The sequence below is a fragment of the Leptinotarsa decemlineata genome, unplaced genomic scaffold, assembly GCF_025532065.1.
Source record: "Leptinotarsa decemlineata unplaced genomic scaffold, Ldec_3_MD MMD2_tig00026314_RagTag_RagTag, whole genome shotgun sequence".
NCBI classification, from domain to species: domain Eukaryota; kingdom Metazoa; phylum Arthropoda; class Insecta; order Coleoptera; family Chrysomelidae; genus Leptinotarsa; species Leptinotarsa decemlineata.
The window spans coordinates 14,006,373-14,078,461 of NW_027412684.1; the positions used below are offsets into that span (position 1 = coordinate 14,006,373).

Sequence of the window (72,089 nt, forward strand, 5' to 3'; positions counted from 1 at the left end):
ATGAAGGATCAAGGATCTTGTTTCATGAAGTTCTTCCACTGAAACAGAACCATAACCACAAGGACTGCAACTCATATTCGGGGAACAAAAATGACCTGAGTTCATTGACCGCAATAGCAATACTTATTATTCCTATCAAAAAAGAGGTAGAACGGCGATCTTTCGTTGCTTGGCCTATTCTCCTTTCGAGTTCATGAACGAATAACAAAGACTTCGGGCCATAAACACCAGAAGTTTCAACTGCTACTGGATAGAACAGATAGTTGTTACCATGATTTTGGTATGTTTTTCATTTCAATTTTTCGCTGCGGTTCCAGCAGACTTCGAACTTTCTGCCAGATGGAAAGCCGTGACCGTGTCAACGCAAGTGAAGTCCCATACTACAAGTTTACCGTATTTTCACGGTCAACGCAGCTCTCAATTCTGGAAATACTGGCATAACAAACAAATTGGCAGACAAATATGCCAGAGAAGCCGTTGAAAGTTCCACATTACTACCCTTAATGCATTGCTGCACTCGACTCTTTCTGTGTAATGAACTTGAGAAAGTACGAGTGACGTAATCTTTCCCTACGAAGACAAAACGTCAGAAAACGCAATCCTTGAATATCAAAGATGAACAAAACTTCCTCATTTTTCGAACGTAACTATTTGTGTCACTGAAATTGAAAATGTAAAATTATTCCACTAATTGATGGTAATATTGAAAATAATTCAGAATCGAGATAATTCCTTATCATTTGTGAAATTAGTTATGAAAAATCATTGAAACGAGTGGGAAAATCGGTATATAAAGTTTGAACGTGCAACGGTTCCCTACTGATAAGTACTTTCTCACTATGAGTAACTACAAGTTTATGTTTGTGTGTGCTTTAGTAATCGTTTTGGTAAGTTTTGATGATTTTGTTCTCAACGGGATTCACGATGGTTCAAATGAAGCCCATTCTCCATATGTTTTATTGTCGCTGTAAGCGTCAAATATCAAAGTTTATTAAGAAAATTGTTAACTTTCGTTATCGCAATACTGAAGCATTTTTCACGGTTACAATTTTCTGTGATTGGTGGAAAAGACAATTTTGAATTTGGAGTACCTCTCTAAGGCAAAGGTTCAGTGTAGAGTCTATGACGGCATAAGTTTTTGGAATACTCTGCCTTGCATTGAATGATACAACGAGAATATATGAACTGAAACTTTTCTACTTGGTGATAATTCATCAATAGTCTATATACTTTGGATACTTTCTACAGTCCCATGATTGATCTCAGACTCTCTGCTAGAAGAGAATAGGATCAATATCAGTTATGGAGGAAGATCATATGCATGCTATCAGTATTGAATTTGAAACAAACAAGTGTGAGTTTCTATCAAAACAGGATTTGATTCTAGAGGGAACTGTCCTACACCATGTGGATGCTGGAAGGACTTACCTCGAGATGAATTTACGCCTGTCACAAGAGGTAATTGCAGTAAGAACTCTCTGCCCCACAAGTATGAGCATACATTTCGGCAGATCTGATTGATAAATCGATAATGGAATTACTGCTACAAATTTGCACTCTCAGAACCGTAATCATGAGGTAGTTGGATTGTATATTCCCTGGCATTTGAAACTTATCAGTTTGGGGAACAGAATTGTTTCGATTGGGGTCCGTTAATTCTTCAAGATTTTGGATTATCATGCACATGTACACGGTGTGATCTCTGTGAAAGTATTGGTACATGGGATGTTTTTTCCTCGCTTGAAGCTTTGTTCACGAGATGAAGCTTTTACTAGTTGCAGTTGAGTGGCGGTGAAATTGATAGAGTCCCAGGGATTTTGCTGTTTGGATCGGATCTTTCCTGCAATGACGAGAGGTAATACCTCTAAACCGGTCTGTAGGTAATCTAATCGAATAATTTCACCATTGTCTCTAGTTTTAGCGAGGTTTTAAGCAGGGAAGTAGTTGTTTTTTGGCAGGCATCTACCAGATTCTTTGTTGGAGAGATGAATATTCCGAGTTATCAATTCGAGAAATTTATTTTCTATTGAAAGGCAGCCTAATATAGCCTTTCTTGATCATCACCATCAGATGAAGTTCGAGATGGAGAATTCAATAACGTAGGAAGGTTAATTGAAGTTGAAGAGATAATATTGAGACTCATCGATGACTGTTGAAATAGCATATTTTTCATTCTCGACACTCAATATCATACCGGTTCACCATGCAAAGATCTTGGGCAGGTCAATGAAGGAAGATATATTTCATGGTTGCGTCTTTTCGGGGCTCACAGTTATTCGACTCAATGGTCATTATTCGACAAAATGCAGAACGATCATAGACGAAAGATGCTTATGAGCCTTTTTTTACGTCTCAAAAAAATAGTAATTATTTTTCTCATCAAACATTCACGAACGGAGTTTTCGAAAACAGCCATTTGTATATATTAGGCAAATGAGGTTATGAAAGATAAGGCCAAGGCTTTTAACTAGGTGATAATACATCAATGTTATTGAAAATATGTGATTATTATGGAAAAATTGCAAATTTATTATCATGAATCAAATATATGAATAATAGACCCAGTATTCCACTATTCCATCATGAAGATGCAATTCTAACAAGTTTTCCAAAAGAGCTTCAAGTTTCCAGAAGATCATGCAGAAGATAGAATACCTATGTCTGAATTCCAAATTGTATATTTCATAGGTTCTGTTCATATGGACTGCATGAATGGAATCTATTTGAATAAAATACAGAAATACTATAGAAAGAGACCACATAAAGAAAAGAAAAATGCCAATGGAAAAATTGAAGGGTTATCTTTTAACGCGTGATTCCTAACACGGGTTGGACGATAGCAAGTGAAAATGGAGCGTTCAGCCTGGGGCTTGAACCACCGACCAACACGGCGGTCGATTCGAGTGAGTTAACTGAGCACCCACGTTGAAGCGACCTGCTACTGACCGATTATATCAGGCATGAATTGCCCCTGAAGCCAACCTACGCCTAGCAGGGCGTTGATCTTTTCGAAACAGCCATTTAATTTTGTAAGGTCTACTTCAATAATTTCTAATCCTGAAAAAAAAGGAAAAACCGATTACTTTCAATGTAAATTTAGTCGAATCTTGATATTTTTTCCGTTGGAAAGTTGATAGGGAGAAGAGACTTTCTACGTCTGCACTATGCTAGTTCAACAGTCCCACTTCGTCATCGAGTCGCTGAGTTTTTGTTGGACGATGTTTGAAAATAACGTTTCACACCCTTCAGTCTCATCATCGAATGGACGTACTTTCGGTGTTTGATCAATTAGGCGTAATTAAATGACAATTGGGGCTTGGCCATTTTTTGAGAAAAATTGGAATTTTCAAACCATTAGGGGCAGGCAGATATATCTCTTCAACTTCATTGAAGGTTTTCTCGACATTCTCAATCTCTTAAATAGATTTATCTATTGTTTCCATTCACATAATAACATCAAAATGTCATATTGTCATCCAATCAAAGTTTCTTTCAAATTATTTGAATTTCAACGCTTTCTCCTTTTTTTGAAGGGTATCATGGTGGCCCAGACTCAGCAGGAAGGCATCAGGTTTGGAGTGGACACAGGTTTCCAGGTATTTTCATATGATTGATGCGTATTTGTGACTTGCAGATTAGTTTATATATCCAACCCATTTAACACCAAAGGATTGTAAGTCCTTAGAGGAAAACATACTGTCACACTATGTGAAGAACAAATTAATTTGGGAAAATATTTATTGGAAGAGGTGATTCCTTTGGTTATCCAGATTTAAACCACTCAAGTCTTGGACCAAAATTTGTCAAATACTATCGAATTCAATTCAATTCTTGAGTGTGTTGAGGCATTCAGTAATGTTTTTGAATAGATGAAGTCAACTGACGCATAAAATTCATTTGCATTTCGACTTTCTATATAATGACTTGACATTCTTGAAATGAATAACCCTGTGGAGGAATTTGCTAACTTAGTAACCATCTTCATCACTTGAGATCCACACCCTACATCCTTCCATTCTTCCATAATCCATATCTAAGCACATTCAGAATTACCAAAATGTATCTGATAGTTTTGAAGCCTCAATATTTCTTCAACAAACCCAACGACAAACCCAACAACTCCAGTGTAACAAGGTGTAAATCTAAGGAATTTTTTTTTTGCTCAGTCATCTACAGACATGGTCGGATAATTAAGACAGAGTGAAGCAAGTATTTCAAAGACCAGTTTCATCCACGAATACTGAAAAAATTGAAATGACAATCACTAATGGAAACTGATTGGATTCGTGATCAGTATATCTTTTGTTGTGGAAAAAATGTGAAAAATAAAAATCAATTTGCAACCTGTCATGAAATTACTTGTTGTTGAATGATTTTCATCATTCATCACTTGCCTTCACGTTGGATTTAACGCGCTGAGGTGTACTTTAGTTGTTCCTGTAAATCGTCCATACAAAACGGTTACTGTGGTGTCCAATTCAATCAGTTGTCCTTTTACAGAAGTTTCACAGCAATAAATTGGGTAAATACAACGTGAAAACCAATATTCAGGCCAACAAAACTATCAGAAAGAATCTAAGGTATGTAAAGGATACTAGATTGTACAATACCAGGGTTACAGCTGAGGTTACATTGCTACCAATAAAATATGGAATAATTTGAATTAATCAAATAAAGCCTGAATAGATACATACGATGACATCTTTCCTTACGAAAACCCCATCTATGGAATCGAAAGAAGACTCAATTAACGAATATCATGAAATTGGTTGTTTGTTTTTCTGGCAATTGTCACTTCAAGTTGAAATTAGATCCCATATCTAGCCAAATGTGACACACATGCTGAATCCCTCAAGAGATGAGATGAAATCAAAAGATGCAATCTTGCCAGGATCACCCTGGGCGACCTTGGGAAGCTGGCGCCGAAGAAATATATGGTGATGACCAGGAAAAAACTACGCTCAACAGTTGCATTTCTGACTGACCACTGTCAACTGAGGAAACACCTCCATAATATGGGTTTAGTGGACACAGCTCTATGCAGGATGTGTGAACAGGAAGATGAGACTGTCAGACATATCCTATGCGAGTGCCCGGAGTTATCGTCAATAAGAGAGTGTGTGTTCGGCGAGTCTTGGCCTGGTCCTGTTTTGGAGAGGATGGACGATGACCTAGGAGGACAACTCCTCGGGAGGATGTACAATGTGTCACATGTAGCCTAAGTGTTGTGGGCTTACACTCCCTACCCTACAGATACAGATACAGATATGAATCATTGCTCTTCTTCAGTCTGCCATAGGTATCAAAGGTGTTACACTGAATCATGAATGTATTTACGAAATCATCTCTAAGGAACAAGGTTTTGCTTTTTCCGAATTCGAAGTGCGGTTCATCAATAATCTCTCCTTTCTGGGAAAGAAAGTTTTTGGCCATCTACTACTCCATCTTTCTCTCTCTCTATTCAAAAATAATCACATCGCAGCATAGTTTTTTCTATTCCAGGTTCATTTCTTGGACTGATTTCTTCATTTCTTCAGAGGTTGATACTTTCTGAAAAGTTTGTGTACTGAATGCAGTGAATACTGCGAAACTATTTTGATGATGTATCACAAATGTAACGTTCCTTCGTTGGAGTTGTTTAACGAAGTGTTTCACAATCTTTTTCATTCATGATGCTGAATATCTCAAATTCTTTGTTTCCTTGAAAAATCAACTTCACTACGAGCTTCACACTGAAGCTGCATCAGCAGTGAGTTCTGGTGAGGTTTCTGTTTCAATGACATAAAATTGGAACGGAGTTTCGTATTTTTTCCTCCTTGTTCTGAAGAAAGTAAAACCGAGGTATATTTTTGTGTCACTCTTGACCATTCTATGTATATCTGACTCACTCATGAAGAGCCACTTTCTCAAGAAAAAAAAATATTTAGCTGGAATGAGAACAAAATAAAAGAGACGAACTAAATCATTGGTTATCTTAAAACGCATTCACTAAATTTTGTCCAATCAAAAGATTTAGCCACCCAAACGCCACTCAAATGAGTTTTAGAGGTGTTACTTCTAAAACACTGTACTGCGATGATCAAAATATCAAGGAAAATTACAGGATGCTCTGTTGCTCTGTTGCGCTTCAAATGGAAAACAAAATAAGCTTTCAACAGGGAAGTATAACTCTTTATCTGTGCAACATTTGAATCATCGTGAGCTTTCAATGAACAAAATTTCATTTATATAACCCTGTTTTCTCTTCTGAAGGGTTCAGTTGTCTGCAGTGCCAAAAAACGTCCTACCACGGACGAAATTATTGGAACTCCTGGATTGATGGATAGGCTGGCACTTAGAATTGATAGACTCTTGGAAAAAAAAATCCTGAGCTCATCTATCCCGACGATCAATTTGGGTATATCAATGTTCACTCCTTATACAAACCTGAAAACCATGATTCGATTAATGTTCAACAATATGAGGGTTTACTTAAAATCTCTAGGCAAAAAGAAGAAGTGAAGAAAATGATTTTCTCGTAATTGTGTATTCAGTAAAATAAAGTACATTGAGAATCGTTAACTTTTTTTGTTAAACTATAGCTTGCCCTTCAGTGTAATCTTTTCTCATCCGCTGTTTGTTAGAGTTGGACCTTTGACACGAAATTTCAATTGAGGCTTCTCTTATTATGAAATCAATAGGGTCTGTCAACGTTTAACTTCAGTTTGGTTGGAGATGGTCTGTTTTGGTTCCAAAACATTTTGTGAGGTGCCGAATATTCCAGATATTGAAATAAAGTTGGAGAGAAAAATGCTAAAGGAGAGACTACGGAAGAAAATAGTGTTTTGGCAGAATAGTACAAAGGAATAAAGTTTGGCACAAGCAAAAACGAAGAGAATTTAGGAATAAGCGAAAAATTATTATATGGAATTTTGAGTGGAAGTGAATCTCAGCTTTGACTCAATAATATAGAGATAGAGACTCATTTTAGAGCTTACAATGCCTAAATTAGAGTTTTTCCGAAAGGACATGTTTGGGCTGAAAATTACATATCACTGTCATATAATGATATATAGGATTTCCCAAATTTTACACTCTGAATACCTGAGAATTTCTCCAATGCCATGTTATCCTTTTCTTATTCATATGTTGGTTTTCCTTTCACCTATATATTGCTCAACTATGTAGGCTATGTAGGCATATGACCGGAAACAAATAATAGAATTGTTTCGGATGACGCGATGTTTACTACTAACGATTTATTCATATTGATTTTCCATGCTATGTAACAGCTCTGGTGTAAGTTATTATGATGGTGAAAGTAAACTGCTTTCAGATAATTATCTAGACTCATAAATGTGAAATTCACTTACTTAACACTCACTCAACTCCGTTTCTTTCTACTGGTAAGTCCTAGGAAGCTAAAATTATATATATATAGGTGCTTTTTGGATCTTAGATGCGCACTAAAATTAATATCAGAGATTGTCACAAATGCGCGTTTCATTGAGTAAAGACAAACAACAAATTATTTTCAAGTTTTTGTTATAGTTAGTGAACTGTATCAGAAATTATATCTGTTCAAGAATTCGGAAAAGTCTGGAATTTACGAAATTGAATGTAAGGACTGCGATGCAAAATATTATGGACAGACAAAAAGATCTATCAAAATAAGATATAAGGATCACTTGGCACACCTGAAATATGGAAGACCAGAAAAATCAGCAGTCGCTCATCATATTTTGCAACAAAACCATTCCATAGACTTCAGTTCATTAAGATTATTTAGACAAGTTAACGACAACAGGCAATTAGATGCCTAAGAGAGTGTACAAATCCACGATGGTGGACCAATACCTAATAGTATACTATATAGCTTGTTAAAATAATTATCAGATTTTCCTATTACATAAGGACACATTGTAAAATCAATTTTAGACACTTAAGATGCAGGTACCTAGAAGAGGTATCTATGTTATGAATAAGGTTAACACTGTACGTATTTTTAGTTCAATCATCAATCTCTTGGTGATCGAAACACGTGTCTAGGTATTAAAACAACGGTTTGGTGTTGGAATAAAACTCCGGTAATATTTATAACAGCAGTTATATATTTATACACAATTACGTACGTAAACTCCAAAAATAGTAAATACTTAGTGATGAGACTTCTTTTTCCATTCGAGAGTATACTGCAGTATGAAATTGAAAATGTTCAACAGCAAGTTGATGCCGATGACATACAAAAAATAATCTGCTATGAATAATCTGCTTAAGGTTGAGCACCATTGGAAACCGAAGGCATGAAGTCACACATACGTTTCATGTAGATGATCTTGAACGTTATATCTTTGGAAATGAAGATCTGCATCAATTCCTGAGAGTGGTGAAAGGGTATACGCATGATCTAGGTATGAAATTGCGGAAAGACACATGTACAACGGTCCATCACAAAAGAAGATAATGCTGGGATTTCGTAGAGGGTGTGTAGCTCGTAAACAAAAATTTCCTGTACCATCTGGATGCTGGAGAGACGTAAACTCTATTTGGGCACGGCACGGCCACAGCAAGTATCAGCAGGTATCGACAAAGTTGCTGCTATACGGATATTCTTGCGTTCCGATTTCACTCTATTCGTTTGAATTGGTGAAATGTGCCCGGGAGAAGCTGTACTAACACGACGAAAATACTCGAAAATGGTGCATCTCCATAAGAGATTACTTTTCACGGTTTTATTTCCCCCGACGGTAGAAAAGTCGTGGACTTTTTAGGTTAGAGTGTCTACATGACAGAATTATATTGAATGGGACTTGTAAAGTCACCAGGAATTCAAATATCCTTCTCTGCATGGTCCATGAAAGAGTAGAAATTGAAGCATTCTTTTTCAGGATAGCTGCCCAAATGGCTGATGAACTTGGTTTAGTTCTCCACACTGAATGGATGAAAAGGAATCTTGTATGTTAATGAAGCATTTTCTATTGGCGGAAAAATTACTGTTGTAGTCAATGTTTGGGTTAATAAACATAACTGACCTTGCATCAGGGAAATCCACTATTGAGAAGTGGTTTGCTTATGTTGAACGAGTTGACATGGATGCACGAAGTGACCACCCCAAAAAATATGTTACTGACGAAAACATAATTTTTAATGATCGCAAAGTGAAGTTGATCAAGATAGTTGAGGTTCCAAATATATCAAAGGAACGTGTTAGGCAAATGGATCTATGACATATCGACACTGAACGATCTAACGCCATTTTCCCTCAATGGTGTGGTCATTCCATTTGGAACGGAGGTGAAATATCTTGGCATTGTCCTTGATAAAAGACTTACCTGGAACGCTCACTTGGGAAAAGTTTTACACAAAGCCAGAATGTCTCTATGGACATGTCAAAGGATTTGTGGTAAAACTAGGGGTTTAGGTCCCAAACAAATCCATTGGATTCATGTGATGCTTGTCAGACCAATTATCACTTGCTTGGTGGCCGAAGGTTTTACAGAAAACACCCCAAGCGAAGCTCTCTAGCTTACAGAGATAGGTTTTTCTGGCAATCAGTGGTGCCATCAGTACCACACCGTCAGAGGCCATGGAGATCCTTCTAGATCTACCTCCTCTTCACATTTTTCCGAAGAGAGAGGCTAGATGGACTGCATACAGACTTGTGCACATTGCCAATTGCACAAATCAATTCAATGCAGAGTGCAACAGACTGTTGGTTGACATTGGAAGTCACAGCATATTGAGAACAGATAGTTGTTGGTTCACAGATGGACCAAAAACACCTTCCGGTTTCTGGGGTAGGTGTTTTTAGTCGCAGACCCAGGACAGAGTTATCTACCTGCCTAGGAACTTATGCAACTGTATTTCAAGCGGAAATTCACACTATTGAATTGTGTGCGGAGAGATTGGATAAATCCAACTTCACTCACAAGTCAATAAAAATATTCTCGGAAAGTCAAGCGACGTTGGAAGCTCTTGGCTCCTACCGAGCAACGTCTTAATTGGTAGCAAACTGCCAAAAACGACTCTCCTCGATAGGAAGACTCAACAAATTGTGTCTGGTCTGGATTCCTGGCCATACTGGCCTGGAAGGCAATGAAGCTGCGAAGGAGGGTGCTGCAAGCGGCTTTATCAAACCAGAACCTGTAATTGGCATCGCTTTGGGCTTTGCCAAACAAACACTGAACACCTGGATGGCAAGAAGGAATTCTGCCAGAATCTTTCAGGATTGGCTCACTTCAAGGCGTTTATTCCCCTTCTAAGCTTGATACCAAATAGTTGTTGGACTACAGTAGGGATGAAATACGATGTCTAACAGGTCTTCTCACAGGTCACTATCATTTGAATCATCATATGCAGAGACTTGGACTGTCGGAAGACAGTGTGTCGCCTCTGTCTGAAAAATGATGCCTGTCCCGCTGGGGACCAATTCAGGTTCTTAAAGTTCGGTAGATCCATACTCTCACCATCTGACCTGAAAGACCACCTACCATTCAAACTAATCGGCTTCGTTAAGAATCTGGTTTTATTTGTCTCATTGTGAGTAGGTGTGAGCCACAATAAACCCTTGTGGGTTGCGGCGGAGGGTTGAATAGATCCACTCACTTCAGATCTACCTACCTAGACATACCGTGCATAAATATTTGGATATGCAAATTTGAAATTCTTTCATCACAAAAAAAACAATGGATGAAACAGGGCTCCATCATTTCACACCAGAGTCGAAACTATCGTCATCTGAGTGGACTGCATGTGGTGAACCTACTACAAGCTACTACATACTACAAAAAAAATCCGCCAACGACTATCACATACCATCATTGAAGAGTTTGACAGAATCTCTTCTATTTGTCACAAATCAATAGGAACGATATCAAAATTGCATGACTTGGCTTTCAAGTTTCTTTCGCATCCACCGTAATCTCTAGATCTGGTCCTCAGTGACTTTTTACTTATTCTCAAACCTCAAGAGACTGATCGCTGAAAAAAAATTTAACGCCGATGAAGACGTAATTGTCGAAACTGATTTTTTCAGCCCAGCTATTATGCGGCACCAGCCTATGTTCATCGACAAAACGCGGCTCTTCGAGTTATTCATTACCATCTAAGGCACTTTTCCGGTATCGACAATGGAAACATCGCTTCTGGAAGGATGAGATGAAATCGAGAAGGGTAACCTTTTCCTTAGTAGTAACGTTCATTGAGAAAGGCGTGTAATCTAGGGCACATCCAGATGGATGTTGGACCAAGTCCCCATGCTTTATGAAAAAACGATTCATCAACTGGAGAGGAAACGCAAGACGCATCTATTCTACTGAAATAGATGGACTGCAATCGTTTGAGACAAGATTCGAGAGATAAAACACAGTTTGCTGACCTCGGAAGAAAATGGAAATTGAAAAAATTGTGAAAACCCTGTAACTACGAAAAAAACATGAAAACCTACGGGACCGAATCTACGGACCATAGACGAGATTGATTTTACTGGCTTCTCTGTCGTTTTCTCAAAAATTTCAAAATTTTCCTGCAACTGGAATATTTAATTTTACTGATTGATAAGTTTGTTAAACCAACAGATAATAACAGTAAATTTAAACTTCCTATGTTTTTTACTACATTTAATTGTTTCGTCCTGTAAGGAAATTTTCAAACTTATGTGGGACAATGTGGTCGAAATTTCCAAAAACGGTATACTGAACCTGAAAAGTCCTTCAGACTAGGAAAAACCATTCAAACCATTCCTTGGTATGCAACCACAAATTCCCGAATCTATTTACGAGCATAAACCGTGTGGGTGCAACCTGTTAAATGATCAAATCGATTTATAATTTACTCACCGATTTTCAAATTGGCATATCCACATTGTAAATTGTAAATTCAGGTACTCAATCAAGCCAAATACCTGTATCAATTACCTATAGGGGTATATAAGGGCTAATGTAATGAATCATTTTCAGTTTATTGTATTAGTTTGAAAATGTCTTTATAGGACGAAACTGCAGTAACATTAGTTATAAATAAAAGTGGTAGAAACATAGAAAGTTTCAATTGTTTTCTTCATTATGATTTCCTACCACGTATTAACGGTTACATACATCAATTTATTGATTGATAACAGCATTTCCTGTATGATGATTATACAGTGTCACACATAAAGTCCGCATCAAATGGAATTTTTTTTTGTTCATCTCTTCAAGCAACTTTTCATATCTCCATTAGGTTGTGCTTTGGAAATGATGCCAAATGACATGCATATGACCTATCAAGTGATTTTTCTTTCCTGTCAAATTTGACATTTTTTCCAAAAATTATTCAGAAAAGCAGTTATTGCTCGAAATTTCGAAAATCGGTAAAGAGAAAAGATGATTGTTTTTTCATTTTGTATCCGTATACCAATTTTTAGCTTTCTAGTACAAATTTAGTTTTCTTACAGTTTTTCGAAAATTTGACATTTGCCGATTTCTCAAATTTAGCCAAACCTCAACAAAGTTAGTGCTTTTTCACTAGTTCGGACTTCCAAGTCACGTTAGTTCACGACGTTTCGATTGTTAGTATCTACAATCGTCTTCGGGTGAGGACTGGACTGATTCCTCCGAGAGATGACTATTTATAGGTCGTTCGAGTACTTTCATTTATCCCCGCTTTCCATTTTCCGCTTCACTGATTCCGTGGGAGATGACCGTTTTGGCGGGAGTTGGCCATTTTTGCTTGATGATGGGTTTCCATATGTTGCGTATTTCTACGCTGGCTTGGCTGAATACGTTGTTGGACAACATGTATGCGGCTTCCTTGGATTTTCTCCTAAACCAATGTTCCTTTCTGTGCAAGATCTCAGCTTGGGACCACTCGATGTTGTGTTGATGGGTCCAAACATGGTCTGCTATTCCTGATTTGCTAGTTTCCCCTCGCTGTGTGTGTTTCTTGTGCTCGGCAATGCGAACATTCAATGGCCTCTTAGTTTCACTGATATAGGATTTTCCGCACTCACAGGGTATCCGGTAAATGCAATTCTTGGAATCGCTTCATGCCTAACTCATTTCTCCAACGCATTTTTATGACCAATTGCAATTGTAAATACAACTTATTTCGCAAAAATTCAAAACACCAGAAAAAATCATGCCAAAAATGATGCAAAGTTGATACAGTTTTTAAAAACAGATAAATATTCCACTTAATTTCTACTTTTTGCGAAAAAGCTTGATACATAAGCATAATTAAAAAACAATATCAATGAAAAGTCAATAATTCATTCTCTACTACACTTTTCAAACAGTTGAACTTTGATTTACTAATTACGACAAATTACAACGCAATTAAACTAAGGGAAGGAATTATACGGAAGTAATTTCACATTTACTAAATATCTTTTATGAGGTATGAATGAACAAAATTAATTCAGAAATCAATTTAGATTTTGTTGCCTAGAAAACTAAACCGTGAAAAATTCTAACAAACATCTGTTGAAATAAAGTTATAATTTAAATTAAGAACACTAAATCAAATCGAAACATATGCCTAAACCATGTAAATACCAATATAAATACAAAATGAAAAGTCACATTTCGGTGTGCCTTCCACCACGTTCAATGCAATCAATTGTCCTTTTTAAAACATCTTTAACTGCATTCTTTATACTACGGGGTTTCGTACTTACAACACATTCTCGAAAAACTGCCTCTAAATGGTTTATATCTCGAAAAGGTCTTTGCTTATACACCTTTTGTTTATAGTTACCCCACAAGAAAAAATCTTGTGGGGTTATATCAGGAGATCTAGGCGGCCAAAAGTGTTCCATATTGCGACTGATTACTTTGCCCCTAAATATTTCCAAAAGACGCTCTTTAACCACCCTTGTAGTATGAATAGGTGCACCATCACACTGATACCACACAACATTTCTTACTTGAAGGGGCATATTATCCAAAACTTCAGATAGTTCGGTATTCACAAAGTGTAGGTAGTCCGCAGAATTTAAACTATGTCTAAAAAAGTATGGTCCTATAATTTGATCGATTAATATCCACACCATACATTCGTCTTGAACGAATATTGATCTCGACATTCGATTACAAAATGTGGGTTTTCTTTTGCCCACCACCTGCAGTTTTGCGAGCTCACAACGCCATTTGAAGAGAAGGTCGCTTCATCTGTCCATAAAATTTGATAAGGAAAATGATAATTTTCTTCTTTTCCCCCTTGAAACCAAAAAGAAAAATACAAGCGCATATCGAAATCCCTTCCTTTTAATGTATTGATAAATTTCGGTTTATAAGGCGTTAATTTATTTTTGTGTAAAATACGTCGTACACTCTCTCGATTAACATCTGTTCTATCTGCAATATCTTGAATACTTGTTTTTTTATGTTCTACGATATCCAAACATATTTCAAATTCCAATTCTTCAGTATGTCTTGAAGGCTGACGTGCTTTTCTAAATTTACTCTCAACCGAGCCAGTAGAGTTGAACTTAGCTATTATCCTACTAACTGTTGACTGATGAATATTTCTTGCAGGATGTCTGGCATTCAAAATATCAGCTACTTGTCGGTGACCGGTATTCTCGCCGCATATTAAAACGATTTCAATTTTCTCTTGAAGATTCAGCATTTTTAACAACACACTAGACAACGAATAAACTATTTTAAATCTAAAACTGATAAAGATTATTTTGAGTTATTCAACAAATATCATATGACAATAAAATATTTTGCTTATTCAGTTCAGCACAATCGTTTCCACAGTACCCTTAGTTTAATTTCGTTGTAATTTTTCGTAATTAGTAAATCAAAGTTTACCTGTTTGAAAAGTCCAGTAAAGAATAAATTATTGACTTTTCATTGATATTGTTTTTTAATTATGCTTATGTATCAAGCTATTTCACGAAAAGTAGAAATGAAGTGAAATATTTATCTGTTTTTAAAAACTGTATCAACTTTGCATCATTTTTGGCACAATTTTTTCTGGTGTTTTGAATTTTTGCCAAATAAGTTGTATTTAGAATTGCAATTGGTAATAAAAATGCGTTGGAAAGATAAGTTAGGCATAAAGCACTAACTTTGTTGAGGTTTGGCTGAATTTGAGAAATTGGCAAATGTCAAATTTTCGAAAAACTGTAAAAAAACTAAATTCGTACTAGACAGCTGAAAATTGGTATATAGGTAGAAAATGGAAAAACAATTATCTTTTCTCTTTACCAATCTTCGAAATTTCGAGCAATAACTGCTTTTCTGAACATTTTTTGGAAAAAATGTCAAATTTGACAGGGAAGAAAAATCACTTGATCGGTCATATGCATGTCATTTGGCATCATTTTTAAAGCACAACCTAATGGAGATATCAAAAGTTGCTTGAAGAGATGAACAAAAAAAAAATCCATTTAAATCCAATTATTATGAAATGAAAATATTTTTGGAGGAAAATTAATTTTTGGTTTTTGGCAAACAGTGGCATATGCATATTAGGAAAACAATGGAAGTTTTTCCAAAATTTGTGTGAAATTCTTCTGTTAACATTTCAGTCTTTCGTTACGTTCATTATAGACAAAAATTCTCTCACTACAGAAATTCATTCTACAATTGAATGAACAAATGAAGTTGAATTTCAACTCATCTTTTATTTATTATTTGCCCTACGAAGGAGTTTTTTCAAATAATGACTGTTTTCTTTTTCAAGAGAAACTCCAAACCGAAGGGGAAAATTGGCGAAAAAGTACTTGATAAACTAGATGATGCTAAGGATTACGTGGGATCCATTGGAAAAACGATAGGAGGAGTGTTTTCTAAGATCAAGAAAGCAATAAATGTATGAAAATAATCCAGAAAAAACTTGGGGAAATCCTCGCTGACAACGAATATATATTTGCATTATAAAATTTCCAGTATTTCACTGAGTTCAACTGTGTTTCATTTTTTCCTGACCTTGCATGATTTTTATACAGCTTCACTTTTTTTATGTTTCACAAGAAGTATGTCTCCAGCTCAAACAGCATTCACAATTTTTTAATATATCAATAACTCACACACACAGGCTCAAAAATATCCAGCAAGACCAGTCAAACTTCCAAAAAGAATTGAACTGAACGGATATAATACCTTCATCCTAGACAAAAACAAAACCACAAAACTTTGAATTTGATCCACCCTCGAATCAAAAAAAATAATGACCATCCTTTTGAGAGTCTAACAAATCTCAGTTATCCTACAAACAAAATATTCAGTTTCCTTCAGAAACAAGGCATAAATGTGTCTACAAGCTCAAGTTTGAAGACAGCAATGCTTCATATATAGACCAGACTGGCCGAAGTTTCAACCATAGATTCGAGGAGCATTATAGAAGATACAGATTGAATAAACTAGATCTCAACTACGCCAATCATCTCATAGAAAACACTCACAATTTCACACAAAATCCTGAAATTCTACACATTGAACCAGAAAGTTTGATATCAAAAATATTGAAATCTATAGAAATAAAAAAACATTTTGCTTATGGAAACAACATTGTTCTTAATGAGTAGATGGATATTTATAATGTCCCTTGATGCACCTCTCTACCTACCAATGCAACTTTTGGTATTAAAGGAGATGACGTCATATACCTAGTTTAGTTTATGACTCGCTCAGGAGATGACAGTGTTTCGAAACAACTGTTTGTATCAAATGTTATTTTTGTGTAAATTGTTAAGTATTATCTTGATCCTGCCCATCCAATCAACATGAAGAAATCCAGTATTCTTCAAATACTGAAAAAGTGCGTATGCTTGACAAAATAGGGTCTGACACACACACACTTTGAAATAAATTTTTACTTTTTTGTTGTCCCTACTTTTCATATTTCATCACAGACATGGGTTATGCAACATTAGAGCATCGAATTATGATCGTTGAACAAATAACGGTTAACGATAATGATGGTCAGATTTGTTAAAGCTGCTTACATGTGACTGATAAATTATTCTAAAAAAAGTCAGTTCAAAAAATTTCCATAGTTTGTATTTTCTCGAAGATTCACAAATAGACACAAATAGAAGAATTGCGTAACAATCCCCTTTGTTTGAATACGCAAGAACAGTTGAATAGATCATACTAATCTTACCAATTCAAAATCAACTTTTCTCAACATCCCAATTGAATAGTTCTTTGATCACTTTGGAATACTTTTAGGTACTGTGGTCACTACATCCGTAACTTGTCAAACTAAATATGTATTATAACTAATGGTGACCTTATATGAATGTCAAACTGGTTCTCTTCCTTTTACTCCTCGTACTCGCCACTCAGCACGCTGAAAATAATTTCATGAAAAGGTTTCAAACAATATGTTGATATGTTAAACCCAAAGGGGTACTTATGTTCATGTCTACCCGCAGTAGTGTTTTACTAAGGTTTTGTTCTTCGATTTTGCAGGATCATCTTGACAGTATCATTAAAGACTCGAAAAACTTCAAATCTGATATTATAACTACATCTATAGGTATACCGCAAGGAAGTGAAGCAGGCTCACTGTTCTTCGTTATGTTTATGTTTGTGAGAAATACTCGCTTACCGGACGTATTCTTCTTGCAATATTGTATTAAAAAATAGACCAAATAGTTCTCACGAATACCGATCCTTCGACACTACTTCGGATCTTAGCTCGGCAGGACTTTGAAGAGTTTTCCTGTTTCACCCACATGATCTATGGTCGAGCAATAAATCGAAACTGATCTGTCGTGCGTTCAAGAAAATGGAAAATCCAAAACTGGAACACTAAAACTTATACCGTCGCGTATATATATATATATATATACGCGTATATATATATATATATATATATATATATATATATATATATATATATATATATATATATATATATATATATCGATTTAATTCGTGAGGTTGCAGTCAATAGCTGGGCTGTTACAAAGAAAACTCTTTGTTATATGTCAAGCTTTCGGTATATTTCACACCTTCGTCAGGACAACTACAATAATAAGATTATATGTATAATCGAAGACTAGTTCATACAACCTGTTTCTTCTATAAAATCTTAAAATACGAAAAACCTCCTTATTTACACAAAAAAATCATCTTTAGAAGCCATGTTCATAATGTAAATATTCGTAGAAGAGGAATTATAACTATACCCTCCCATAAGAAAGAGATATTCAAACGTTCCTTCACATACTGCACGGCAAATCTTCTGAACAAATTTCGGATCACTGACTTCACAAAATCGATGGCGTCATTCAAAAGAATGGTAAAAGAGAAGCTATCTCAACATTAAGATATTTAGTACTCACCTGACAGTTTTCATAATATTCGAAATATAATAATCTCAATCTTAGTCTCAGTATATACATTCTCCCTCTGGGCCTCAACAGCACCTGAACTCGTATCAGAAAGCTGACAATAGGCCAATTAATCTGTATATCACAAAATATATGTATTATTATACTGGTCATGTAATTGTGAATTCGGATTAATAAACGTCTTATTATTATTATTATTATTATTATTATATATCTTGTAAAAAATATATAAATATGGAGAACTTACTAACGTGAGAATAAAATATAAAATGGTTCAAAAACAAATAGAAAAACATTAATAAATGACAGTTAATGAAAATTTTGGCTGACAATGTCAAGTGGGAAAATTCTGAATGATACTCGAATTACTAGATTTTATATTTTCTTTATCATATTTCAGTAGGTACGTGTAAATTTTGCTGAGACTATCAATATCAGTTCGTTTATTCATTGAATGTTCTTCGTTATCAATATGTATCATTTCCAAAAATATTCTTTTCGTTGTATTGGTTTCTCTATCTAAAATATTTGGATTTTCAAAATTCATTTTATGATCCTCCGAATTAACATGTTCTGTTAATGCACAAGAATTAACATTTCGTCTACAGTCGCTCTTATGGGAAGTGATGCGACTACTTAGAGGTCTAGATGTTTGTCCTATATATGTTTTAGAACAATCCATACAAGAAATTTTGTATATTAAATTGGATTTTTGTTTATTTGAAATTGGAGCTTTTACTTTACTGTATAATTTAGATATAGAAGTGACATTTGTTTTAGATATTTTGAGGTTATTATTTCGAAATACATTTATTAATTTTGGTGTCAATTCTTGAATATATGGGAGTGATTTATATATGAATGAAGGTATAACGTTGTTATGTTCAACTTCTTCATTATTCAAAAAAATTATCTTTCCCTATTCCATTCATCAAACGTTTTGTAGATGATTTGATTCTGACCATACCTACAGATGGAAAAGAAGAAATTTTGAATGTATTCAATTCATATGATCTCAATATCCAATTCACTATTGAAGAGGAAATAAACAACTCAATTCCTTTCCTCGATATGAAGTTATTGAGATCAGAACAAAATATTATCATCACTGAATGGTACAGAAAACCAACATCAAGTAATAGATTTATTAATTACCATTCCTATCATCCAAATAAAATGAAAATCAATTTAATAAAATCATTAAAAAACAGAATCATCAAAATTACCCATCCCGATTTACGAAACCAAAGTTTGTCTAATTTCAGTAAAATTCTGATCCAAAATTCTTATCCTAAATCTTTAGTAAACAGAATTTTATTTTGTGAAAGAACAAACTTTCAAAATAATAATGAAGAAGTTGAACATAACAACGTTATACCTTCATTCATATATAAATTACTCCCATATATTCAAGAATTGACACCAAAATTAATTAATGTATTCCGAAATAATAACCTCAAAATATCTAAAACAAATGTCACTTCTATATCTAAATTATACAGTAAAGTAAAAGCTTCAATTTCAAATAAACAAAAATCCAATTTAATATACAAAATTTCTTGTATGGATTGTTCTAAAACATATATAGGACAAACATCTAGACCTCTAAGTAGTCGCATCACTTCCCATAAGAGCGACTGTAGACGAAATGTTAATTCTTGTGCATTAACAGAACATGTTAATTCGGAGGATCATAAAATGAATTTTGAAAATCCAAATATTTTGGATAGAGAAACCAATATAACTAAAAGAATATTTTTGGAAATGATACATATTAATAACGAAGAACATTCAATGAATAAACGAACTGATATTGATAGTCTTACAAAATTCACACGTACCTGTTGAAATACGATAAATAAAATAAAAGATCTAGTAATTCGAGTATCATTCAGAATTTTCCCACTTGACATTGTCAACCAAAATTTTTATCAACTGTCATTTATTAATGTTTTTCTATCTGTTTTTGAACCATTTTATATTTTATTCTCACGTTAGTAAGTTCTCCATATTCATATATTTTTTACAAGATATATAATCTAATTAATGTAGTTGTCCTGACGAAGGTGTGAAATATACCGAAAGCTTGACATATAACAAAGAGTTTTCTTTGTAACAGCCCAGCTATTGACTGCAACCTCACGAATTAAATCGATTTATAGTTAATCCAGTCACTAATTATTCTGTTATATATATATATATATATATATATATATATATATATATATATATATATATATATATATATATATATACCACCCTTGGTGGAATCAAATGTGTCAAATCACTTAAATACTTACCGTGGAATTATCTATGGCATTGATGACTTTTTCGGTTTTTGACCTGAGCCCACTCGATCTGAGGCAAATAATAGTCAGGTCCTCCCATGAATTATGGTGTTCCATAAACTTTTTCATTTCCGATCGTCACACATATAATTAGGATTCAGTCTTTTGTATCAATAACTGCTAAAGATGATGCTTCATTTTATTAATTGGCATTTTTTTAGATAATCATACAAATGATTGAAAATATTTATGACTGTAAATTCCACATTTCTTTAAATATAAGTATATTTTTCAAAATCTGTAGTTGAATATTGTTTGAATCTAGTATTGTAGTCATGTTCTAGTGTTTTGAAAAGTTCATTATTTTCCCTAACAAATATTACTGCTTCATATATATACAGTCCAACAAGGGTAAGCACATTCAACTTCTGAAAGACAATATGGATCCCTGGGGAACACCAGCGTTTATGGTGAAAGTATTCGAGAGATATTCATCGACGTTCACTTGCGGGGAACGTTCTTTACGAGCCATATACAAAAATTATCCGCAATGACAAGCAATAGCATCGAAGTTTGGCCAGCAAACCCTCATGCCACACACGGTCAAAGGCCTTAGAAATATCAGGCGAAACAGTTCTAGATTCTCCATGTTTCCCGGATGCGTTATTCAAAATATGGGTTACATATGATACAAGGTCGCCTGCTGATTTTTTTCCAAAAGCCATATCGATGATCGCTCAAGATGTTGAAGCCTTCCAAGTATTTGGGGATATGTTGGTTAAAAACTTTCTCCGTGCTATCACTGATAGCAAAGCAACTGCCCTTTTTGGGAAAAGGCTGAACTCGAGCAATCTTCCAACAAGAAGGAAAAACCCCTTTCTTATAAGACAGGTTGAAAAGTCTGCCAAAATACTGGTGCGAGTTCATTTGCGTACTTTTTAAGTACGATGACGTGCACTTCATCAGGGCCTTGTTGATATTGAGCTGTTTCCGGCATTGTGGATTCTAGTTTGGGAATGGTGAGTGACACCTTTCCCAGAAAATCGACTGTGGAGTGGACGCAAATTGTTCAGCTAGTAGATTTGCTTTTTCAATGGCTGTTGTTGCAATTGAACCATACGCTTGTATTAGTGGTGGAATTGTGGATTTTGTAAAGTTCTGATCAGCAGCTTCAGCTATCGAGCAGAAGGATCTAGACCCGTTGGGATTGGCAAGCAGTTTATCCCCAATTCTCTGATTGTGAAGTTCTTTGCTTACATTTATCCTAAGTTTGCAGCTGTTGCTAGCATTAACCAACCTAGTTTGGTTTTAGGCACTGGGATTTTTGCACCACTACCGGTAGGCGAGATTTTTCGAGGCGACAGCTTGCTCGTAATATTTGTTGAAACAAGTTTTGCTGTTAGAAGATCGTTTCATTGAAATGGAATATATGTATCCATGTATGATAGAATAACTTCCGTGACTTCACAAGCACAAGTTGATGGATTTTTAGAGCAGAAACAAACATCTAGCCAGGGAAAGTGTTCATGATATACTGTTTGGAACCTTTGGTGTATTAATATTCATCTGGTGAAATATGATATCGTCTTACTTATATGGCCGAGAAGAACCACGTCAACTTCGTTATTTGGTATCAGCTTCTCGGTGGATAATGTATAATTTCAAAAAACGAGACACTCATCAGTCCCCTACAATATTGTCTAGTCAAGTTCTCATAACGCCGCTTCATTGTCTTGTAGCAGACTTTGCATCGGTTCTATCTATATTTAAACTAATCAATAGAGTTTATTGCATGATTTTCACTATAAGGGTTTTACAAAAACCGCGACACGCGTTTCGCGTGTTTTTTTTAATATGGATTTTCATCAAGTATCAGCCAGTTCTATTCAACTATCTATATTTATTCCATCATGCGATATCATCCTGAAAAGTTATGATAAATCCTTCGTTTTTGTCCTGAGTCCACTCGAGAAAAAATATTAGTCAGGTGCTTTCATGAATCGTGGTTTTATTTCTGAGCATCACACATACAATTAAGATGTTAGTGTATTGCAGACAATACCAAATTTATTATAAATTAGATGTGAAAAATCGAATGCATAGACCAAAATACGAAAAGGACTGTAGAATCGACAGAAGCTGAAGTACATTAACAAAAGTAAATTTCAAGGTGGTTGACAATGTTTCGTTGTGTATTTCATCAGTTCGGACTTCCATTGTCTAATGTAATATAAATTGATTTGAAATTCCTGAAAAAATATTAAAAAGATTAACCAAAAATAACAATTTTATTTCAACAAAAAAACAGGAATCACGAAGAAATAACATGAAACCAAACAACAACCAAAAAATAAAAATTGACTTGTTAATAAAAGCTGAAAATTAAAAATTCTTATTAACAAAAAATGAAAAATAAAAAATGAAAATAAAAATTAGAAGATTTCAAACCAAGTTATGTCATGACGTTTCGATTGTTAGTATCCACAATCGTCTTCGGGTTTTTAATATTTTTTCAGGAATTTCAAATCAATTTATATTATATTAGACAATGGAAGTCCGAACTGATGAAATAACAAAAGTAAATATTTGAGACTCAGGCTCGATCAGTCCTTGAAGTGGAAATCACACATTCAACATGTGTTAGAAGAGTGTCAAACAGGCAATAAGGCACTGGCAGGAAAACTATTCTAAAATTTGAAAAATCAAATCACTTTATTCCTTTAAGACGTGGTAGTACGGTCGGGATTTAAATGAAGAAATCTACAAAAGGAAAATAACAGTACATCAAGGATTATATAACACTACTACATGTTTACATAATAACTATGCATGTACGAGTACATCGAATATTGACGTACATAAAAATACAGATTCACATTAAATAAAAGTATTCATTCAAAGAGTATAGACATTTCTCAACCTGATATCCTTTGAGATTTTTTTGAAAGTACGTTCATATTTTGAGCTTTTGATGGACGAAGGTAAGTTGTTGAAAATGTTCGCGCCGATTCGAGCTGAAGCTTTATAGGAAATATTACGTTTAGAGAGTGGCAATCGTAAATTGTCCTTACTACGTACGTTGTATCTGTGGAAATCGTTATTTATGAAAAACAAATCCCTATTTTTGAAAGAGTTTTCAACTTTCTACGACTTTCTGAGTGAAAGAAAATAAATACTTCAGAAACAGCTACTTTTATATAAGCATTCAGTTTTTCAAAAACACTTTTTCCTATTCAGTAAGTACTCTTACCAGTCGTTATGGAATTAAATTAGATATCATTCAAAGGATGTCTAGAAAGAGTTGAAATTTCACTTACATGGAACACTGTTATTCCATACGACGTTTCGGAATAAGACGCTTGCATTGTTCCTTCTTCAGCACCAATCAGGGTAATTTTACAGAATGAAGTATTCAATATACTCATGAAATTATTACTTTACTAGCTTTTACTCGCTGCTTTGCTCGCATTTATGCCACTAAATAAGTGTCAGTACAATAGAAATGAATCAATATGAGAAATAAATTTCAATGCTTGGCTGGGATTATCAATTTTTAGAAATTATAACATACGATGAAGTTTCGAAAATGCAAAATATGCTGTATTGAATTGCAACAACAAAGGTTAAAATATATTCCACTGTAACAAAAATAACCTAACCTAAACTAACCTAACCTAACAAAAAAATAAAAAGAATGAAATAACAATAAATATAGAAAAATTCCAAACAGGTGAAACCATAGTCTTACTTCTAATACGTCCAAGAACTTATGTACAAAATTTAATGATGATCGGTTGAGTAGTGAAACTGTAACAAACAAACTTACATTCTCATTTATAATATTAGTAGGGATAGTAGGGATGTCACAACTGAGTTAATACACTTTGATGTGAGATTTCTAATTTCAAGTGGGAATCTCATACTGAGGTGTGTTTTTTGAATACAATTCAATCCCATTCAAAGGAACATTGTTTCAATTGAAGGGGGTATATTTTTAGGAGAGAGTAATTTTTGGGAAAAAAAGTTTTAGTTTCCTTTGTCCCCATTTTTACACGAAAAATGTAGACATTTTCTGATGGAGTAAAAAACCTTTCGTCTTTCCTCTTCTGAATGTTTCTCTCCTGAATCTCTCCTTAAAATATAATCCTTCCAAATTAATAAAATCATATTGAACAATAACCAAATAATAAATCGATTATGATTGCCTTGCCTAGTCATCAACTTCAGCCGGTACTCTCAAAATCCTCAATTAATTTCAAAACATTGCACTCTAAATTATATCTGGGGCTCTGGAACAATCCCAATGAACATTTTCTTTGAATTTGGTAAACTCCCGTTGAAAATGAGGAGATAGGAACTGAGTCTATCATACGTGGTTATACGGCAAGCTCTAAGGCCGGTGACATACTTAGCGATTTCCGAGCGGTTTTTTCCAGTACGGTTTCCGTGCGGAAATTGCAGTGAGTACCTGACAGTGACCGCGATTTCCTAGCAGGCCGGGTTTCTGACTGGATGGGAAATATTTCCTTGTCGCCCTCTAGTATCGTTTGCGCCTTCAAAGCAACCACTATGAAGTCAGCTGGTGCTGCTGTTGCTGCTGCGATATCCCAATATCAAATGGTGGTATCCCTTTTCGCCTTGGAAGCAGAAGCCGTTCTTGCTGGAAGACGCCACCCAATGTGGTACGACCGAAAGAGGAACCAAGAAGAAAGTTTTTCTGTTTTATACAAAAGTCAGAGAATATGCAGACAAATTTTTCACTTATTACCTAATGTCCATAAAGTCGTTCGATAAACTTGTGGCAATTGTTCGACCTTCGCTACAGAAAGATTGCACCAGAAGAGTACCTATCAGCGTTGAAGAGAGGCTTACTGTTTCATTGAGGTTACTTCAAGTTTATAAAATATTGTATTGATCACTTATTTCTTCTAGCGGGAGACATGACCAGCATATGAAAATACATAAAAACAAAATATATATTTGTACTACATACTCGCTTTTGTCCCACGCTACGAATTGAAATTTTCTTTTGCTTGCTCGAATCGCAACTGAAAAACCACTCGACAATAGCCAACAGTGTCAAGTCCCATTCTTTTATCTGGGGTCGCCCTCTACTTGGTCGCACCTGCCTTCCGATTTTCGCTCGGTATCCGACGACTGGTCGGCTGTAAAAAATCGCCGCTGTTAGAAATCGCACACACTGTAATATTTCATTCAAATGCAGGGTTTGACATGAAAATAAAAAACCGCTCAGAAAACGCGCTGGACAAAACCGCTCGCAAATCGTTAAGTATATCACCGGCCTAAAGTCCCATAAGCATTTCTATCCAAGCATAACTCAGAATATGGAAATGCAGCTACCTTTCCTGATAGAAACAAATGATTCCTCGATTTACTCCATCTGCAAAAGTTTTTCCCAGTGCAGGACTCAATGATCCATGGGGGAATGATTATTCCCCCATGGATCATCCTTCTAACTCACAATATAGCACATCTTGTATTTCATCAGTTCGGACTTTCATTGTCTAATTCAATATGAATTGATTTGAAATCCCTAAAAAAAATAAAGATTGAACGAAAATAACAATTTTATCGAAACAAAAAACTGAAATTACCTGGAAATAACATACAAGCTACAACCAGAAAAATAAAAAATTGAAATATTAATGAAAGCTGAAAATTAAAAAATATTAGTAACAGAAATGAAAAATAAAAATGAAAATAAAAATTAAAAGATTCCAAACCAAGTTACGTCAAGACGTTTCGATTGTTAGTATCCACAATCGCCTTCGAGTGATAACTGGCTTCATTGGTTTTAGCGGGAGATGACCGTTTGGCGGCAGTTGGTCGTTTTCCGCTTGTTACGTATCTCTACGCTAGCGTGACTAAATGCCTTGTTGGACATCATATACGCGACTTCCTTGAATTTTCTCCTAAACCAGTGTTCCTCTTTGTGGATGATTTCAGCTTGAGCCTATTTGATATTACGTTGATGAGTCCAAACATGCTCTGCTATTCCGGATTTGCTGGTTTCTCCTCGCTGTGTGTGTTTCTTGTGCTCAGCAATGCGAACTTTCAATGGCCTCTTAGTTTCACCGATGTATGATTCTCCGCACTCGAAATCCGAATCCGAAATCATCCACAAAGAGGAACACTGGTTTAGGAGAAAATTCAAGGAAGCCGCGTATATGTTGTCCAACAACGCATTCAGTCAAGCTAGCGTAGAGATACGTAACAAGCGAAAAACGACCAACTCCCGCCAAACGGTCATCTCCCGATAAAACCAAAGAAGCGGAAAGAGGGGATAGGTGAAAGGTAAAACCACTCGAATGACCTATAAATAGTCAGATCTCGAAGAAATAAGTCCAGTTATCACCCAAAGACGATTGTGGATACTAACAATCGAAACGTCGTGACGTAACTTGGTTGGGAACCTATTAATTGAAATTTTTATTTTTCATTTTTGTTAATAATATGTGCTAATTTTCAGCTTTCATTATTATTTCAATTTTTTATTTTTCTGGTTGTAGCTTGTATGTTATTTCCGTGTAATTTCAGTTTTTTGTTTAAATAAAATTGTTATTTTCGGTTGATCTTTTAATATTTTTCAGGGATTTCAAATCAATTTATATTATATTAGACAATGGAAGTCCGAACTGATGAAATACACCACGAAACATTGTCAACCACCTTCAAACAAAATTGCACATCTTCTCATCCTAAATGAAAAAGGTTCACACCCACAACGAAGAGATAGTTATTATCAATAGGTACTATCACACTACCCCACCCACAACAAATTTTTTGGAGATGTCTCCAAAATGCACTGGAGAAATATAGATTTCCTGATAGTACGTTCATCCACACCAGGGAAGCATTTGCAATATACTTCACCCTGAAGCACTTAATGATTAGCAGCGATTGCACGCGCTTGTGTGTATATTTATTATTAGCATTGCACCCATCTGGTGCCGGGGCAGCTCGCTAGTTGTTGCAAAAAAAAGACAACTGCTTGTATTCACGAAGAAAAAAATTCCGAAAATATTTACTGCAACAGGATCTAGTTAGGTTGGAGGACTGGGCAAAGGATAGTTGGATTAATTTTTAGTAATAACAGACTCCAAAAGCTATGTGCATGTCAAAATATATAATAATTATTTGATTATATCAAGTGAAGGCAGCTCACAATTCCGGCTTGATAAGCATAATTGAGTAACGGATTAGCAGAAGAATATACAGGAGAAGCCTTTGAAAACTTCACTTTGATACCCTTTATGTATTGCTCGACTTTTTTGGAGGCTTGAGAAAGTACAACGGAGACACCAATCCTCAAATATCAAAGATAAACGAAACTTCCTGAATTCTTCAACGTCACAATTAGTATCACTGAAATGGAAAATGTAAATTTATGTCACTAATTAATGGTAATATTCCAAAATATAATTCATAATAGAGATAATCTCTTATCATTCGTGAGATAAGTTATGAAAAATAACCAAATCAATGAACCGTGTGGGAAAATCGGTATATAAATATGGAACGTGCAACGGTTTAAGTACTTTCTCACCATGAGTAATTACAAGTTTATATTTGTGTGTGCTCTGGTCGTTGTTTTGGTAAGTTTCGATCATTTTGTTCTCAACGGAATTCACGATGGTTCAAATGAAGCACATTCTTCATATGTTTTCATTGTCACTGTAAGCGTCGAATATCAAAGTTGATATAGAACACTGAAGCATGAAACTCATTATTGTTTTGGAGATAATTAATGACAGTTCAAATTTTTCGCGGTTACACTTTTTTTTTATTGTTGAGCAACTTCCTTTGAAATTTGGAGTACCTCTCTAAGGCGAAGATTCTGTATGTAGCTTACGAAGGCATAAAGTTTCTGAATACTCCGCCTTGCAGAGAAGATAGGTTGGTGATGGTGCTTCAATAGTCTTCAAACATTGGACAGTTTCCTCAGTCCCATGATTGTTGCATGAATGATCTCGTACTGTATGCCAGAAGGAAACAGTTATGGGGGAAAAGTGTGACTTTGTCTCCAAAGAAGGTGTATCTGAATCTCTAGCGTAGGGAGGGTGAGTGTAAGCCCACGCACTTGGACCACATGTGACCCATTGTACATCTTTCCGAGGAGTTGTCCTCCTAGGTCATCGTCCATCCTGTCCTTTCCCGGAAGGTGGACAGGTCGCTGGGAGACATCTCTTTTATATCGGCAGGTATAGGCCAAGACTCGCCGAACACACACTCTTTCATTGACGATAACTCCGGGCACTAGCACAGGACATGCCTGATAGTCTCATCTTCCTGTTCACTCATCCTGCATAGAGGTGTGTCCAGTAGCCCCATATTATGGAGGTGTTTCCTTAGTTGACAGTGGCCAGTCAGAAATCCTAGTGTGAGGCGTAGATTTTTCCTGGTCATCGCCAGATATTTCTTCGGCGCCAGCTTCCCAGGGTCGCCCAAGGTGACCCTGACAAGATTACATCCTTTGATTCCATCCCATATCTTTGAAGATTGAGCATGGGTGTAACATTTGACTAGTTCCGCAATTGTCGAAGTCAGCAGGCCGTGGGTGCCACTGGATCCTAAAATTCTTAGTCCAGCCGCATCCTTGGCTAAAGAGTTGGCAATGCGATTACCTTCACTCCTGTCGTGCCCTTTAACCCACCTCAGGATAATGCTATTATCTACCGAGGCTTTGGTTAAATCTTCGTGTCACTCTAGTACTAGGTAACACCTGAGGTAACACGCTGTCTGTTCAAGGCTAATAGTGCTTGTCTGCTATCAGTGCAGATTGTTACATTTTTGCCAGAAATTCCTTTCTTGGTTATTTCTTTTGTGGCGATTGAGATACCAGCCAGTTCTGTTTGGACCACGCTGGTATTCCTTTCCATTCCCCACTTAATCCTTAGGCTTAGTGATCTGGAGTACACTCCACATCCTGAGCCTTCTCTGGTTTTTGAGCCGTTTGTGTGAATCCGTATAGCATTTGTAGCATCTGACTCTGTGTCCTGCTTAATTTGTATTCTGTAGGGTTTATTAAACACACCTGGGTTCAATTGCATCACTTGTTGCCTGAAGAAGAAGTTGCGCAGTAAGCGCTACCCGCCATAGGCCCAGCCTCAATTGTCCCATTCCTACTTCGAGGTATACACCAGCCGTACGCAATCGTACCATGGCCATTAACGCAACCTCCTTAACGTACAGATCCAGAGGGGTCAGACCCGTGATTAATCTCATTGCCGCGGTTGGTGTTGTTCTCATGGCTCCTGTGATGTTTAAACAAGCCAGTCGCTGCATTTGATATGATTTTTGGATGGCCGTTGCTTGTAGAACTTTCGGTCCCCATGCAATGGCTCCATACGTTAACATAGGTCTTATTATTGCAGTGTAGATCCAGGTGACCACACGAGGTGAAAGTCCCCATGCGCGTCCCACTGTCCTCCGATATTGCTCATAAGCCACGTATGCTCTTTTTGCTCTACTCTGTAGATGAGAGTTCCATGTTAGCTTCTTGTCGAAGATAGTACCAAGGTATTCCACCTCTTCAGAGAAGTTTAATTTGCTTTTGAAAATTTTGGGAGGTTTTAAGCCCGTTAAACTTCTTTTCCTGGTGAAAAGGACCACCTCAGTCTTCTTGTGATCGATCGACAGTGACTGTAGTCCTTACACCATGTTTCTATCAATTTGAGCCCATCCTGCGCTCTATCGCACAGTGTGTTTACAAATTTGCCGGTCTGCAAGATAAGTATGTCATCTGCGTATGCAATTATGTAGAATCCATTTTTGTTAAGGTGATTAATTAGGGTATCCAGAACTATGTTCCAGAGAAGGGGTGATAAAACCCCTCCCTGTGGAAAGAAGGTGTGTTCCTAGATGGAACTATTCTACACTATCTGGATGCTAGAGGGTGTTTAATTATCTCAGGATGAATTAACGCAATTCACAAGAGGTAATCGCAGTAAGTACTCTCTTCGCTACAAGTATGATGAGCATACATTTTGGCAGATCCGATTGATGAGTATAGGATGAAGTTGCTGCTACAAATTTGCACTCTCACATTTGGAGGTGACGAAGTATAATCGGAAAGAGCTGTATCCATTGAACGTGAACAGCTCACAACCTTGATCGTTAGCTAGTATATTCTCCGGCAACTGAAAGTTTAGGAAACGAGAGTTTGGATTATTATGCATACGGGATAAAAGCTTAGATTATATCCTCCTACATTGTTGATGAGACACAAGTTCTACCTTGTAAAATATTGAATCTATTGAATATTGAATCTCGATATATTCAGATGAATATTTCGATATTTCATTTCAAAATATTTTTTCTAGTACGTATGTTTCTCTGCTCGATACAGTCTTCAGACCTCTATCAAATTGGTACTGTCAAATTGGTACAAAGGATGATTCTTTCCCACTCTGATACTGATACTAGTTAAAAATCTTTCTCTTAGATGAAAAATCTGTTTAGCAAAAATCTGTTTTGAAATCTGTTTTTCCGTTAATTAGTTGTCGCCCCCATACGATCGACAACTCTTAGAAGTTGAGAAATTTGTGCAAGCTAAGGACTAACGAGGTCTTACCTTTTAACGTGTGATTCCTAACACGGTTGCAGAATCATCCCAGCTTGAACCAGATAAATTCTCTAGAGAAAACTGAACTGATGAAAGATAATATTTCGAAACCGGTCCGAAGATGATCTAATAATTTCAGCATGGTCCCGGAGAAGTAGTTGTTCTCCGGCAGACATTCACCAGAACGTTGTATGTAATTGGAAGAGATAAATATTCAGAGATTTCATTTCGAAATATTATTGGTAGGAGGCAATAAACCTAATATAGCCTTTTTCGATCATCACAGTCAGATGAAATTCGGCCGTTCACCATGCAGAGATCTTCACCAATTCCATGAAGAAATTTATGATTCATTGCTGCGTCTTTTCAAGACTCACGATTATTCGACTCAGTGGTTACTATCTGAAGAAAGACAGAATGATCATTGGAGAAAGATGCTAGTGACTACCAAAATAGATATTACTTTTCTCATCAAAAATTCACAAATGGTGTTTTCGAAAACAAGTCTTGTGATAGTTTAGAGATAACATTATTCGCAACCATTTGAATATATTAGGCAAACAAGGTTATGAAAGACAAGGCTAAGATTTTTAACTAGGTGATAATACATCCGCGTTATCGAAAATGTGTGGTAATTATGAAAAAATAATAAATCTAAAATCATGAATCAAATATATGAATGATAATAAAGAAGCAATTCATAAAACCTGGTGGAAAATGCTTCCATTGAAAATGGAATTTCCGAAACGATTGAGATTTCAAGAGAGCTGTGTATATTGAAAAAGGTTTCAATCATCAATGTAAGTGGACTGTATTTCAGTGAAAATGAATTTGAATGATGTCCTTGTTGTTTCATTAAACATTTCGAGTTGAAACGAACACATTCCTTTTCTCACACTCCCAATCGTTTTTGAAGGAATATCGTGTACGGGGGATGCGCGATATATTCACAAATAGAGGCAAACACAGTAGTAATACCGTGGTGTGAACATAAAAGTTGGAAGCAAGAAAAACACTGTCAGAAACACCGGGGTAGGAAAAATAGTGACGATAATAAAACAAAATTTGGAAAATGAATAAATACGTATTCACTTCATTTTCAGAAAAACTTCGTAATGCGACACATTACTGATTAATTACACCCAACAACCCAATAGAATTTTTGCAGCTTTATGACGCTCCATTCATAAAGAAAAATCCGACACAACCTCGTTGAAACACACGTCAAAGTAAGTTTCACATGAAATTGAATTAGAGATGCCAATATTTCCTGTCATTCGAATATTCACTTAATTCTCAGTCATGGATTACCTATGAGATCAACCTAGGTCATGGCCTAGAGTGCTGACCAGCAGGGGGTGTAGATTAGGGGAAACGTTTTCTGAGTAGTGAAATGAAAACGCAACGTGCAAAATATCAAAGATTTCAGTCAATTCACTCAATGCCAAATTGTAACACGTGTCACAAACTGCTAGGTACTCTGAAATAATATTGAATACACGATTCAATTCTTCACTTATTATACTTGAGATTATTCACATATCTGCGCATCAACATTGAGCATTGAAAATTGTGAAACGGCTTCGGAAACCTTTACTTCATTTATGATATTTCAAATCATTCATTTCATTCTGGTGAGTCTACTTCAATAATTTCTAATCATCAAAAAAGATAAAAAAAACTATCAAAAATAATTACTTTCAACGTTAATTTTGTCGAATCTTGGTATTTTGTCACGTTGAAAAGTTGAGAGAGAGAAGAGACTTTGTACGTCTGCACTATGCTAGTTCAACAGTTCTACATTATCATCGAGTCGCTGCTCATTGTTAAAAACAATTTTTGAGTTTTTGTTGGACAATGTATGAAGATAAAGTTTCACATCCTTCAGTGCCGTCATCGAATGGGCGGGCTTTTGGTGTTTGTTCAATTGAGTATAAATAGTAAATGAGCGTTAATTGTGGCCTGGCCATTCTCTGGAGAAGTTTGGAATTTTCAAACCATTCAGGGTGCAGATATATCTCGTCAACTGCATTGAAAATTTTCTTGATACTCCTCGATACTCTTAATTTCTGAATTATATTTATCTACCGTGTTAGAAATCACACGTTGAAAGGTAAGACCTCGTTAATCCCTAGCTCGCACAAATTCCGACTTCTGAGGGTTGTCGTTCGTAGCGGTGCGATATTTTCAAATTATATGAATTTTAACGCTTTCTCGTTTTGTTGAAGGGTATCATGGTGGCCCAGGCTCAGCAGCATGGCTTCAACTTTGGAGTGGACTCAAATTTGCAGGTATTTTCATATGATTGATACGTATTTGTAACTTGCAGAACAGTTCATATTTCCAACTCATTAAACACCAATGTATTGTAAGTCCTTAGAAGGAAACATATTGCCCACACTATGTGGGCAGAAGTGATTCCTCTCGATATTCAAATTCGAACCACTCATGTCTTGGCCCAAAATTTGTTAAAGAGTATCAAATTAAATTCATGAGTGTGTTATAAATTTGAAGCATTCAGTAATGTTTCTGAATTGATGAATCAACTATCGCAAAAAAATTTTTTGGATTTGGAATTTCTATAAAATTCATTACTTTCTTGGGAGGAATAAACCTGCGGAAAGATTTGCCAACTTGCTAATCACCTTAATCACTTGAGCTCCACACCTTACATCCTTCCACTCTTCCCTAAGTCATATCTGAGAATATTCACAATTACCAAAATGTATCTAATAGTATTGAAGTCTCAATATTTCTTCAACAAACTCAACAACAAATCCAACAACTCCAGTGGAACAGAAAGTAAACCCAAGGAAAATTTTATTTTGACTCCCAAATCTGCAGACATGATCGGAACATTATAGCACATACAGCTTAAAAATTAAAAAGCTCACCCTTATATGATGATTTCCAAATAAAAGCTTCCACCACAAGCAGCATTATTGAGAACGAGCTCAGAATAGAGCAAGTATTTCAAGGACCAGTTATCCACGAATACTTTCTGTTGGTAGTCTTGGAATTATCGTGTATCATTACTGAGAAAATGAAAATTAGAATCAGTAATGTAAACTGATTGAATTCCTGATCAGTATATTTTTGTTGAGAGGAAAATGAGAAAAACAAAAATCAATTTGCAATAACAGCGACGATAATGATAGCGTTCTCTGAATGATGATTATATGTCAATTATTATGAAATGAAAATATTTTTAAAAGTAAATGAATTTTTGTTTTTTTTCTCAAATATTCGCATATGTTTATTATGAATGCAAACGGACTGATAAAATCATTACGAATAATATTGGATGTCCAACTCAGTTTTTCTGAAATTTTTGTGAAATTCTTCTGTTAATTTTTCAGTCCTTTGTTATGTTTGTTAAAGACACAAAGTCTCTCAATTAGTTATCGGAAAAAACTGACTGATTTATTTATCACTACTGACTCACGACAGAAATTTATTCTGCAATTGGATGAAGGAATGAAGTTGAATTTCAACTCATCTTTTCCTCTATTGACTGTTTTACAAAGGAGTATTTTCAAATAATCACTGTTTTTCTTTCAAGGCAGAATCTGGCTCCTCAGAGAACGGAGGTATTAGCGGTGTATTTGACAAAATTACTAATGGAATGAAGGAATTCGTGGGGTCCATTCAAGAAAAGGCAGAAGAAGTAGTTACTTCGATTAGGAAAAAACTTCCATTCTGACAGAATTCAGATAAAACTTATAAAAATTCTCACTGACAACGAATATTTATTTGTATTATAAAATTTCTAATAGTTTACCGAGTTCAGCTGTGTTTCATTTTTTCCTGACCTTGCATATTTTTACACACCTTCACTAACATTTTTATGTTTTACGAATGCACAAGAAGTACGTCTCCATGAGTGTTTTAGGATTCACAACTGAAACGAAACACAATAATCAATATGATAAAGATTGTAATTACTGGAGTTTTTTTCCCAACACCAAATCGTAGTTTCTAGTTTAATCTTCCTCTTGTGATCGAAACACGTGTCGACGTGTAAGAAATAACGATTTGGTGTTGGGAAAAAACTCCAGTAATTTTTATTACTACACCAAAGGTTCCAAACAGTGCATCATAAGTATGATCAAGATTATCCATTGATCAGGTTTAAACATTTCATATCATTGTAAAAAGTAAGTCAATGAATTATTGAAAAGAGATCACAATTCACTGAACTTCTTGAATTGAATATCTGCCGCTCAAACAACATTCACAATCTTTCAATATATCACAAACCCACACACACAATCAATCTATTCATCCATACTATCATATACTGCAGCATACCACTCCATAATACACAACTTTAAAAATATCCAGCAAAACCAGTCAAATTTTCGAAAAGAATCAAACAGATTGCCGTCTGGGGGTCTACAAGCTCAAGTTTGAACACTGCAATGCTTTATATATAGACCAAACTGGCCGCAGTTTCAACCAGAGATTCGAGGAACATTTTAGAAGATACAGATTGAATAAACTAGATTTCAAATACGCCAATCATATCATATCATATCATATCATATCAGTTACATTTTCACACAAAATCCGGAAATTCTACACATTGAACCAAAGAGTTTGATCAAAAATGTTGGAATCTATAGAAATCATGAAACATTTTGCTAATAGAAACAACACTGTTCTAAATCATTAGATATATATATATATATATATATATATATATATATATATATATATATATATATATATATTATATATATATATATATATATATATTTATAATGCCCCATGATACCTATCTCTACCTACCAATGCAACTTTTAGTATTGAAGGAGATGACGTCATATACCTAGGTTAGTTTATAACTCGCACAGAAAATCTGTTAAAAATCTGTTTTTCCGTTAATCAGGAGATGATACAGTGTGTTGAAATAACTGTTAGCATTGAATGTTAGTGTTGTATAAATTGTGAAGTATCATTTTGACACCACACATTCAATTAACGAGAAAAGATCAAGTATTCTTTAAATACTGAAAAAATTCGTATGTTTGACAAAATGGGGTAACACACACACACACTTTGAAATAAATTGCTACTTTTTTTGTACCTACTTTTCATATTTTCATCACAGACAGCAGTTATGCACCATTTGAGTATGAAATTATGATCGTTGAACAAATAACGGTTAACGATAATGATGGTGAGTTTTGTTGAAGCTGCATACACGTGGCTGATAAATCAAGAATAATCGTATATCGTGTAAATAATTTATTTGTAAGCTGCAAAGCGCTTTCGGCTTTTACGCCATCATCAGTGCTATACCCGAAAGTAAGTAATAGTCGTGAAATCAGTTTGAAGTTGAATTTTAAATTATTTTTTGAATTACTTACTCGTTAAGTATATACAGAAGATCTTGCAGAATCGAAGTACAAAACCTTAGTAAAACACTACTCTGAGTAGACATGAACATTTCGATAAGTATCCATTTGGATTTAAAATATCAATATATTGTTCAAAAGTTGGTGCTGAAGAAATATCTGGCGATGACCAGGAAAAATCTACGCTTTACAGTAGGATTTCTGACTGACCACTGTCAACTAAGGAAACACCTCCATAATATGGGGCTAGTGGACACACCTCTATGCAGAATGTGTGAACAGGAAGATGTGACTGTCAGGCATGTCCTATGCAAGTGTCCAGAGTTATCGTCAATAAGAGAGTGTGTTTTTGGCAAGTCTTGGCCTACACCTGCTGATTTAAAGGAGATGTCTCCCAGTGCCCTTTCCACCTTCCTGGAAAGGACAGGATGGACAATGACCTAGGAGACAACTCCTCGGGAGAATGTACAATGGGTCACATGTGGCCTAAGTGCTGTGAGTCTACCCTCACCATCCCTACTCTGTAGATACAGATACACATTGTTCAAAACCTTTTCATAATATCATTTTTAGCGTGCTGAGTGGCGAGTACGAGGAGTAAAAGGAAGAGAACAATTCGTCGTTAACAAAACGAAGAGGCGTATCTCAAAATTTCAAGTTTTGAGTAATTGCAGCTTAAAGATTTTTATTAACTTACACCTGTGTTTTTGCCTACTTTAAAAACCGCTTTGAGAATAATGATAACAAAAACTATTGCTTCAATGCCAGTATATAACGTAGAGTAAAACCTTAATATTTCTAGTTTCACCAAAAGGGATGAAACTGCCCTTAGAAGAGATACGCCCTTTCGTCTTATTCGAAAATAATTTATTAAAAGCACAAAACTTAGTTACGCCTTTTATCAAAATTCATAAAGATGATGAAAATACCCTTTATTTAAAATTTTTGAAGATGATTTAAGTTGATATACAATATTTCTACCAATAACTAATAAAATTAACGTTTATTTCAGAAAAACAAATGCCAACAGGTTAAAGTAACTAAAACTAAGGAAATGTAACAATGTTTTTAACTCAACAAAGAAGCAAATATATTTTTTTCTTATTTTACTAAACTTAAACAAAAATTAAACAAACCTAACTAACATGTTTGAAAAAAACAGTACAAATTCGTATACAAAAACGTTAGTGTGGCAACTGCTCGTAAAAAGAAACATGTTCTGCTAGTTTAATGATGGGAGTTGTTCCACTACACAGTGCCCTCTAGTCATTGTATTTTGCAATTGATATTTTGGGTAATTCGGGATTGAGGCAGGGTGGCTCAGATTTAATATTGTTTCCTGCAGTTCGTTTCAAAGTTATATATCGGTAGTTATTCTGCAGATGACTATTCTTAAAATAAATCTTATCGTTGCTACCTTTCTGAACCATGACCTCATGTATTTGTTTCCAATCAATTATACCTCCTTCATCATCCTTTCTAACCGCTAGTATTTGTAGGTCATTGGATAGCTTCTTAAAATTTAAAAAGTCTATCGAAGTTAAAGAATGCACAACATATGGATTTTTTCTTCTTGCCAGTTTTAGGACTGGTGCTAACTGAGACGGTACAAACAAGTCTCCAGATTTTTTAATAGCATGATCTATTGTACTATGAGCCGACTCTCCCTCACTCTGGCCGTGGTATGCTTCAAAAAATCTTAAGGAGATGGACTGTATATTTTTTAAAGTAGCAACTGCATACAAAAGCATCGCGCCGAAGATGGAATTTTCATTCTGTCTACTACATCCATCGGAAAATAAAGAGACAGTAGTTATACCCTTGGAGTCAGTTTGTTTCAGTTATAAATGTAAACATGTCGAAATTTCGCTCGAGCCACGTTTACTCAGTCATTCGTTCCATAGAAAACAGTGGCAGTCTTTAGTTTTAACTTCATAGATAGTGAAGTTATAGTTTGGCAGTCTTCGACGATAAAAGAGTTTGCTTTCATTAGTAATTGGTAAAAAAATAACCTGCTGCAAATCAAAAACAGCACATACCTTTAAGCTGTCAGGATTGGCTTTCTCTTCCTTTTTTATTTCACGAACCTTTTCTTTTTCTGCTATGTGCTGTCGGTAACTTTGTTCTAATTCTGCTTTTTTTTCAATGGTGCCCTGTCTGTATGTAAAGCATAGGCCACACTGGTCTTTTTTAGGATGGTGAAAAGATAATCTTAAACTCTCAAACACATTAAGATAAAGAGAGTAGCTGCATTGGTTATCTTTTCCACCTCCATGTTCATTGATAAACATATCATACATTTTCCTGACAGTAAGGTCTGCATGCAAGTATTCACGAGTGGAACTTTGTCTGCAGTAGTGCGACTCCATTCTTGGAAATTTCTTTATGTGTTCCAGTATTGAATTTTTAATTTCTTCGTCCTTGTCTTTCAAATTTACTGGCCTGCCTCCCTTTCCATCTTTTTCAATAACTCCTGTTTGCCCAACCTCAGTTAAAGATGTGCGCATTACCTTTTCTGAAATTCCCAAAGTACTCAAAAACATTTTCTTGCATACGGCTATCTGTAAATTATCTTTTGGTAAAAAATAAAAGTTACTTTTATGTTGCCTTGAATCTTGGTCGATTATTGTTTTTTGCTTGGTATTCAAACGCCTTACAAAACGAGCAATATATTCTCTTTGTAGCTGCATGGACGCAGTCCCGTAAAAATCATTTTTTCGTTCTGTCCTCTTCTGTAAACAGCACACATTTTTTTCCTACTTTTGAACAAGTAATACCGTTGCACCTAGCTGTCAAAACTTTCCTTGCCGGCATTACTTTTTTACTTTTTTAAGTAACGTGGCTTTCACCCAAATTTCGCTTTTTCATAGCAGATATGCTATGCGTTTTCCTTCTCTTTCGAAACTAGATCTGTTTCGTTTTCACAAGGATTTCCTTCAATACAGTAGTTTTCTGGAACGTCGTCAATTTTTTTCGGTGCACTGATCTTAGGTACAACGCCGCCCAGTCGCAAGACTCTTCGTTAGAAAAATGATTCCAGCATAATAACTTCAAACAATTTGGACATGCACTGAAAACTTCTTCCTTGCAAAGCTCTAATTCGCATGTTTGAATATATGTTGGATCGAATTCGAATTATCTTGGAATATAGGCGGTTCCTCACTATCACTAACATCAATTTTATCACTGATATGCTCTTCAAATTGATTTATTTGGATAGTTTGAAGACCTGACACATTTGTTTGATTTGCCTGGATATTGGGTGCATTATTAATATCTAGTTCATCCATTATCATTACGGGTGTACTTATTTGACAAGCTGCTGTTGAGGCAAATTTTTGTTTTCAAAGCTGAAGAGGGATATCGTCTTCGCTGATACTATGGGAATCCTTACGTAGCATTTTTAAGGGAATATCCGATTCACTATCGCTGTTGGAATAACATTCATTATTGAATTCAATCACTACACCAAAGTACCACTTCTTCTCTGGTTTCCAATACATTTTAACTTTTGCTCCCTTCTTTAACGAATCGGATCTATTTACCAACTGAATTTGATTCGACAAAACAATATTTTCAGTTCCGTCATTCCATTTTACGACAACATCCATGCTGACGATTTTTAATGTTTAATCTGAAATTAAAGCCTAATAAGTAATAATAATGTACCGTAGTAATAATAATAGCATACCTTACCAAAGAGAAGCTACCAACAGGCTATTGAAAATTAACAACCACCACTTTATTTTGAACTGACGATTTTTGATAGTTAATCTGTAATAAAAACTGAATGAGTAATATTGATGTACAGTAGTAACAATAATAACATACCTTAGTAATGAAACACTATCCACAGAATATTAAAAATCACGAATGAACACTTTATTGCCCGATTCGGTAAGCAACAAGTAGCGTTTTCATTTGAGGTTATGTTGTCAATAAACAGATGACGGAACGGGCGTAACTTTTTCCTTCATATAGTGTAATACGACAAACGGGCGTAAGTCCATTTTCGCCTGTTTGTCGTGTTCTGTAATTATTAATTTGAGTTACGCCCACTGTCTATTCCGTATATATATAGCAATAGAGATACGCCTGTTTGTCATAGGAAAAAATACTTATAAATAGCAACATTGCCGGTCGTAACTCAAATCCGGCAATTTTTGAGATACGCCCCTTCGTCTTGTCAACGACTAATTTTGACATTGATATAAGGTCATCATTAGTTATAATACATATTTAGTTTGACAAGTTACGGATGTAGTGACCACAGTACTTAAAAGTTTTCCGAAGTGATCAAAGAACTATTCAATTGGGATGTCGAGAAAAGTTGATTTTGAATTGGTTAATTCAGTCGTCGATGTAAAGGAATATATGATCTATTCAATTGTACTTGCGTATTCAAACAAAGGGGATTGTAATGTAATTCCTCGTCTATTTGTTAATCTTCTAGGAAACCCAACCTGTGAAATTTTTTCTAATTGACTTCTTTGGTGCCCATTTCAACTCCCAACACAAGGCGGAATTGTCCGTCCTGTCAGTATTACATCCAGTTCGGAAACATTAATATTTTTGAAGAGAACTGATGTCTGGGTTACTTTCACCCCAATTCGAAATGACCTCTAGATCCTCATTGAGGTATGCTGCCGGTGAAGACGTGCATATGCAGCCGATGTCCACCAATCCAAATGGAGGGACAAGACAAGTGCGCTGTCGTCAACAAAGCAATATATCGGATTCTTGGTCGTTGATATTCAATAAAAATAGCGTTGGAGACAATATGGAATCCTAATGAACACCAGTGTTGATGGTGAAAGTATTCAACAGAAATCCATTGACGGCCACTTGCAGCAAATCCTCATGCTTCAAAGGCTTTGGAAACATCAAGCGCAACAGGTTTTGACTCTCCATGTTTCTTGATTGCTTCATTCCAAATATGGGTGACGTACGATACAAGGTCGGCTGTAGATCTTCGTTTCTGAAAGACATATTACTGATCGCTCAAGATGTTGAAGCCTTTCAAATATTTCTCCTCAATTTCTCATATTACTGAGAGCAAAGCGACGGGTCTAAGGTTATTTTGAAGACTTTTCTTGCCTTTCTTTGGGAATCAAACGCGAGCAATCTTCCAACAACAAGGAAAAACCATACCCCCGTTTGGATTGGCAACCAGTTTATCCCTCTGATTTCTAACGTTATACATCTTCCTACATCTATAGAATACGTTGATCTAAGATCTATAAGTTTTGACAACCCATCTCAAATTGTCGAACAACTAATAGAATAATGAAATCACTGACCCGCTGGATGAAGATCAATAGCACTATCCAAGATAACACCGTAGCTCCCGGGAAGCTACGTTGTTAGCGGTATTATTATCATATCATTTTTATCTATATCGTTAATATGTAGATAATACAATTACAAATAATATAATGATAATAATAATAGTTTATTGAAAAAATAGGAAACCTAATTCACATACAAAAGTTACATATAGAAATATAAAGAAAAAAAATTTACATTGACTTTCTGACAAGACCAATATTAAAAAATACAAATAGAAATAAGTATACAGGTAGTTACATATGAATTTATCTAAAGACAAAACAATATAAAATATAGAATTGTTATCAAATTCAGTTCACAATTTGTGATAATAATAATAACAGTTTATTGAAAATAGGAAAACATAATTTACATACAAAATTACATGTAGTAATATTAGAAAAAATTATTATTAACTTTCTGACAAGACCAATATTGAAAAATACAAATAAAAATAAGTATACAGGTAGTTACATATAAATTTATCTAAAGACTAAACAATATAAAATAGCTATCAAATTCATTTCACAATTTGTATGAATCTGATAAGGCGTTTTTTGAATTCCTTAACAGTCTGAGCTTTTTTAATATCATTCGGTAATTTATTGAAATCGTTCAAACCCCTATAGAGAACATGGACTTCATAGTACTTGACAGATTGCATCTAGGTAAATAAAAATTTGCATTATTTCTTGTAGAATATCTATGAATATCAGAGTTGAAAACAATGTTATCATTAAAATAGGTAGGGAGATGATTGTTTAAAATTTTAAAAATGTGAATCATTGTATTTAGATAATATATATCTCTCACGGAGAGCCATTGAAGCTGATCCAGCATTAATGATATGTTTGTATAACGGTTGCATTTCAATATTATACGCATATCTCTATTCTGCAGTTTCTGTAAAGCTGATATTTTATTTTGATCTAATGAATAGAGCAAACTTGCACAATAATCGAAGTGTGGCTTTATGATTGTATCATACACAGTAATATTAGAGAAAACTGAGAGACTAGCTGATATACGACTGAAAAAATATAATTTTCTACAAATATTTTAATAAGTATATAAAAAACGTAATGTAAAATCAAAATGTAATGCTATAAAATACTGCTCAAATAAAAGTCTCTGCCTCTAAGCATAATCCTGAAGCTTCTAGGTCTGATTTAAGATCCAAACATCATGACATTGGAAGACTGTCTGCAACATAAAATATAGATTGTGAATCTATCACTTATGATTCCACCCAAGCAACATGAGACAGAAGTACTCAGCAGAAAAAAGCTGCCATTATTTCGGCTTTCAGTACAACTGACCTTAAACTACACAGCATTTCGAAAAATTCTTTTGCAGAACTTGAATATTTTGACAAAATTTTCTGCTTCAATCAATATTATGTAAACGCCTGCCTCTTATATAAATTGGTGGCTGATACGTCAAAATTTTCGTGGAGAAATATTCAGATTTCATCATCGAATAGAACACAAAAATTATCAATGTAGCCAGTTTCGTTCTTTCAATATTAAACACTTTCTCTGAGTTGTTATTGAGTTGTAATACCGCGTGAATTATTTCCTAATCCAATTTGATCTTATGTATAAACGGATTCACCTAAAAACAATACCACCGACGAGAGTGACCTAATGTCAAACGAAGCCTCTAAAATCCGCAACAGAATTGGATTTGCTCATGACAAGATGAACATGTAACTAATACAAAGATATGTAATGAGGTGAATATCATGTCAATATTCTAGTTGGGCACTTTCCTTTTTTCCCAAGAAGGGAAATATTGCATATGTTTCGATAATGGACAAAAATGTTCATTTATGTTTAATTCCTGTGCAAAAGAAAATTTCATTTCATTCTTCAGACACATAAAAAATTTAAAAAAATCAACAATGTTGATATTTCCTAAGAAAGTAATTTGAATGTTACTTCTGTTCGTTTGAGCATCATACCCAACTTGAGCCTGACGTAGAGCCTCTTCCATCATCGATATAATATAATATAAATATAAATATAATATAAATATCTCCATCAGACAAATCTGCAATGGCCCATCTCAAAAGAGGACAATGCGGGGACTACGGAAAGACACATGCTCACCTCGGAGTGGAACATCGCCACTCACAAAAGGCAACAGCAGTGAAGAACTCTCTCCACGGTGAGCACAAACTCCGACAAATCTGGTCAACGGAGCTTCCGTTTCTGCAACGTTTCTACAAAGAATATGCTTGCCGTTCTCTACTCGTATGGAGTAATGAAGTGGAGTCAGGAGGAGCTGTATCAACCCGATGTAAAGACACGAAAAATGATGAACCTCCATAGGAGTTTACATCCCAAATCGTCGGTTCCACGGTTGGAATTCTCCCGACAACAAAGAGGCCATGAAATTTTGAGTATGGATTATTTACATGAAAGAATGCTACTGAATAGAGCCTGTAAACTCATCAGGAGTTTGGATCCCCTCATCTGCAGGGTCCATGACCATGAAATGGCAAGAATTGGAGCATTTCTCTTTGGGAAAGATGTCCGATTAGCTGCTGAACTCGGATCTATCTTTTGACACTAAACGAGGTGATCACAATTCTATCACCGTTCAGCCGCAGAGATCACTTCTCTCCTGCGGCGACACAAGGTGAGGCCAATGCATGGGGTCTTTATCAACATTTAAGACCTTGGCTCATCAAAGCTCCTCACCTACGCTTTCCTCAGGTCGAAAAACTATGGAATTCATCATAGCCTGTCAGGATCGTGTCTTCAACACCTTAGTCTACTGCAGCCGCGTGATGGGTATAGAGGTTCCTAAAACAAGGTACAGGGTCTGCCTCAAGGTGTCTGTGACCCTAATATACTTGCTGTCAGCATTCACAGCACTCGTGATGGGTATAGAGGTTCCTAAAACAAGGCACAGGGTCTGCCTCGTGGTGTTTGTGACCCTAATACACTTGCTGTCAGCATTCACAGCACTTGCGATCACATACTATATCCATCGACATAACGTGGCCCCAAGACTGCTTCATTACCATCTACGGCACTCTTACGGTATTAACGATTCACTGATGTGCCCTACGTTCTGGGGGATACTTCATTTGGAGACAATACCTCTGCTGTGATGTGATTTCATTCAACCTTAAAAATGCTGCCCTTACTTTATGAACATTATCGAAATATCAGCTTTATTATACGTCCTTCCATGGATGGATGTTTCAAGTTTACACAGAGAAAAGAATGAAAAAAGTTAAGACAGGTCTGAATGACATTTCTTGTATTTGTGGATCGTGTAGATGGGAAGGGGGATCTGGTCGAATCCACTTACTCAGGCTTTTCGTCATTGAAAAAATCAGATGAGTTTATGATTATGTTGAATTTGAATTCGACATGTCTCCTAGATATATGATCAAAACATTGATTTGGTTTCTGTTATATTTTGATCTTGGAATACTTATTCCCCGTTGGACTTTTTTCACTTGATAATACTGTACATGTGATGAAGAGTCGATGAAATCAGTCGAGTACCAGACACACTGCTGCCTTGATTATTTATTCATTTTTATTTATTTATTTGTATTTATTACCCATACAGTCCATTATAGACTAATTACATGAATAAACTGTTGGCAAATTCACTACAATGATAGCTATTGAATATAGATCTAGATCACTAAACTATTACTTACTGATACCATATTTGTAGGGAGTGGATTCATCAAATATATGTTCAGTTTGACAGAGTTGAATTCAATATTCGTTCTAAAATCATTTTACGAAAAACTGATAGGGGTAAGGTCCAATCTAAATCCAAAAGTAGACTGAAATTGTTTGCTAATTTATTCATAACTAAAAGAGGTGCTCTCGATGATGTACATATTGCAGAGATATCAAACATTGGTGCGGAACGTGTTCACCGTGGAGGTACATTATATGAAAACATATTGAGGATTTCTGGGGAATTTGTTAAATTGTTTATTAATTTATTCAGGAATATCATTGATGTCAAAGTTTGTCTCTGGTCTAAGGATAGTATCTTGAATTCCGATCTCAACTGATATGTCCTGACGGTATTATAATTAGGCCACACGTGGTACTTTTTAAAATACAAATATTATATGTTTGTCATTGAAGATAAGTAATACCCCGAAGCTGGTCTATCGGTGATATCTCAATTGTGCTACTGTTGGACAACGAGGAGCTTTTGCAATAACTTTTGATGCTTTGTAAAGCTCAAATCAGACCTTTTTTGAAGTATTGTTCTCATGTATGGAGCTCCGCCCCTAAGCATACTGGAAGCTGCTGGTCTCCATCTAGAAGAGCCATCCGCCTGATTAGAGACACGAACATCACTTGCAACCATGATAGTCTGAAACATCGAAAAAAGGTTGGAAATTTTTCACAAACCTTTCTATTTGGGATAGGAACTTTATGAGGTAGTTTGTAATCACAAGTTGAAGGCTTTGTTTTGAAGATCGTTCCCAGAACGCTGTGACTTTCAGTATCAGCCAATAGTCTGCCACGTTTTGCCTAAGATTTTTCTGAATTTCATCAGTTCGGACTTCCATTGTCTACTATATAAAATGATTTAAAATTCCTACAATTCCTACAATCGTCTTCGGGTGATGACTGGACTGATTCTTCCGAGAGATGACTATTTATAGGTGGTTCGAGTACTTTCACTTATCCCCGCTTTCCATTTTTCGCTTCATTGGTTCCGTGGGAGATGACCGTTTGGCGGGAGTTGGCCATTTTTTCATATGTTGCGTATTTCTACGCTGGCTTGGCTGAATACGTTGTTGGACAACATGTAAGCGGCTTCCTTGAATTTTCTCCTCAACCAATTTTTCTCTCTGTGCAAGATCTCAGCTTGGGACCACTCGATGTTGTGTTGATGGGACCAAACATGGTCTGCTATTCCTGATTTGCTGGTTTCCCCTCGCTGACTTCAATTCCAAGAATTGCATTCACCGGATACCCTGCAAGTGCGGAAAATCCTATATTGGTGAAACTTAGAGGCTATTGAATGTTCGCATTGCCGAGCACAAGAAACACACACAGCGAGGAGGAACCAGCAAATCAGGAATAGCAGACCATGTTTGGGCCCATCAACACAACATCGAGTGGTCCCAAGCTGAGATCTTGCACAGAAAGGAACATTGGTTTAGGAGAAAATTCAAGGAAGCCGCCCACATGTTGTCCAACAACGTATTCAGCCAAGCCAGCGTAGAAATACGCAACAAATGGAAACCCATCATCAAGCGAAAAATGGCTAACTCCCGCCAAACGGTCATCTCCCACGGAACCAGTGAAGCGGAAAATGGAAAGCGGGGATGAGTGAAAGTACTCGAACGACCTATAAATAGTCGTCTCTCGGAGGAATCAGTTCAGTCATCACTCGAAGAAGATTGTAGATACTAACAATCGAAACGTCGTGAACTAACGTGACTTGAAATCTCTCAACTTTTTATTTTTATTTTCTTTTTTTATTTCTTCATTTTTATTTATTTTTGTTCAATTGTTCTATTTTACTTGTATTTTATTTCACTATTATTTCATTTCAGGATTATTTTGCCTAATATAATTGTTGTTTTCAGCTATTCATTTTTAATTCTTCTTTTTCAGTTGTTTCAGGAATTTCAAATCATTTTATATAGTAGACAATGGAAGTCCGAACTAGTGAAATTCATCATGAAACATTGTCAATCACCTTCTAACTGAGATTCTGTGCAATTGGTATTATGTTCAGAAAATAAAATTATAAACATTGTCTACCTAGTCTCCATGATCGCTGTTTGTGTGGCGCTGATAGTACGACGCGACGTATTGCTTCATACGTAATCATTATATGAGTGTGTATCCAACTATATCGTTTCGAACCCAAGCCCCAAGATTTTCCGGAAATTTTCCATCGGGTCCATAGGAACAGTCCGGGTTTGTGTAGTACCTTTCCAAGTAGGCTCTCCTGGTGTTTACAATTCCGAGTATAATACCCAGTCATCTGCTGCAGAAGTAATAACCTTTTCATTGAGGAGAAGGGTTCCACCCAGGGAAGTATTTTTTTCCCGGCAGAAATTTGCCACATCCCAGTATGTGGAAACCGCCCAATTCAAATAAAAAAAAATTCAATGAAAATTGGCCACTAACCACCACCACTAACTGGCGTCTTCAGGAAATGTTTTCTTCCAGAGTTTGTGAAAAGTACATTCTTCGAGCTGAAATATCAATTTTTTTAGATCCATTGTACTTTTGGGTCGTCAAATAATTTGCATATGCTTCTGCCACACACACGGAAAATGCATTTTAACCACCCCTCTGTAAGAACCTCTCATCTGTATAACGCAACAAAGAAAGCGAACTTCTAAGACCAAAGAAATGATTTGTCTGTAATAATTGACATTTCGTATAATTGCTTTTTCGGCCTTTGTGATTATTCAACATTTTCAAGGAAACTTGCCTGATTAGGGAGTTTTTCATTATTCGAACAAAGGAAGGCTTTCAGGCCTCCTGAATATTTGATTAGAATGTAATCTTGATGGAAGTGGAATGATTTATTTTTATCAAAATTTGGCAATGCTAATGAACACAAATCATTATTCAAAATTATGGAACCGTGACATTTTTCAGTCGCTGAACATATTCATCTATATAAATGATAATGCATGAAAATACAAGGAGCAGAAAATTGTTATTTTTTTCTTCAATTACTCAAAGTCTCAACAAAAATCATTGATGCAATTCGATTTCTCATCCAACCTATCTTATTAGTCTTATAACTATACAAAAGTATAGACCATATTATACAGGGTCCTGCAACAGTGGCGCGGTGTTCCATATCTCTATATAGGAAGCAGATAGGAATCTAATTTTCTATAATATTACCTTATTGCTCGAGCTCGACAAAATAAAAATATTGGCGGTCACACAGGGTGTTCGATTTTTTCTGGGCGGATCCCAACTGTGTCTTTTTAAATGACAACCTATATTTTTTATCGCTTTTTCGGTTTCTTCATAGAAAATAAAATAAATTTTATGTATATCTGCACTTCGAAAATATTGACGGTTTTCGAGATATCTAGCATGACAGGTTTTTTTTTCCAATATTCGTCACTCAGAATATTTGAAATTATAAAATGGTGCCAAGTCCAGTTGAAATTTTTTTTTGATCGAATATTCTACATTGGTAACTCTCTCAAACGATATATCTGAAATCGACCTGTGATATACAGGGTATGAAAAACCGCTTGCCAAATATTGTAAATGAAAATTTGCAAAATCTTCCTTATATTAAATGGAACACCCTGTATATTATTAATCCATAAGAAGCGCCAACGAAACCTCTACAAATTTCATTAAGTATTCCCTATGGCTAAGTTCAATAGTTTTGCTTAAATGAGCATTTCTTTCGAAAAATGGTCATTTTTTCAAAGCGAAATCCATTTGACGACTGATAAAAGTATACGAAAGATATCTTGTTTCAATTTTGTACATTAGAAGGTGTCCAAACAAATATTTTTTAACGAAATAAATATATGTACCTATCACTTTTTGCTAAATGGAAAATTATTTTTTCATTGGATGCAGAATTTCACTCATAAATCGTGCAATATCAAACCAAACAAGTTAAAAGAAAGAAACATTATAAATAACTATTTTTTTCATGTTATTATATTCATTCAGAGCTTGAGTTCTAGATATTCAAATTTGTCAACTGGCAAATTACAAAACTACAAAAGGGAGAGTTTAATTAAGGTTGATAATGAAACTTTTATAAAATATGTTCAACATGTCTTCCATTTTCTTGAATGCAGAGCTGAAGTCTATGTTTGAAAGACTGTTCTACCCTGCGCAAGACAGCTGGTGTAATGCTGCGAAAAGCATTCGTTATTCTAAGTCGTATATTTTCGGGAGAAGTTGGTGGCTCAACGTAAACCATATTTTTTATTATCATATGTATCCCCATAAGAAAAAATCTAGTTTCGTCAAATCTGGTGATCTAGCGGGCCACCGTACAGGCCCATTCTGTCCTATCCATCTATTGGGAAATACTTCATTTAGATGATCTCTCACTTCTGCCGAATAGTGAGCAGGTGCACCATCATGTTGTAACCACATTCTATTGCGGAGGTCAAGAGGAATATCATCTAACAAACCTGGTAAATCATTTCGTAAGAAATTGAGATACATTGCACCATTCATATGTCCCTCAAAAAAGTATGGACCAATTACATATTCTCCAATGATGCCTCCCCAGACATTTATCGACCACCTATGTTGATAATCCACCTGTCTCAATAAGTGAGGATTTTCTGTCGCATAATAATGGTAATTATGTCGATTTACAAATCCATTTTTATGGAATGTCGATTCATCCGCCCATAAAATATTATTGAAAAAATATTCGTTTCGACGAATTTTGTTCATGGCCCAATTGCAAAATCTCACTCTTTTCTCGAAATCAGCATACAGTAGTTCTTGATGTAACTGAACGTGGTATGGATGCAAGCGATGTTTCTTCAATACTCGTTGCACTGATCTCTCACTTATATCCACTATTTCCCCAATTTGTCGTTGACTCCTACTAGGATCTTCTTCAACAGCAAGAAGAACTTGCAATTCATCATCTTCATTAGTAGCTGGCTTGATGCGCTCTTGTTTGGAATAATTAATAGATCCAGTTTCAACGAATCGTCCCAAGACCTTTCGGAAAGATCTTTCATCTGGATGCCTTCTATCTGGATACCGTTGAGAATAAATTCTACTTGCCAATAAAAAAATCCTGTCTGATTCACCTAATATGAAAATCATATCAATCAAATCACTTTTTGATAACAACATTCTGATGAAATTATACCGACAGTTCAACTTCACGATTGACTAAAAATTTCAATATTCATTTGCAGCCAAATATTTTGTTCTGTCATTTGCCAGACTACTTGATTTCCAATAAATATTTCATTCGCTGAAAGGTTGTTTTAGACCGAAAGAATGTGGCACAAATTCCAAAATTTTTGAAATTATTGTAACTATTCAAGAACGTCCATTTTGTGGTGTAATTCGCAACTTGTTTATCTAGCAACCGGTAATTTTAGGAATGGGCGATATTTTAAGGAAAGGGTATTTTTTGTATATTCTTATCAGTCGTCAAATGGATTTCGCTTTGAAAAAATGAACATTTTTCGAAAGAAATGCTCATTTAAGAAAAACTATTGAACTTAGCCATAGGGAATACTTAATGAAATTTGTAGAGGTTTCGTTGGCGCTTCTTATGGATCAATAATATACAGGGTGTTCCATTTAATATAAGGAAGATTTTGCAAATTTTCATTTACAATATTTGGCAAGCGGTTTTTCATACCCTGTATATCACAGGTCGATTTCAGATATATCGTTTGAGAGAGTTACCAATGTAGAATATTCGACGAAAAAAAAATTTCAACTGGACTTGGCACCACTTTATAATTTCAAATATTCTGAGTGACGAATATTGGAAAAAAAAACCTGTCATGCTAGATATCTCGAAAACCATCAATATTTTCGAAGTGCAGATATACATTAAGTTTATTTTATTTTCTATGAAGAAACCGAAAAAGCGATAAAAAATATAGGTTGCCATTTAAAAAGACACAGTTGGAATCCGCCCAGAAAAAATCGAACACCCTGTGTGACCGCCGAGCTATAAGGTAATATTATAGAAAATTAGATTCCTATCTGCTTCCTATATAGAGATATGGAACACCGCGACACTGTTGCAGGACCCTGTATAAGACCATATTATAGTGGTTAACAAATTAATCACTGAGAATTCCATTTGATGATTTATTACTGTGAGGTGTTTTATTAGACTATTATTCATCGAAATAATTTTATATCCTGGTATACTGGTTGTCCACCCAGAAGGCCACCCGAAGTTCTCAGTCTTGATTGGAATGAGAATCAGAATGATAAGGAATATGTGATATAATTCACTCGTCCTTCTTATAACATATATCAGGATATACAGTTATTTCTAGGTATGGCACTAAAGAAAAATCTTCAGGTGTACCGTATGCGCATTTGAGAAATGAATTTGACCAGCTTATTGAACACGTTCAATTTATTCTTAAAGTGAAAATGGTAATTTCCAGGAATACTCACTATGAAAATATTTATTAATGGAAAAAAATACTCAATGACATTGTTGAGGAATCTATTTTTGAATATCATGCAAGCTTTTGCTAAAAGATCAAATAGTTACTCTTTCGTTCTGTTTTGTTTTCCACCCTTCTTGAACCCATTCGCCCTTCAGTCTCAATGACAGCTGAAATTAGGAATCGAAGCAGCATCTGACCAGCATTAGTACGATCTTCGTCCATTTCTTTTCACGTTTTCTATGTGCTGAACCCAAGTGAGTCTGGGATGTAGTATCACTTTCTTGTCCTGTAGAATTTTAATACCTGAGTGTCGGGTTACCCAAAGAGGTGAAGTTCCGCTGAATGCCGGCCTTATCCTGACTTGTGTGTATGTATACAAGGATGTATGGCTCTAAATCACTTCAGTTCCACTAACGGAACCTACAAAATACCAGGTACCCTCTAGTGGAAAGCTTTGTAAAGCAGTACCATGAATGACCTTCTCGTGGAACCTTATAGACCTCCAAGCGACCAAGCGTCCCTGATTCAACAGAGTAGATGGTCATCGATTGGAAGACCCCAACTATCCTGTCTGCAACAGAGCTCAGTTCTTCAACTCCAGATACTGTTAACAAATCTAGGAGTTACGTGGTCCAGCAAGGAAGCGACTTGCTGTCTCAAAAGCAGCCTACGCACATATTTGTGGGTTGAGGAGATGGAAATATCTCAACTCAAACATACGACAATATCAATATCAAATAATCAACTGAAAATGCTTCAGCATGCCTTCATGCCTGTCGTGGAGAATTTTCTAGTCTAGAATATCTATTGTGGCACATTTCTTTCTGGATGGGGACAGGTTACCTGGGAGGATTAGAAAAGCACCCCATGATTTGTGGGTGTGATCATACAGGTAGTCCCAGAGTAACCGCACACCAAGTCCTCATCAGACTGAAGAAAAGGGGCCATAGTCTGTTCACCTTGTTCACTTTGTTCACCTGTTCACAACAAAATATCATGCCTTGGTAGCATAGCACAAACTTTGTATCTAGCTGAACCGCCGCTGACCACATGAGACTTTGCGTCTAGAGTGTGACTCTTGCTAGAAGGTAGAAGAAGTCACTCACAAAAAGCTGGATTGGTGTTGTCGCTATAATAAATTCTAACTATCTACCGAGTGCCACTCTCAGATATTCAACCTTCGGAACTAATGTTGTGGCTCCATTTGAGTTTCAGTCATTGTAATCCCTACATTTTCTTTGTTTCAACGAATTCTGCTAAGAGAGGGTAATGCTTATTTCATGGTTCATATGATCATAATAATCAGGTCCAGATACATGCCTTCCCCCACAATATTATTGTATTTCATTGGTGGAATTGTATCCTCGCCTGGAAAGAATCTAAGAAACACACTTTTTTCACACCAGAACAAAAACACTGTCACATGGTCGTAAACTCATAGTGATGACAGTGTCTTTGTTTTGGTACAGACTATTGAATTGGCCCCGGACTAGGATAACTAGAGGCAGTCGTCTACGTAGCTCAGAACAGAATTCTTCTTGTGGACAAACTCTTGCTATATGTGCCACCTTTTGTTTCTCCAATACTATTGGAATATATACCAAAATGTCTTCTTCAGCTTGTCCCTTCTATATTTTCCTCATCGGTGGTGGGAATATTGGTTTTACGTATTGTAAGGGATTACTAGATGAATGCTATCTCCCAAATTTTTCTACACACCAATTTGAGGAACAATTTGAGATACTTCTTCAGTTAATTACTTCATTTTCACCAGATTTTCTTCCCATCAGGGTAATATGGAGCGATGTTCATTGTTAATATAAATTATAGCTTCTTGTGATCTTCTCGTGTCAACTCCAAGACTTTTGAATTCCTTTCTCGAAAATTGATCGAGTTTGAGTTGATTTTCAGTTCGTTTTTTCAATAATTTCGAAAGAATATTATCAAGTTGATAGCATCTTCGATTTAGAATATATGTGTGTATGAACTAGTTACTTCAAAAAATAATAATTCAGAAAACTATGATTTTGTGTAAAAATATCTTTTTAGATGATCCACTATATATAGAAAATAGAAAACTAGTGAAAAAAAGAAATCAAAGATTTTTTATACATTTTTTTCTACATCCATAATATTCATAAATTCCTACCTAAAACGTACTAAAACCTAAATGTCAGTAATGAATTCATTCACTTTCATGGAAAATCAGCTTATATTGTGGAATATTTCGCATATCTATCAACAAATAATTTGGAAACATTAACACTTCCTCAACGGAAGGAAAAACGCTTTTGTGGACGAACTGTATACCCACCGTGGACATGTCTGAAGCCAAATAACCAGAAACACATCAACCAAACTGAGACCGGTTCCTTCTAGGAAAACAATTTCACAGAAATTAATATGGATTTGATTCACATTGGGAGGAATTCAACCGCAGAAAACGAGACGAAACGATTAATTTCACACCGAAGGTGTCAAATCATCTGTAAATCTTTCGGTTTGTCACTTGTTTCGTGGTGAATAGGTTGTTGAACAAGTAGGGGGAGGAATATTCATTAGAAATGGTATTTGTTGGGTTTCTTTGGTTTAAAACTGTTTATGAAGTTTTCTGTAGGATTGTGACAAAAGGAGTCATTTAGGATGAGTAGGAATTATGATGAATATCTAGAATGAAATTTTACGGATTGTTTATATACATTAAGTATATGAGCATAATGGAAACTTTAAAAAAAATATTCCTTGACTGATATTTCGGTATTTGTCATACAAAAAAAGCTCATTATTCTCAAAACAAGAAATTCACCACACGAAAAAAATTACAACAACAAAATTACAACAAAATTGCAGATTTTCGAAAAACATACTTCAACTCAAAAACGATGATGAATATTGATATGCGGTTTCCACCAAAAAGCTTGTCATAAAATTTCCTCTCCCCCACATAGCTATCAGTTTTTATCTTTCTAGTTTGAAAAGAGGAGCTTCCTTCTAAACCTATCCAATTTGACACACTCTGTTCATTAAGTACCAAAAATGGTTCATGAAATATCATCGTGAAAAAGTCAATAAGGAGCGAAATATATTGAAACGTAATCGTGTTTGCGAACTCATCAAAATATAACAGAAGTGATCGAAAAATCACGACATTCAATTGTTCTATGACACAGTTAGAGACCACCCATAGAAATTCAATTGTTCGATCAATAAATTGCATTCGCAACATTCAATTTATTATTACCATGTTCTTTGAACTCTCGCGTGCTCCCTCCCACAAGGTGTAGATATTTCCTCGATGGATAAAAAGGCCTACCGTGATGTAATAGATATTGATTATGCGCTGTGACTGCGAAATACTCCGAAGTTTACTATTTGCTACAACTTTGTAGAGCTTTTCAAAGCGATCAAGTCACGTTTGGAAGACTTATTAAGTATTTGTTTCATTTCACGTTGATCAGAATATCCCTGTTTCATTTGGTGGTCTCTATTCGCTTACTCCTTTGAGAGGTCCGATAGTAATATTGTTGCGTCTTTATTTGTAATTTTCTGTTTTTATTACTATTATTATTGTTGGCATGGAGCGACTTCTAAGGGCGCATGCTCAAGACTCGATTGAAGTCTGCTTATCTATCAGAACCATAGATGAATAGTGACCTACCTACGATCTCATGCTAAGTACGCTACGTGAATCGCTATTATTTTTGCTAATTACTTATTTCACCGTGTGTGCTCTAGACTCTGTGTCATCTTCGACTGTTTGGTAACTCATTTAACTTCCCGTTTTGTTGTACAATCCAGTGAAGCTGAAGAAAGAACACTCCAAGAAAGGGCCCTTTCAGAAGCAGGGATTTGTGCTAGGAATTCGGTGAGTTCGCTTTATGCCACAATTCATACAGTCCACTCTTGTTTTCATTTTTATTATTTTTTAAGTATTCGAAGACGCGACATTGGTCCATCGAACCGAGATTGGTTTGAAAATATATTTTTTTTTATCAATACAATTTTTTGTTTTGATAACGCTCACAGTTCCATTCCATTCATTCAGTCAGGCGCAAAGGAGAGTTGAGAGATCGTAGTGGGGATATCGCAGTATACAAACACATCAGGTGTCAGTTGTTTCTTTATCACGAACAGTGAATCTATAAAAAAAGCATTTGTTTTTCTCTTCATTTTATCGCATTCGCTTCAGATTGTTTACAATTTGTACTGGCTTAGAGTTCAATAATGGCAGATAAATTGAAAAGGTACAAGGCTTGGCGGACTAGCGCACTTAACGAAATTTATTCCTTGCAGGGAATCGCAAATTTGGCAAAGACTAATAAATCTCAACATACTTTGTTCAAAATTAGATATGCTGAGATAGAAACCCTCAGAGATGAATTCATGAAACACCATAATAATATTTTGGTTAGTTTATCTAGCGATCCAAACTTTGAGCTGGATCAGGAAAATACTTCAAAGGAAACATTTTTAGAATCATATTATGATATTCGCACAATATACGCAGATCTATTTGAAAATAGTTTACAATTGAATCAGACTGTTGAAAATACGAATTCAATTTCCGATAATTCGCGCATAAGGTTACCTAAAATGGAACTTAGGACATTTTCTGGTGATTACAAGGAATTTCCATTGTTTATTGATCTTTTCAACAATACGGTTCATAATAACGGATCACTGAATGATTCTGAAAAAATCAATTATTTAGTATCGTGTTTAGACGGACCTCCTTTAGCATTAGTAAAGATGCATCCTTTAGAAGGTCCCAGTTATGCAACTGCATATGCGAGTCTTGTGAAGAAATATACTAATGAAAGATTCAGAGCTACGGCTCACTGGAATGAGTTAGAAAATTGTTCAGAAGTTGATTGTGAAAATCCAATTTCGTTTCGACATCTGTTGGATGTTTTTTCAGAAAATTTATCCGAGTTGAGGAAGATGGGTCTTCCTATTGATGAGTGGAGTTTTATTTTGGTTCAAATGTTGATTAAGCGTATTAATCCAGAAATGATGAGAGATTTTGAGCGAATTCATTGTTCTACCTCTATTCCAAAATACATGGATTTATATAGTTTTTTGGATAAACAATGTACCGCCATTGAAGCTTCAGCTTTTTCATTCACTTCAAAATCAAATAAAAGTTCAGATACCAGTAATAAGTCAAGTATGAATTTCCGCTCTAAAGGTAAAGGTAATTTTTCAAAAAATGCTTCATTTTTTGCTAAAACTGAAAAACGCATTTCAAATAATCAGTGTCCACTTTGCCAGAGCAAACATTTACTATATACCTGCCCTAAATTTCTTGAGAAAACTGTTACAGATCGCTATAATCTTTGTAAATCGTTACATCGATGTTTTAATTGTCTGAGCAATATGCATGATATTCGGACCTGCAAGTCAAATGTCTGTTGTCGGTGGTGTAATAAAAGACATCATTCCTTGTTATGTTTGATGGAAAAATCAACTTCATCAACGCCTCAAACCCAAACATCTACATCTAATTCTACTGTTGGCAACACGCCTGCTGCTCAAGAAGTTGCTACTGTCAACTGTGGGTGTGGATTTACGAAACGCAATTCAGTGGTAATGTTAGCAACAACACGCGTTGAAATTTTGAGTAATCGAGGAAATTATCACAATTTTCGTGCTTTATTAGACCCAGGCAGTCAAAGTACATTCATTACTCAAAAAGCTTTCAACAATTTAGGCTTACCAAAATATCATTTGTCTTTGGCTGTGCAAGGATTAGGTGAAACTAAAACTGTTACTAGTTCAGGTGGGGTAACATTGTGTATCAAACCATATAGAAAAACTTCACCTGTATTTACAACTGATGCTGTTATTTTACCAAAAATATGTGAAAAACTTCCCTCCACCAATATTTCTATTAAAAAATGGACACATATCTCCAATATTGAGTTGGCAGATCCTAACTTTAACTGTCCAGGTCAAATTGATCTCCTTTTAGGCGCAGATATATTTCCAAAAATTTTGTTAGGAAATCATTTGAAGGGTGGAAATGGGGAACCGTACGCTTTGGAAACAGTATTTGGTTATGTTGTAATGGGTCAATTCAACTGTGACGCTTCGCCTTCACTAAATTCATTTTTTTGTAAGATCAATTGTACATCTCTAGAAAACAATATTAAAAAATTTTGGGAGCTTGAATCTGTTCCTGATGTAACCTGTTTATCACTAGAAGATAAGATGGCTGAAGATTTATATAAAATGTCAACTACAAGGGATCAGTCTGGGCGCTTCATTGTTTCATTACCTTTTCGAGACTCACCCCCTGTATTTTCCCGAAGTAGATGTCTTGCAATCAGGAGTTTTTTAGCCCTTGAAAAACGTTTACAAAAGCAACCACATATATATAAAGATTATTGTTCATTTATGCGAGAATACTTAGACCTTAATCACATGGAATTAATTTCGGAAAACAAAGTACCAATGAAAAGTTATTATATACCGCACCATTGCGTAATTAAACCTCAAAGTTCAACAACAAAGTTGAGAGTAGTATTCAATGCGTCTGCCCGAGCTCCAAATGAATTATCACTCAATGATTATTTATTAACTGGTCCCAAATTACAACGTGATATTGTCACGATCCTATTAAATTTTCGCATACATAAATATACCCTATGTGCAGACGTGCAAAAAATGTACAGGATGATTTTAATCACTCCCGATCATCAAGATTATCAACGCATCATATGGCGTTTCTCGCCATCTGAACCTCTTCAAGATTATAGACTGCGCACCCTTACTTATGGAATTTCAGCCTCGCCATATCTGTCACTGAAGACTATTCAGCAATTGGTGGCTGAAGATGGTGCCAATTTTCCGCTCGCATCTGCTTCTTTGTTGTCCGATTGTTATATTGATGACATCGTAACAGGTCATGCGACGTTTGAAGGTGCTTTACGTCTTCAAAAAGAGTTGATAACTCTATTGAAGAAAGGAGGCTTCGATCTACGTAAGTGGTCGAGCAATGAGCCCTCCTTACTGTCTCATTTACCCAAATCATATTTAGACACATCTCCAATTTCTTTTGATCAATGCCAAGAAAGCTTCCATAAAATTTTAGGATTATTTTGGAATTGTTATGAAGATAACTTTTCATTTTCAGTTGAAGTATTGAATAGACCTTGCACGAAGCGAAATTTACTGTCCGAACTTGCTCGTGTATTCGATCCATTGGGAATTCTTGCCCCTATAACTTTTTCAACAAAATATCTTATTCAACAGTTATGGGTTTCAGGTTTGGACTGGGACGAAACTCCCAATGAACGAATTATTCAATATTGGTCACGCTATAAAGAAGAATTGAATTCACTGTCAGGAATTCAATTACCCCGCAGATTATTACACAATATTCATTTAGAATGTGAACTACATGGTTTTTGTGACGCTTCCGAAAAAGGTTATGCTGCTGTCATTTATTTTCGTGAAATACAAAATCAGAAATCGAAGCTATATTTTGTCTGTGCAAAATCTAAAATTGCCCCGCTCAAGCGCATATCTATTCCATGTCTGGAGTTGTGTGCTGCTGTACTCCTCTCTTCTTTAATGTCATTTGTCCTTAGTGTATATCAAGGTAAACTTAAATTCAGTTCTATTTGGGCATGGACAGATTCGGAAATTACTCTTGCATGGATTAAAGCTTCTCCACACAGATGGAAAACTTTTGTGAGTAATAGAGTCACATATATTCAGGATAAAGTGTCGCCTGAATTATGGCATCATGTTGATTCGAACGAGAATCCTGCTGATATAGCATCTCGTGGCCTTCTTCCATCTGAGTTGCTAAATCATCGTCTATGGTTTCAAGGACCCACTTTTTTGCAAAATTTTCAGAATGAGTGGCACAAGTCAGATTTGAAAATGTATACCACGCATGAAGAGGAACGCAAAGTTGGTTTGTTATTAGTAAATCGATCACACTATTTGAGCGAAATATTAAAAGATATATCATCATTCGGAAAATTACAACGAATTTTAGCATATTGCCAACGATTCATTTTCAATTCGAAAAATCCGAGAAGCAAAATGTCTGGTTCTCTTTCCTCTAAAGAGCTTCAAAACGCAACGAAACTTCTTGTTAAACATACTCAACAACTAGCATTCTCAAAAGAAATTGAATCGCATAATTTTTCGAAGCCGCTCAAAAAATTGAATATATTTATAGACAATGAGGGACTTCTCAGAGTGGGAGGTAGATTAACAAATTCTAACCTATCTTACGATAAGAAACATCCGCTCCTTTTACCTAGTAACTCAGATTTAACTTATTTAATTATTGAACATTTTCATAAAAAGTATTTCCATGCAGGTATACGAACTGTACAGTTCTTACTATCTCAACAATATTGGATTTTGGCATCAAAACGCGTAATTCGCAAAATTTTGTCTCGATGCATGGCATGTTGGAAGACGCACCCTGTATCATTACAACCTCCCATGGGGAATCTTCCTCTACCACGCATTTCACAAATTAAGCCCTTTTCTAACGTTGGTGTGGATTATGGTGGTCCACTTTTTATCACTATGAATAAACGTAGGGGATCAAAAACTATCAAGGCATACATATGTCTATTTGTATGTCTCGCTACAAAGGCGATTCACATCGAACTCGCTTCAGATCTTTCGAGTGACGCATTTTTAGCAGCTCTTCGCCGTTTTGTAGCTCGTCGAGGACGATGTTCTTCGATAAGCAGTGATTGCGGAACAAATTTCATTGGAGCTTGTAGTCAACTTAAACTTTTACAAAAGGCCGCGTTCTCTGAGAATATTGAATTTCACTTCAACCCCCCTTCAGCACCGCACTTCGGAGGTATTTGGGAGGCGGGAATCAAATCAGTAAAGAGTCATTTGAACAAAACAATCGGAGAACAGGTTCTGACATATGAAGAACTTTATACGGTGCTGGTTCAAATTGAATCATTATTGAACTCTCGTCCATTAACACCTTTAAGTTCAGATCCTAATGATATTTCAGTTCTAACTCCCGGCCATTTTTTAACTTTAGAACCCCTGTCTGCCGTTCCTGACTCCGATCTCACGTCAACTCCTTTGAACCGTTTATCGCGGTGGCAATTACTCCAACGAATCCATCAAGATTTCTGGCGTCGATGGAAAATTGAGTATTTGCATACATTACATCAACGTAGCAAGTGGATTAAACCGATGACTCCGGTTGCACCGGGTACATTAGTTTTGATAAAAGATGTTACGCCCCCACTCCAGTGGACTTTAGGTCGAATCACTACTTTGAAACCGGGTAGTGACGGAATTTCCCGTGTTGCTGTGGTCAAAACAAAAAATGGTACATTAACACGACCTTTGGTCAAATTGTGTCCTCTACCAATTGAGGAGACAAATTGATTGAAATTCATTATTTTCTTTCAAAATGAATATATTTAGTTTTTCACATTAATATTGCTTTTTTATTTTAGAAAATTATAATTTTGTTTGAATAAATACAAACCCACAATATCTTATTTCCAGTAAATTATGTGAAAAATAAAAAAACATTTGAAATATCATTTGCTGTTTTCTTTCTGTTAGCCATGTGATGCAGATTTCGTTTCTAAGTGCGAAACACATAATCAGAAACGATGCAGTCTACCTGCGAAATATGCAAACTGACAATCATGTTGGTATATGTCGGTTCAGATCACGGAAAAGAGAAACTGGCAAAACTAATATCTGAATTCTTGAATTCCAAAAATCTAGTTCACGATGAAGTAGCAGGTGGATGGAATAGTCGCTCTCTTAGATGTATCAGTGGATAGATGGGATGAAAGCAGTCTGTTGCGTAATTTAAACAGTAATCCATTGCATATAAACAGACACTGGAAGAGTACCGCGATACATATACGTTGATGTAAAGAGCAAGACGAAAGAATGCGTTTCTAGGTACCTGGTACAGTGAGTTCAAGAAAAATCAAAATTCAAGAACCTTCAAAGAGAATCCTCTTCTGCTTTTCAAATGAAGTTGAAGCAATTTCAAAGCACACTCAAATGAAAGAAAATGGTATCCGTCTAAGAATTCTGCTAAAAAGCTATAGAAATCAAAAGAGTCATTGGAATAGCTTATAAAAAATTCATTCAGAAAACTGAGAGCGAGACTATCCATAACCCCAATGAGTTTTAGTCATTCATTAACAAGTCAAAATTTACGAACGGAATCGGAGATAAAATGTTACATGAAGGCAAGCTACTGGATAGTCCCTCAGATATTCTTGATGGTTTTGCAGATTTCTCCAATGGTTCTTATACAGGGTGTAACATAAGTACGTTAAAATATTCAAGTGACGTATTCCTGAGACAATTTTGAGAAAAAAGTATATATGAACTTGTATCTGAAAATGCTTCGTTTCGGGGATACGGGGTGTTGAAATTGAATTTTTTTGTTCGCTTTTTGAAAATAACTCTTACAAAAAATAAGTTATTTGCACGAAATCCGGTACCAGGGGTTTTTTTGATGTAAGAAATCATAATATTAATTTTCATGTAACATCTAGAGGGCGCTGCGTACGCTGTCATTATTTATTTCAAATTGCCCTAACTTTTTTGACAGTATGACATTGGTATATTCCATGAAAAAAACTAATTCCCACACCTTTTCCAAGTAAAAAAAGTACACATCCTCAACAACGCTGGAGGTGATCGTTTTCTAGATATCTACAATTTTCTATATCGATGCATATTACTTTATAGCCAAATTTGATTTCAATATTTTTTGACATGCTCCGCTTGCACATCAAGTTAATTGAATCGAGTGGGCTATGGAAGTTTGTTTATGAAAATAGAAGTTCGCTGTCACATTTTTAACTATCAATTGACAAATTCACAGTTCGGAGTTTATAAAGTGAGTTTTTGGTACCATGCACGACTTTACGAATGCTGAAATGGCTGATATGGTTTTTGCATACGGCTTGGCTGACGGTGATAGCAAGAAATTTTTAAGACGTAACATATCCATAACGATGGACAGGAAGCATTGGCCCCCGAGGTCACCGGACCTCAATCCCGTAATTTTTTCTTTTGGGGACACCTGAAATCACTAGTTTATGCCTGCCCCATTGAAAACGAGGAAATGTTGAGAGATCGCATCATAGCTTGCTGCGAAACGATGAGAAATACTCCGGGCATTTTTCAACGGGTACGGAATTTTTTGATGAGGAGATCAGAAGCTTGTATTACTGTTGGAGGTCGTCACTTCGAACAGTTGTTGTAATAGTTTGTTTCGTTCAATTTTTGTATGTTTATTTTTCTAATAAATAACATAATACTTCTCCGAATTGTTTTTTCACAAACTCTGAAATGTAGCACTTTCCAATTGAGTAATTGAACCTGACAAATTATTTTAATTTGGATTGAATAAGCAGTTCGATAATGCTCGGTTTAAAAAAAGTCTGTACGGGTATACTGCGTATAAAGTTTGATGAAAGTAACTAAAATTGCAAAAAACTTATGACAAGAACCTATTATGTTTTAAAAAATTTCAACAATCTGTATTTCGAAAATGAATCATTCTTCGTTAAACATTTTATAGGAAAAAGTTGTTTATTTTGACGAGATCCACCAAATACTCAGAGATAGAGTGTCCATAAACTCTCTACTACCTACTACTTGAATGTTGTTGAGTTTTCCTGAGTTCTTTTTCTTCTTAGTTGACCTCATCTCCCCGTTGAAGTATCTGATATTAAATCTGAAGTTTTCACGGATGCGACTATGCTGAACTGGTTTTTCCGGGTATTTGATCCGTGTATGTGATATTATCTCTAATTTGACAGACGTTTCGACAAAATCTCATATATATATATATATATATATATATATATATATATATATATAAAATATTATATATATATATATATATATATATATATATATATATATATATATATATATAAAATATTTATAAAATAATAATTCAAGCCAACTTACAGTGTATGTGAGGTTATGTGGCAGGTTGAAAGAAGTATGGACGTAACATATATGAAAAATTACTAAGATGTCACTTAGGACGTTACAGACAAACAATAGATAGTAGATTTAATGATATATCATTATATTATCAAATTTAAAAAACCACCTGTTTCTTGAAGAGGAAACCACGTGCATGATTCAAGGAACAGGAAACAGCATCCGTAGCAGCCTCACAAAAACCAGGCCACCAAACGCGGACTGCGATTCCAAGAATTGCATTTACCGGATGCTCTGCGAGTGCAGAGAATCATACATCGGGAAAACTAAGAGGTCATTGAAAGTTCGCATTGCCGAGCACAAGAAACACACACAGCGAGGAGAAACCAGTAAATCAGGAATTGCAGAGCATGTTTGGCTTCATCAACATAACATCAAGTGGGCTCAAGCTGAAATCATTCACAAGGAGAAACACTGGTTTAGGAGAAAATTCAAAGAAGTCGTAGAGTCGTAGTGTAGAGATACGCAACATATGGAAACCGCTAATCAAGCGGAGCACGACCAACTCCCGCCAAACGGTCTGCTCCCGCTAAAAACCGATGAAGCGGAAAGAGGGAAGAACGGTTATGTGAAAGCAATCAGATGACCTATAAATAGTCAGATTTTGGAGGAAGTCCAGTTATCACCCGAAGACGATTGTGGATACTAACAATCGAAACGTTGTGAACTAACTTGAAATCTTTTGATTTTCAATTTTGATTATTTGGTAATAATTTTTTAATTTTCATCTCTTGTTAGTAGTTCAATTCTATGATTTTTTTCTGATTCATCATTGACAATGTCTTTTTTCGAACACTGAATGTTTAAATGCACTTTCAAAAATCATATATCTCCCATAATTCCCAATATTTTTCGACTTCTCCATATGATACACTAAACTTTATTTCATGAAGATTCCATTATTGGTTGAAAAATTTTCTCGTCTAACAACAAAATGAAAGAACTACAAGATCAAAATGTCTTACTTCAGAATAGTTTGAAAAGGTAATCATTTGATTTTTCTGTGATGGGTTAAAATACTAATTTTAATAATTTTAATCGTCTAGAGTCTAGACCTTGTCATCGCCATTTCAGGTCAAAGAGTGAAGCGAGCAAATTAAAAAGCAATAAAAAAGATTCGTACCCATCCCAGCATTGTTTCAAGAGAATCGTGAAGGTCGATATGGGTTGCTTGGTTTCTTTTGAGGTCTTCTCGAGTATTCAGCATGTCTGATAGTGAACAGCATTTAAGGTGCTGCAATATCAGAGATTTCAGACAAAAACAAAATACAGTATTTAATATCAATGTAATCAAGAAATTGAAAGATGAAATTTCCATTTTTTTAGGTGTGAAATGTGTGTTACAATTTAATATTACAATAAATAATGAAATTTGGAACAATCATGAAAGACAAATCAATTCAAAGAACTAAGATTATGAAAAAAATCACATCAAAGGTGCTGCTTCGTTCCCTCCTGTTCATAAAAGAGGACATATGCCTCATCACTCACAAGTGATTTTGGCGTAATTGGTAACACGTATGAATCGTTGTATTCATGCCACGTGTCACTATATGGGTGTCTGCAATATGCTGTGTAATGTCTGTTGTAAGTAGTCCCACTGTGTTTGAAAGTGTATATAGATTATAACAATAAGGAGCCACATTGTCTGCTGCATAACTGGTCATATCTAATCCATCTGAAAGAAAGTCAATGGAAACATTCAATTTGCGTCTTAATCTTTCCGTTGGAGAGAATCTTTTCAAATGAATTACTAAAATACGGGGAAACTTATAGATTGATAATGACTTTGTACATTTTCTCTTTTGCTTGAACCTCGAACACATCTCCATCCAGAGTTTCCTCTCTTGTGAAAGAATCCAAGCAATGTGACAAACTCAATTGGCCAGATCTTTATGGTATGGGAAGGGACAAATCCCAGTAAGGATCAAAGGTTACTGATGAGTGTCCACAGTGTGTGCACTTTATAGTGGATTTTAATTGACCAACGAAATAGTCTACAATCTTGGAATTGTTCATATTCAAATATCTCTGCCAGGACTCTTGTGCTTTTCCGTTCTCGGTCAATTTTTCGTCAATCTCAGTTAAGATCGGTTCAGGTTTCTCAGTAATTCTGTTGAGGTCCTCATGTTCTAAAAGATATCGAAGGAATTCGTGGGCGTCTTGATGGGTAGAACCCATGAATCGAGGGGCAAATCTTTGAATCTAATTTTTGAAGTAGACTGTGTTGATTACTCTATCAGATGAATCTTCTGAATACAATTCCTTGATAACTTCTGCGAACGCTTTGATTAAAACACCTTTCATACTAGAAATACTAGTATTGATATCTTCCATGTATGTATCATTTTTTAGGTATTCCAGCAACCATTCCGTGTTTGATAAATATTGGATTATACTGTTCATGAAACAGGTGTTTCCAAGATGTTTCAACCCATTGAACCCGAAAGTTTTTACTGAAGAATGTATCACCGATCTATTGTTGCAACTACGTTTGTCACTACTATCTTCTTCTGAGTAAACACGGATACGATGATTCACCCCTTCATTGGACTGGTAGGAAAAGAAATTCGAAGCAAAACTGCTCAAAACTGAATTAGATATTAGTTCTTTTGGGGACTGTGAGGGCTCAGCCAGAGGACCAAATTCAGCCTCATTCAGAGTTCTCAGTTCCTTTTCTGTCAAAGCTTGACCGTTTTGCTGTGAGTCTTCCACCAAACTGCACAACTCCATTTCTTGCACTGTCTGTACATGTCGATATATTTTGTTCATGGGAATTGTACCCAAACATGAAGCTGTACTTCCTCTTTGAATCAGAATGCTAATTTTTTGAATCAAGAAAGAGGTAGCTCTTGGGTCATTGGTTTCTTTGGATATCCTAATGCCGATTTCACGAATGAACTTCAATGCTTGGAGGCCTAAGGTATTGCATAAAAAATGAAATTATCTCCCAAATAATTGTATTTCCGTGTTCTTGACAATTTCGCTGATGAAGCTGCTGCACCGCTGAATACAGAAGTCGAAGGAACCTGACAAGGAGCCAAAGTATCGACGCATGTGAAATCCCAGACAATATCCATTGAAATTGAAGAAGGGAACTTGAACAAACTGTTACTACCACCCCTCATATGAAGTTTTAATGTTTCAAATCATATCAGCTCGTTCCTAACTCGCTGGATGAGTTGAATGTATAGTTGTTTTTGTTCAATTCATCCCTCTCTAGTTCGCATCTACTTAAAAAAAGAAGCAATTGAATCTTCCCTAACGAGCACACCATCCATTGACATCGACCGTCCAAAAAAGCATAAATAACACATAGCGATGTTTCGAGTCACGAAATAATTTTGATTAAGTCATGTATATACAGGCTGATTCACGGTGGATGGCACATTAGACGTTTCTGGTGAACCAGACAACGGATCACTTTGAAAATTTAATGGAGGGCATATTCAGACATTCTCTAGCCAACTAAAATATTTTCGACAATGCGGTGTTGCCGCTTCTATTAGAAAGCAGTAGCAACTTTGATTTTTCAAATGGAACACTCTGTATATAATATTATTTTTGGAATCTTCAACAATTGCCCGACAACTTTCCTCGATATTTCCCTATACCTATCTGTTACCGTTTTCGAAATAAAAATTAATTTCAATTTTTTTCTTCGAAAATCATGACTTCTAAAAATGCCGATATCTTTTAGTTAAGAAGTACTATGATATCGAAATTTGGTTTGGAGTTGGGTGATACTTGGACACTTCCCACACGTCAGCCTAACCTCCGTTACTTCAATACAGGGTGGTAAAAAAATACAGTTTTTTCGTTTCTGCAGATAATTTTGTCACACTGTCCAAAAATAATAAACAAATTCATAAGAACTTCGTTTGAATAGTTTTGTTCCATCGTTTTGAAGGTATTTGCAACTTCTGAAGTGACGAAAATGTCGATATTATTAGGAGAATGTCACAACGCTAATGTCAAATAGTAATCATGGCCTGCTTACCAAATACCGAATGGAAATACCATTCTGAAGGGACATTTTCACAAATAAATGTTCATAAGTCCGAAACTTGACTAGTTAGGTATAGGTATGATATACATAGAAAGAAAGCAAATTTCAGCAGCTTTCCGAATTTTTGATAATATACAGGGTGTTCCAATTGAAAATAATCAAATTTCAGCAACTTTTTCAAGCAAACGAAAAAACTGTATTTTTTTACCACCCTGTATTGAAGTAACGGAGATTAGGCTGAGGTGTGGGAAGTGTCCAAGTATCACCCAACTCCAAACCAAATTTCGATATCATAGTACTAAAAGATATCGGCATTTTTAGAAGTCATGATTTTCGAAGAAAAAAATTGAAATTAATTTTTATTTCGAAAACGGTAACAGATAGGTATAGGAAAATATCAAGAAAAGTTGTCGGGCAATTGTTGGAGATTCCGAAAATAATATTATATACAGAGTGTTCTATTTGAAAAATCAAAGTTGCTACTGCTTTCTAATAGAAGCGGCAACACCGTATTGTCGAAAATATTTTAGTTGGCTAGAGAATGTCCGAATATGCCCTCCATCAAATTTTCAAAGTGATCCGTTGTCTGGTTCACCAGAAACGTCTAATGTGCCATCCACCGTGAATCAGCCTGTAGACTGTGCTCCATTTGGTTAATGTAGGTTTCGTCTATGTTTTGGTGTTTTAGTTTCTCAGATATGATGTTTATACTTTCGTTGACTGGTATGTTGGAGTACATGTTTTTTATGACGAACGTGAACAGTTTAGTGTTCGGGCTGACATTTGTCGTTGAGATTTTGTCTGTGAGTTCCATTGAAGTATTGATGCTGTGGTCATTGTTCCTGTTGATTTTGTTTTTCAGTTCGTCGGCTATGAATTTTGAAATTTTGTATGAAGGTGCTCTGGTGAAACTGATAACCGGTCTTATAGGTTTATTTTCCTTATGTATCTTTATCTGTGCGTTGAGTTTTGGTGCTTTTGGGTTGTTGACTGCGTATCTGTTCAATGCTTTGTTTTTAAAGATCTGTTTGTTGGATTTTATTAGGCTATTAATTTGTCTTTCATATTTTGTGGTTGGATCGTGATTCATCGTGCTAAAATCGTTTTCCGTTATATATTTGTTCACTTTCATTCTTAATTCCTGTTTTCCAATAATAACTGTGGCGTCACTTTTGTCGGCTTTAACTGTTGTGAGGTTGTTGGAGATCAACTTCTCTTTTATTGATTTAATCAAATCAACATTAACCAAATGGAACACAGTCTAAATACAATACTTAATCAAAATCATTTCGAATCTGAAGAGAAAATTTATAAACAAACAGATGGACTAGCTATGGGATCCCCACTATCTAGCATTATATCCGAAATATACCTGCAAACCATAGATGAGAAAATCTTAACAATAATAAAAACACATGATGAAAAAGCAAAATTGTTCAGATACGTTGACGATGGACTGTACATATCAGAAAACAATGAAATAAGAATAGAACAAATAAAAAAAGAAATTAACGAAATAAATCAAAAACTATGTTTCAGCATTGAGGAAGAACACAACTCAAAACTCAACTACCTGGACATAACCATAGGATATAACCACAACATAACACAATTTCAAATGGCAATATACAGGAAACCTACACAAACAAGCTCCACCATACCCGCAAGTTCAAACCATCCACCATCACACAAAATGGCTGCCTATAACGCATTCATATATAGAATGTTGAGGATACCACTCAGCAATGAAGCCCGAAACAAAGAACGGAAAGTCATATATCAAATAGCGAACGAAAACGGATACACCCAAAAGACAATAGATGAACTAGAAAACAGAATCAAACAAAAAATACAGAACAAGGATCAAGCCATCCCAACAGAAAAAACAACACAACGATGGACAGCATTTACGTACGTAGGACACTAAACCAAAAAACTAACAAACGTCTTCAAACCACTGAACATCAACATCATATTCAACCCAAACACGAAGATAACACAAAAAATAAACAATGTAAAAGAAGAAGACAAAGACCAAAACGGGATATGCAGTATACAATGCTCGGACTGCAACAAATTCTATATCGCCCAAACCAAGAAGAAACTGATCCAAAGGTACAATGAGCACAAAAAGGCATACATAAATCCAATACTATATAAATGAAACCTCGCAACACACGCCATACAAAACAAACATAATTTCCCCCCACCAGAGAACATAAAACTCATAAAACAAGTCAACAAGGGAAACCGCATGGACATTTGGGAAAACTTGAACATCTATAAATTTAACGATCATAAATCATTTATCGAGGAACAAATACAAATCAAAACACAACAAGACGTCACATTCAATATATTAAACAAAACCATACACATTCCTAGAAGATCTAACACAAAGAAGAGTACCTGATGCAGTACAAATACAGGCAAATTTATCTAAAGTACCTGAAATACCTGAGTTGAGACGCTCTGACCGTATAAAGAGGCAGACGACAGGATGACAAGTTTAGTTTGAGGAGTGCCTAGAAGATGACAGTACGACCAGCTGTCGAAAGCGTTCGCAGATAATTAATAGAAGATATAAAGCTTCAAATCCTTTTTGTAAAATTCAATATCAGAATGCATTTTAAATTTGTATGGATGATACCTATTCCTCTTCAAAAGTCTCCACACAGTAGTGAGAGACACCTCACAAACATTCGCGACGGAATAAGTAGACTGTTCAGGATTTACTACCACCTCACCGATTATTTGCACTTGTTGTTCTTCCGGAATGGACGGATGACCTGGGGGCTTTTTTTTCTGTACACTACCGGTAGTTGTGAACTTGGATACAAGTTCTCTCAAATATTTTCTATAGATAGTACGATTTGGAAAACGTTCATTGAAAATTCTTTTGTTCTCGTAAAAGTTACGCGTCGCACAGTAAATAAAAGTCGCTTCAATTTTTCCTTCCAATGGACGAGAATTGACCATTTTAGAGATTATTGACGTAGTAACTTTCTACTAGTAAAACCAAAAACTAAATGAGAATATTCTAACAGAACAATGATGCTCATTGTCCTACTGATATTTTTTGTTGTTTTTATAAACAAAAAATAACTCAACAAACATTATCGGGTTGTTGGAATTGCCATATGGCAGATAAAAAGTAATATTTCTAGAAATATCGATATTAATGTGTTTGTCTTCAGGAAATCATTGAATGTTCCGCCATTTTGTAGTTAGTGAAGATATTGATGGCGCTCAGTCAAAATGGCACCCAGTCGCCATCTTGAAAGTTTCATCTGTCAATTCAATCAATTTCAATTTCAATTTCACTTCAAAATAAAGTATGCATGCATTCATTTCATCATCTCAAATTGAAGTTTTTTGAGTCTAACCGTTCAAAAAATAAAAGAATGAAAGGGGGGGGGGACATTAAAGAAATGCACTGAAGAACTTTCTTCACCGTGAAACTCAAATTATACGCTATGTACGTAGTCTGAAAATATATCAATACTCCCTCACATAATTTCGTGACAGCACTACGGAAGAATTGAATTTTTAAATGCATTTTAGGGTGCGGTAACAATCAAATTATAAAGTCTTGTCAGCGCTAGGAGAACACAATGTGGTCCAAGCCTACGTGGTGCTGTTAATTTGAATCGAATTAAAATTTCAATGCTTTTACAAACAATACGAGGCCTCAACCGAGGTTAATATACTCCTAAATAGATGGTTGAAGGGACACCCACTTCGATGCAAGACATGCATCAAAATGATAACAATGATGGTCGTGGAAGAGTTATGTGTCGTTGATGGTAATTTTTCAAGTTGTCACTCCGATGGTTTCAGGAGAAAATATCTTTTATTCATTCAACGAAACTTATGGTTTCACGGAAGTAACATTTCCATATAATGATAATAATAATAACGTCTTCATTATTTCCTGTTTCAGTACATTTAAATGAAAATTATCCTTTAAAATATATTTAAGGAAATAAAACGCGAAGTTCAACTCTGCAGAGGAGAGTGCTACTCCGCTGTTCTTCTACTCAACTCTGAAATATACCTATGCTCACCTATCGATACAATAAGAAAGAAAAATGTATAAAAAATTATTAAAAAAATGCA

The 72,089-nt window shown here is 35.5% G+C and overlaps 1 protein-coding gene and 1 pseudogene across 1 annotated transcript; one reads left to right on the top strand and one right to left on the bottom strand.

Annotated features, from left to right (window-relative positions):
• Window positions 1-780: 780 nt before the first annotated feature.
• LOC111501985 (uncharacterized) lies at window positions 781-34,924 on the top strand. The gene is made up of 4 exons (XM_074181497.1): window positions 781-887; window positions 3,534-3,596; window positions 33,373-33,435; window positions 34,707-34,924. The coding sequence occupies exons 1-4, from the start codon at window positions 840-842 to the stop codon at window positions 34,845-34,847; spliced, it is 315 nt and encodes a 104-aa protein (XP_074037598.1). The 5' UTR covers window positions 781-839; the 3' UTR covers window positions 34,848-34,924.
• Window positions 34,925-37,656: 2,732 nt separating this feature from the next.
• LOC141485292 (uncharacterized) lies at window positions 37,657-39,011 on the bottom strand (annotated as a pseudogene).
• Window positions 39,012-72,089: the final 33,078 nt, after the last annotated feature.

Bases quoted from the DNA above. Each gene is read 5' to 3' on its own strand.
- LOC111501985 (XM_074181497.1), top strand. From the start codon at position 840: ATGAGTAACTACAAGTTTATGTTTGTGTGTGCTTTAGTAATCGTTTTG. The intron at 3,597-33,372 runs GTATTTTCATAT...GTTTTGTTGAAG, and splicing joins GAGTGGACACAGGTTTCCAG to GGTATCATGGTGGCCCAGGC. The intron at 33,436-34,706 runs GTATTTTCATAT...TTTTCTTTCAAG, and splicing joins GAGTGGACTCAAATTTGCAG to GCAGAATCTGGCTCCTCAGA.